Here is a 71,546-nt window from a genome sequence, read left to right as displayed (position 1 = left end):
TCAATCAGAGATTCCGTGACCTCCCTTCTTGAGTTTGATTAATTTGCTCAACAGCTCAAAGAACTCAGGGAAACACATTTCCCAGTTTGTTAAACAGTATTTTAAATGTACAGAGGAACATCCAGAGGGAAGGCATGTGTAGGGTAAGGTAGTTGGGATGGGGCAGGCACCGCTCTCCCAGGATGTCCGTGGGTTCCACCTGGAAACTGTCCAAACTCTGCACTCTTGGGTTCCTATGGAAGATTTCTCAGGTAAACATCATTGACCATTAACTCCATTTTTAATTCCTCTCCCTTCTCAAGAGAATCAGACAGAGAGGCTGAAAATCCCAAGCATCCTACCAGGGTTTCTTTCTGGTGAACAGCTCCCATCCAGAAGCCCACCCAGAGTAGCCTCGCTAGAACAAAAGTTGTCCCTAGTGCTCTTACCATTTAGGAATATACCAGCGGTTAGGAGCCCTGTGTCAGGGATGAGGTCAAAGAGTCAGTATCAGTATAGAGATGCCCCTAGTGTTTTGTTTTTTTTTTAAGATTTTACTTATTTATTTGACAGAGACAGCGAGAGAGGGAACAGAAGCAGGGGGAGTGGGAGAGAGAAGCAGGCTCCCCATTAAGCAGGGAGCCAGATGTGGGGCTCAGTCCCAGGACCCTGGGATCATGACCTGAGCTGAAGTCAGATGCTTAACCCACTGAGCCACCCAGGTGCCCCACCCTTAGTGTTCTTATCACTTAGGAAATGACAAGGGTTTTAGGAGCCTTGCTTCAGGAGCTGCGGACATAGAGCAATCAATACGTTCTCCTATTTCACACAGGAACCATTGTTCTCCCCATGTTAAAGATGAGAAAACTGATGCTACAGCCTCAATTTACCCTGTGGCATGTGGTATGTGTGTATATATATATATATATAGAAATGACCTGAAAAGTTATCTGCTATAACATCCTAGTGGTCACTTCTGGATTTTCAGACTATAAAGACCATATACATGTGTGTATATACATATATATGTATAAGTGTGTGTCTATGTTTTCTCATGTGTGTATATATGTGTATACGTTTTCTCAACAAACATAGTACTTGTATAATTTTTTAAGATTTTATTTATTTGACAGAGAGCGAGATCACAAGTAGGAAGAGAGTCAGGCAGAGAGGGGAAAGCAGGCTCCCCGCTGAGAAGAGAGCCCAATGTGGGGCTTGATCTCAGGACCCTGAGATCTCAGGACCTGAGCCGAAGGCAGCAGCTTAATCCACTGAGCCACCCAGGCACCCCTTGTATAATTTTTAAATGTAAAAAACTCTTACACATGGCATAATCCATTAGAATTTTACAGGTAATAGATTGTACAGTTTAAGACATTAGTCAAACAACATTCAGAAGAGTACAGATTATCCTTCTTTTCTGGGGTACACACAAACGATTTTCACTACCAAAATGGTAAGCCAAATTTGAAAGCTTCAAAAGGAGGTCAGAAGAACTAACAATTGCTGGGACTTCAGAATTCACCATGACCTTCCTATGAGACCCTTGGATTCTCTATCATCTGTTAATGAGCATGCTATTCTGACCTGGGTCCTCCCATTCATGACAAATACGCCAGCATTAACTCGTGATGAACCAGAGGTTAGCACACTTTTTCGATAAAGGGCCAGATAATAAATATTTCAGGTTTTCTTTTGGGTACAGTCTGTTGTAACTACCTAGCTGGGCAAGACTGTCCCCCAATAAGATTCTGTTTACAAAAGTAGGCATCTGGCCTGGGAGCCATGGTTTACCAATCCCCGTTACAGACCCTTGCTACTCAAAGCTTGGTCCCTGGACCAGCAGCATCCAGACTATCTGAGAGTAAGTCAGAAATGCAGAATCCCAGGCCCCTGCCCAGACCTACTAATTCAGAATCTACATTTTAGTTAGATGCCCTGATGATTTGCCTACACATTCAAGTTTGAGAAATGTTGTCATAAAAATAGATTCTCAAGCATCTGGGGAGTTTGGTTTTTTTTTTTAAGTACTGATGCTCAGAGATTGTGATTTATTTTGTATGGGGTAGAGTCCAGGCACAGGGATTTTTAGAAATTGCCAGGTGATTCTATTGTGAGGTCAGGATTACAAATCTATAGACGTGGTCATCTGAGCCTCTAATCGCGACTCGGGAAGAGAGAACACTGCCCATCGGAAAGGTGAATAAAACATATGCAACCCTGGCTCAGCTACTGGGAGGGAGGCTGTGCTCATTTGTTTCCACCTTGCCGGGAAGCAAGCCTGCACCCCTAACCTTGTGGGTGACACCCATCAGGACTCCTACCCAAAAGGGAAGCTGCCACCTGCTGATCCATGTTATCTCAAACCAGTCCCTGTGTGGCTTGCACAGACCCGGTCATAGGGCAGAGCGAGTGCTGGGAGCTGGGCGCAGCCACACACAGAGCAAGAATCCAGGCGCCACCATGGTGTTGCTGGAAAACATGGCAATACTTAACAGGCATGAATCCAGAAAGGATGGATGACTGTGGAAGTAGGAAGGATCACATGACCAGCAAGCCTAACCCTTAATTTCATCACAGAACATATTTATAAAAAGAACAAACATAAAGATGCTGAATACCAGATGGAATCCTTTTGAAATTTCCTGGGAGGGCCGGGGGAGGGGAAGGCATTGAAGCATATGCTGCGGCAGTCACATCTGTGGCTGGGGGACCACCAAAGGCGAGGCATCTAATTTACTAGAAAATAGGATGCTAATTGTGCGGAAGGTCTGACTGGAGCTGAAGACCTGCTACCGTGCTATGTGGTCGTGGCAGCCAAACTGGCTCCCGTGGAACCTGCGAATGGATTTTTGGGAGGCTTAGGTGGGGTCGGAATCAGGACTCTCTGTTCCTTCCCTCAAACCTTGCATCTGCATCCCGATCCCCAAAAAGTACCATGCAGGAGTGCAAACGGAATGCGTGGTTGACCTCCGGGGGGTGGGGAGAGGGCAGGGTCTTCTGAGAGGAGATGGGATATGAGGTGGCCGGCAGGCACACACCTGTCGTTTTTGGTGGGGCAGCTATCGTTCCTGTCTTCTCTTCCAAAGATCATCAGAGCTGTTTGTCGTGATTCCAGCAGCCGGCACAGCCCAGGAGAATACTTCCCACAGAGTGTCATGGCAAGGAAACGGGGACTTGAATCCGCCACCCACTGGCCTGGCAATAGCACGCAGCCCCCTTCATGGACCAGCTCCTCCCTCATTTGAAGATGGTCTCATCTCTGAGGTCTTCTCCAGCACAGACATCCCAGCAATCAGATTATTACGTCTCTATAAAGCTTTCTTGGCCACAAAGTCACGTCCACAGACTTGACCTTATTTATTTTTGGGGAGTTGACTTTGTTCTCTTACATGTGCATAGACTGACTACCTACAATTGTGGTCACAGTCTCATTGTTAGCCCAAAGTGAAGGCCATGGGTGTTCTCATCTTGGGAGACTGACCTGGCGCACTCCTTTCCAAGTCTGGGAAGAGGGTGGCTTGGAGGCTTTGGACAGGAAGTCTGTCCCTCCTCAGAAATCAGTTAGCATGGGAAACCTAATACAGAGCAAAAAGGGAGGAAAAAAACATGTTGTATTTTCCAAGTTGGGACAACTGGCGTACACTGGGGCTGATCTGGACACACCAGACGTATGGTCACTTCCTGCTGCCACATCACCTATGTCCTTTAGCCGGATAACAAAATTAGAACATGCCTTTGTTTGGTCAGGACAACATGCACACGGCACCCCTGAGACCTTCATGACGTGTGCATTTCTCCTACTGGCCACTACACTCTTCTTTCGACACACCTGCTGTGCGATTGAGCTTTGCCTTGAGCTCACAGCAATAACAAGCAGCCGCCTCCGGGGGATGAGCCAGCACTTCTCCTGTACAGCTCAGGAAACGATTTACAACATAAGACCCCGGGGCAGGCTTTGTCCTCTGACATGGTTGTACCTCTTACCCACTCAGATGTGTGAAAATGCCCCTTCTCAGAGTTTACAAGACACGGTGGCCCAGATCACCTCACATTGTCTGAAGGGCTGAGAAAATGCCCTCAGAGATGACTTTTTAAAGAAAATATGTATTTATTTATTTGAGAGAGAGCAAGCGGCCAAGGGAAAGAGCAGGGGGAGAGAGAGAGGGCAAATCTTTAGCAGTCTCCAGGCTGAGTGTGGAGCCTGCCTCGGAGCTCAATCCCAGGACCCTGAGATCGTGACCTGAGCTGAAATCAAGAACTGGATGCCCAACTGACTGAACCACATATGTGCCCCATGAATGACTTTTTAAAGACTCTGCTTCACGCAGGGAGGCTAGCTCAGCTCTCTGGACAACAGGAGATAGGAGACATTTGTGAGCAGGAGAAGGGTGACCAGCATTAAAAAGCCAGTGGTACAACGAAACAGCTAGAGAATGCTTCTTCAAAGAAACGTTTTTAAAACCAGGAGTCAAAGCTGAAGTTGTATCCATCACTGGCTTTATGACCTTGATGGCAATGCCGATCTAACTAAGCCTCAGTTTTCTCTTCTGTAAAGTTAAAATAAAAATAGTGCATGCATCTCTTGGAGACAAGATAAGATAACATGCGCTCAACTCGCTAGCACTGTGCAAAGTGCCCTGTAAGGGCTTGGTAAGTGCCAGCTGTTACTGCTGTATCATTTAATTCTTTCTTCTGAAGAAAGCCCCCTAAGGCTCGTGACCTGCCCCTGTCTCCCTGCTGTCTGTTCTCCAACCACCTAACCTCTGCCTGCCCAGAGGAGCAAGAATTCACCGGTGTCCTCTCCAATGGGTCCCGTGTGGGACTCAGGGCTCTATGTCCCTCCTCAGTTACAGACTGGCCTCCAGTTCCCTGCCTCCAAACTTCCCCCAAATGTCCTCCAATACGTCAAAATCAACATACGCCAGACTGCAATCATCATCTTTCCTCCCTAGCCTGCTTCTTCTCCCTTTGGTCTCCATCAGAGAATGGCGCCCCTCAATTCTCATCACCTGGCAGGAAACCTGAACGTCGCTCCACCTCTTCCCGTTCTTTGCCCTCAGCAGGAGGCATCACGTCTCCCGGGATCTCCCGGCACAGGGAGATTACAACAATCTGGATGATTACAACATCCAGAAGGAGTCGACTCCCCACCTGGTTCTCCATCTGAGCGGTGGCTGCTAATTCTTCAGTTTTGAATTCATAGTGCCCAATGATGGCACTGCTCTGCACTCTAGCCATTTTGCCCCAATTGAAGTTTAGAAATTATCAGTTTCAGTCGTAACTGAGTCACTGATTTTCTCAATAGCGGTTCAAAATGTTAATAAAAGTTTTGTTGTATGGTTAAAAAAAAAAAGTGGAGCAGAGACTCCACTTCCCCCACAGTCCCTGCCTAACTGAGGTCTTAGTACTGAACCACATGAGGACCCCGTCCGCCCCCGAGCTTCAGGACCTTCAAGCTGGACTGCCATGCCAGAGTTGGAATGCCTCGCTCCATCGTCTGAGGCTGAGATTGTGAATGTCTTAAACCCAAACCTATCTACCCTACAGTCGTGGGGGGAGGGGGTGTGAGGCTTCCTTCTACAGTGGGAGGCCTGCCTCTGTCCCTGTCCTGCTTCTCCCACCCCTCAGAGATCTCCCCAAGATTGCCCCTTCAGTAGGTCTCTTGCTCATGAATCCTATCTCAGGACAAATCTGCACCTGACCTTCAGCAGCCCCCAGCATTTCCGGCCCAGCCTATCTCCGTGGCCTCTTCCCTGCTTTCCCCATGGCAAATACCTCCGCACTGCATTATTTTTTACCCTCTGTCTGCAATAGTGAAGAACATTTGACAATTACTCCATCACAAAGGAACCAAGGTTCAAATTCTCTAGAACGACACGTGCTGAAGTATTCAGGGGGGAGGTATCAGAGAGGTTATAGCTTACCCTCAGTATACCAGTAATCACTGGATCCCATATCCCTGCTACTCTTTCAACTCTCCTGTGTTTTTGTCATTAATAGAATAGGGAGGAGTTCAAAAGCCTCTACACTAATCATGAAGGAAATGCAGATCAACACTGAAATGAGACACCACCTCCCACCGGTTAGAATGGCCACGACCCCAAACCAGGAAACACATGTTGGTGAGGACATGGGGAGAATGGAACCCTTGAGCTGTTGGTGGGAACGTGAGATGCTGCAGCCACTGGGGGACATAGTTACATGGTTCAAAAAGTTAAGCGTAGAATTATCGTCCGATCCAGTAACTCCACTTCTGAGCATACATCCGAAAGAACGGGGAGCAGGGTCTGGAGCAGACATGTGTATCCCCACGTTCACAGCAGCACTGTGCACAAAGCCCAATGGGAGGGGGAACAGAATGTGGTCCAGATACCATGGACTATTACTCCGCCTTAGAAAGGAAGGTCTAAGCCATCAGATTCATAAAGACAGAAAGTAGAAGGGAGGCTGCCAGGGGCTGGGGGAGGGGGACAGGGAGTCCGAGTCCACCGGGGTCAGAGTCTCAGTCTGACAAGATGCAAAGCGTTCTGGGTGTGGGTATGGTGAGGGCTGCTAGTGACATGAATATATGTAACGCTATCAAACTATACACTTAAAAATGGTTAAGGTAGTATGGGGGGGCAGCGCTGGGAGCCACCCAACCCTTGGTTTCAGCTCAGGTCACCATCTCAGGGTCATGAGATCAAGCCCCGTGTCCGGCTCCACGCTCAGCAGGAAGTCTGCTTGAGAGTCTCCCTCTCCCTTTCCCTCTTCCCCTTCTCCCCACTCTGCCCTCTTAAAAAAAAAAAAAAAATGGCTAAGGTGGAGGATTTTGTGTTGTATGTATTTTACCAGAATAAAAAAATGGAAAACAAAGTTTCTTATATGCTCACAACCCATTCCTGGATTGTCTCCAGCCCAAGTCCTCGGCGTTGTTCCCACCCTACCCACCGACCTCACACTCCAAGTTTACGGCTTTCTAAGCTGTTCTGCGACAAGCCCCTTTGGCCACTCGGGGAAAATTCAGCCTCCTGGAAACGCTCCACCTCCATTTCTCACCAGTTGGTCCTACCCACGCTCCAGGGCTTCTACCAAGGCTCTCCCTCGAGGAAGCTTCTACTGCCATCACCCAGCCCTGGGCTCCCACTGCTCAGAGCGGTGCAGTCTCTCTTCCGATTGCCTGCAGTCATTCCAGGGTCAGCCACGACCCTAGTGAGCATGGCCTCTGCTCGGCACTCAGCGCCTGTGGTGGGAGCGAGGAGTGCCCCACCCAGTGCCTGCGCGGGGAGGAAAAGGCAAATTCCTTCATCTCCCATTGCTGTGCACAGCCCCTGGATCAGGAAACACCTTGCTAATGGAAGTGGGTCAGAAGTGAAGGCTTGGTGAGCCGTCAGGCCTCAAATGTCCCACCACGTTCCAGTAAGGCCACAGGGCTTTTGTTAAAACACTGCAGTGTTTTTGGACTGGTTGGTAATCAGCTCTAGAACCCCACCCCCAGAGACCCCTTCTGAGCTCTGGCCTCCCTGGCCCCTCCCCCAGCACCCCTCGATCTCCCCAAGAGCCAACATCTAATGGATAACTCCTGACACAGCAGAAATCCTCTGGAAACTGTCCTCAAGAAGGGCCCAGCTGATCCTTGGGTGCCCATACCTTGAGTGTGATTATCTACTTCATGGTAAAAATTCCCTTGGTGTTGACAGCTTCAGGTAAGAACAAACAAGAGAAGAGAAGATAATGACTGCCAGGACACCGCAGGTCCAGAGCACTCTGGCCTGAGCCTCTCGGGGCCCTTTCACGGCATTTTGGCCCTGGGGGGTTAGCAGATGAGTCTTAGGAGCTCACGCACTCCTACGAGAAGGGTAAGACAGCCCTGGCAAGAAGCAAAGGTGGGCGGCAGCCTCCTGGGCACAGAAGTGCTCTTGGATCTAAGATCACGGGGAATGAATCACACACGGCTCTGGGAAGATCTCTGCCAAGCGCCCACCTGGGACAGCTCTGACACGTACCGTCTGGAATCAGAGTGTTGGGAGAAGCTCCCCAGCCCGGCCAGAAGGCAGACTGGTGTCCCGTCTGAGCTGACCCTGTGCAGAATCCACCTAGAACACATGCAACATTTTTTCAGGTAAGATCCAAGTGGAAGTTTTCTTTCTTTCTTCCTTTCTTCCTTTCTTCCTTTCTTTCTTTCTTTCTTTCTTTCTTTCTTTCTTTCTTTCTTTCTTTCTTCTTTCTTTCTTTCTTCCTTCCTTCCTTCCTCCCTCCCTCCCTCCCTCCCTCCCTCTTTCCTCCCTCCCTTTCTTTCTTTCTTTCTTTATTTCTTAGCAACCCAGAAACGATGCATACTTAGCATTTTAAGAAGGAGATCATCGCTGTTTACCTTCAAATGCAGACACCCTGAGTAACTTCAGGCTGGTTTGGACACGCAGGATTTGAAGCAGAGAACAGTAAAGATTTCAGGATTAATTAGGGAGGGAATCATTGCCATTTTTCAGGTGCTGCGATATGGCCCTTCATGCTAACTGCTACACAGCCAAGGGGGTTGAGGGAGGCTGGGAGCCATTGCTGGCTGGAGCAGAACGACAAGCGTACCCAGCAATCCACCCCGCAGCCCATGGGAGGACGTACTCCCAGGTCTTCTAAGGATTATCCAGCCCTCGGGTCGTTCACAAGAGCAGCACTGAGGTGTCCATAGCTGTGGAAAGTTTGAGAGAACGTATCCTTGGATGAATGAAGAACAAGCCACACACACACACACACACACACACACACACACAGACTTTGAGAGGTTCATACCTTGATGTCATATAAAAATAACAAATTAATGTGAGTTTGTGAGTAATGTGAGACCGGTTGAGACGTAGACATGGATCTCAGTTATGAGCGAGGGAATGAAAGTGGAAATTGCTTACTGTAGGCTGGACTGGGTTCCCTTAAACACATACTGCTTTTCTGGGTGAAGAAGGGGCTGTATTTTCATCTCGAGCAGGCGGCGTCAGATGAGCTGAGCTTAAGGCTTTGGCACGCGGACAGTCTATCAGCATGTAGCCGTGCGTGTAGCCACACATCCTTGCTGATTTCATCCCATTTTGTTTTCTTAGAAGGAACTTCAAGCTGCTGCATGAAAATGACATGTTAGTGGTGGGAAAGAGAAATGAACCAAAAAAAAAAAAAAAAAACCGTTTTCTTGCCTAGCTTTCAGTAGTGGAGGGGGTTCCGATGCATGTCTGAAAACTCTCTCTTCCTCCCTCGCTGGCAATCGTCACTTACTGATCTATGTATTTGGAGGAGAGAAGCACTGACTTAAAAAGGCTCCCTCCTGAATCCTGCTGTTGAACAGCAGAGCACATGGTGAGAAGAGGAATGCGGTCAAGAGGAGGGGCCCCGGGCATTCCCTCCCCCTCCCACTGACCACCCCGCATACCCTTGACCAGAAGCTTCACCACCGGCCGCTTCACACCCAGAAGGCAGAGGCACACCGAGAAGGAAAGAGCCCTGTGCAGTGTTGTTCCATGGGCTCGATGCTCTCTCCCTGATGGTGTGTATGGACTGCACAGAAGGCCCCTGTGATAGGGACCCCAGGCTGGGCGAGGCTGGGAGAGGCTGTTCAACACGCAACTTGGGATTGTTCTTGCTGGTTCTCAAAGACCCCTGGGCAACTTTTGGTTTTCCCCTTAGAGTTTCCCGGCCATTTCAAAGTCCTGACTACTATCTCCGTCCACAGTGTGCTTGCCTGGGACACAGAGCTGGCCAGACGTTGAGCCTGAGAGCTTGGGGACACGCTGCTCGAACAGCTAGCCATTCTTCCCAGGTCTGTCACCTCATCTAATACCCCTCTGGCCCGTGGTCAAACATTTCCTCCTGCCGTTGCTCTCTCTTTGACAATATTTTAACTAACATCTTGAGTTTTGTGGTCCCTTGAGCAATAAGACACACATGAGCTCAAGGCTCCTCTCCAGTTCCTTCCTGTGCTCCCCACCTCCCTTAGAGGTCCCCTCAGGGTGGGGAGCACAGCTCACAGCCATGTTATCCATTCCCGGGGCCCCACATCTAGTTAGTCTCAAGTTCTGTCACCAATCCCTTTTCCATATTTCCTATCCTAGTCCCTTTCTCCTGTTTCCTTGGGGACTTTCTGAGTCAACAACAGCTTTCCTTGCACCCAGCCAGAGACTGTCCTTGACAATGCCACTTACAAGCCACTAACAACTGTCTGCTAACAATGCCTCATACACTCTAAGACCAGGAATCCACCAGGATAAATCTACTCCAATCACATATGCTTGCGCGCACACACACACACACACACACACACCCCTACACCACACACACCAGCATATCCACACACCCAACAAACACATCCAACATATTCACCCAATACATATATATCTAACATATTCATACCCAACACACTCAACTAATATACACACCCTGAACACACATACTCAACACTTACTCAACACACATACATCCAACACACTCATACCGAGCACATACACAACACGTTCACCTAACACACACACTCGGAACACGCATACCCAACACTCACCCAACACACTCACCCAGCACCCCACCTAACACACACACTTCCAACACATTCATCCAAAATACCTACCCAATACATGCACACACCAAGAACCCCACTAAACTCAAAACACAGAAATAACACGCACACCCAACACACATACACTTAACACAAACACACAGATGCACACACTTAAACAAACTCCTGTCAGCTCTTCAAAATATCCAGAGTGAAATATCCAGCCTGGCTTGCAGAGCCTCCTACAGTTAACCCCCACCTACTTATCTAGCTTTTCTCCCATTGGCCCCCTGCTCCAGAGAGGACACATTTAGGGACAATTTGGAATAAGCTCATCACTTGCAGTGGAAATAATTTTTTATGGGCTATTTTGTGGTGTTTATCTGTTCTGTAGACAGCAACAAAGGTTAAATACGCAGATACACTTCTGCCTATATACACATATATAGACATGCAAAATATAATATATGCTATATAATATGTAATACATATGTGTCTTTGAAGACAGAGAAATTGTCCAAATGCTGGTCTTTGTTGTTGTGAGTTTTGGATTCGAGGCAATGGTGTGGTTTTATAGGATTCAGTTGCTGACCCACCAGTTCACTGCTGGTGCCCATCAACATCTCTTACCACAGCCAGCTGTAATCCCATATTTGCGTATCTGTCCCCAGGTGGATGGGGATTCCTCGGACTAGGAGGGGAGGGAGAGGGGGAGGGTGTATCTTCTTCATCAGTGTGTTCTCAGTGCTCAACACAGCCCAAGCCAACGGGGACCCCCTGTGATCTCCTATAATGAAAGAGGATCTGGAGGGCATTTCCATACTGGGCTTGCAGGGAGCATGGCAAGGGTAGTGCTCAGGGACGTGGGTGTGAGCCTCCATGAGCCTGCATTTGCAAATTTGTGACCTTTAAATGGTAGGTTTCCAAAATCCTTTTGGCAAAATGTTTTTTTTTGGGGGGGGGGGGCTGTGTGGTTTCCTTAAGCCAACCCACGCCACCAAGGACCCTTTGACTACACTGAGGAAGGGGCAGGACTGGGGGAGATGGCTAGGATCCTATAATGGCATTTCACATCCAAGAGAGACCTACTTGCCCCCAAATATTTTTCCCTACTAAGCTTGCTGTAGTGTCTGACTCATCCCTTAGCGTTGCAACTACGGTTCTCAACCCCGGCTACACAGTTGAGTCTCCTGAGGCGCTCAGTCCTGACACTGGACACTTTCACCAAAGGGTCTGGTTCATGGTCTGGGGTGGGCGAGTGGGATGGAGAACTTGCTAACCTACCAGGATCCACAGAGCTTTGTTTCTCAGCTCCCGACCAGTGTTAGTGCAGTGTTCCAAGAGGGTTCCTACTGTAGAAGGTGCTAACGGCACCTGCTTCTATTTTCATTTTAAACCAATCCATGAGGGGCACCTTTGTGGTTCACATGGTTGAGCAACTGGCTCTCGATTTTGGTTCAGGGTCCTGAGATGGAGCCCCACATAAGGCTCCACACCGAGCATGGTGTCTGCTTGAGATTCTCCCTCCCTCTGCTCCTCCCCCTGTTCATGCTCTCTCTACCTAAAGAAATAACTCAAGTCTTTTAAAAAAAATAGTAAGTAAAGCAATTATTTGAGATTTTTCCTTCCTACCTAATAACTTGCTCTTCGAAGTCTTCAGGGAGTGAGCCCACATGGTGAGGGATGGAAGCTGTACCCAGCTTTTGTCAGTCTGTTTGCTGAGGACGGCTAGCGATGCTGGTACTTGTGACCATCACCAGATTTTACATTATTCTTCATCTTTGTTTGACATTGTTAAATTCATGCCCATATTGGGCCACCGGTTACATAAAGCATTTGAAATACTGACTTTTAAATACAAGCATATGAAGAAAAGAACATAATCATTCCTTGAATAAGCCTCTAAAATTCTACCAGTCACAGTTATTGAATCAAAATTCTCAAGCGTCATCAGTCTCCAGTATCTCAAAACCATTGTCCCACAGAGAAAATAGAGGAACTATTTTACTCAGTTGCTTTTCCATATACTGAAAAGAAAATTTAACAAAAGAAGTATCTTTTCCCTTACCTTCTCATTTTGAAACAAAATATGAAGATGATAAAAGAAAAAGTTTACGGTCTATTTTTGATGCCCCTACCATGACTAACTTCCAAGCTGCATTTTAATATTTGTTGTTTGTCTGAACCTTTAAAATAACAGGTTATTTTAAAAACCAGTTTCTCAGGGTGGCTCAGTTGGTTGGGCATCCAACTCAATTTCTGCTCAGGTCGTGATCTCAGGGTTGTGAGATGGAGCCCCACATTGGGCTTCATGCTGAGCATGGAGTCTGCTTCAGATTCTCTCTCTCCCCCCTCTGCTCCTCTACCCTGCTTATACACACACACACTCTCTCTCTCTCTCTGTAAAAACAAAACAAAACAAGAAAATATGTTTGTCAACAAATTGTGCTTTCTCATATAAAATTAAAGCATGTTAAATAGCACAAGCTACTCATTAAGCAAGAAAAAATAAAATGCACTTTACAAATTGTGAGCATTACTATTACATTAGAAACACTTTATGATATCATTTGATATCCGATGGATCTAAAATAAGATACTAAAATGAGAATAGCTTTTGGTCAAAGTCATGCAAAAATAATAAAATGATTTTTCTTATTTTTGGAAGAGATCTTCAGATTACAGAAGAAAGAGAAAGAGGTGTGGGATGCCTGGGTGGCTGAGTCAGTTAAGTGTCTGACTCTTGATCTCTCCTCAGGTCATGAGGAGATATACACACCCTGATATACACACCCTGCGGGATCGTGGGATCAAGACCCCCACCTCTGGCTCCTGCTTAAGATTCTTTCTCTTCTTCTGACCCTCCTGACCTCTTTCTCTCCTCCCCTCCCCCCAAAAAAAGAAAAGAAAGGAAATGCGTGAGTCAAAAACTTGGGGGAAATAGCATCTTCCCCCCAACTCGATGATCAACATCATCCGAGGAGTTCATTGAATAAAGAGACTTCTGGTCCCCACCCCCCAGGCCCACAAATCAACTTCCAAGAGATCCTGGGGCCCCTCTATTTTATACACATCCCAGATGATTCTGATGAAGAGCCTGGTATGGGAAACACCCATTTTGTCAGAAAGCAGTTTCTCGAGGCCAAAAGAAGCCAGAGAAGCAATGCATCAGCCGGCAGAAGAGCACAGTTGGCAGAAGGCGGCCAGATCTGCACGTGGTCCTGCCCTGGGAGATCTGAGAAAGCTGGAGGGAAGGCAGGAAGACACCGAAGGGGTAGAGCCAGGATTCGCGGAGGATTAAAGCTGCAGGTTATTGCAAACGGGCGATCCAATTACTTGTCTCCGAACTTCTCTTACTGTGGGACCTCAGGAAAGTCACTCGCCTCAGGTTCCTCATCTGGATGATGAAGATTAAAAAAAACAGAAACAAAAAACGCCTCCTAGGATTGTGATCCTGACAGGGAATTGGGCCCCAAAGCAGCCCCAACCTAAGAAGAGAGCCCAAAGAGAGACTGGGAAATGACTTTGAGGAATGATTTTGACTCTGTCTTTGACCTGTCTCAGCAAAATTATTACCATATTTTTTTGAAACTGTAACTTGTTCCGTTGTCCTATTCCTTTAGGGGTGGACAATCTATTCCCTAATCAATCTGGGACCCCACGCCATTTCATCCGGAAGGCACCTCAGTAGTTAAACACCGTCTCCAAGCCTGAAAATTCTTCAGGGCAATCGAGTTAGAGCATCTTGCTGAAGGAGGTTGAACAGCGCTGTGTTTTGGAAAGTAGTTTCTGTAAGCTTCTCCGGGTGAAGATGAAGGTTCTGGAAAGGGAATTTAACAACGCCCACCTCCACCAAACAAGCAAAGTAGCCAGGCTGGGAGGTGGTGGCCGCGGATGCTGAGATGTTTGATATAACTCTCAACACAAAGCATTCTTTTATTTAACATCTTTCAGAGACGAAAATGTAGTTGTTAGCTAGGCTTACAAATTGGCCGTCCTATTCTAAAGCCTGTGGACTAACTCACTGGAAGCATCCAGGCTGGTAATGAGATTAGAGACTCAGCTCTCAGACGTTACACAGACTAAAATACATATTCAGGAAGCTGGAGATGGGGTCCCGGAGCGGACCAAAAATATGTTATGCAAACTACAGTGTGTCTGTATTAGTCTGGGAAGTAATGAAAAATAGAAAGTCGTCTTGAGAACTTTCTTTTCCTTAAAGCAAATCTGTGGTGGGTTCAGAACTGGCCCCCTGAGAGGATGCCGATCTCTGGGCCCTGGCTGGCTCTGCAGAGCATGGATGTAGCTCTGGGAAGTCACAGGCAGGTGAAGCCCCACCTGGCTGCTGACAGGCACAGGACCTGCAGCAGTACAGTGAAAAACCAATGGAAGGTGGGTGGGGGATGGGGTAATGGATGATGGGCATTAAAGAGGGCACGTGATGTGATGAGCACTGAGTGGTAAACACAGCTGATGAATCATTGAACACTACATCAGAAACTAGTGATGTACTATATGCTGGCTGACTGAGTTTAAATAAAATAAATAAATAAAAATTTAAGAAAAAAAGAATGTGGATGTGTAGGTATAGCATATTCTGGAAGGCAGCTCAATTCAAATGATAATGGCTCCTTAAGGTGGGAGAAAGTTAGGGACCTGGAGATCAGGGAAGAGAGAGGGATTACTTTCCACGTGTTGCCTTTTTCACTGCTTAATTTTTCTTACCCTTGCGTTTATTAACTTTGTTTTGCACTTTTTGTGTAAACTTTTGTCAACTTTTTAAAAAATAGTTTTTGTAACTATTTAAGATGGATGAGGGATTGGATACTGACAGGGAAAGAAGCAAAGGATATCATATGGTTCCTGACAGTAAAACCTAGACAATGACTGACTTTGGTAGGTTCTTAAAGGGAATATTAGTAGAGGACAACCTGGGTGGCTCAATAGGTTCAGCGGCTGCCTTTGGCTCAGGTTATGAACTTAGGGTGCTGGGATCGAGTCCCCCCCACTGCTCAGCAGGAATTCTGTTTCTTCTACTCCCTCTGTCCTCCCCCGACCGCTTGTGCTCCCTATCTCTCTCAAATAAATAAATAAATAAAATCTTTAAAAAAATAAAGGCAGGAGAAAGAATGAAGTGATTATTTTCATCTTTATCCCTTGAAGTTGGGCATGGCTACTCTTAATCCATTGTTAGAATTCATTGTACGTTCATATCTCTCCCTTCCTTTCAGACGAAACATTCTTAACGGTTAAAAATTATTAGCATATTTCATCAAAAATTCTTACAGCAGAAGTATGCCACATGGTGATAATTCTTTTCATCAAAAGAATGAAATGGGAAACTTGGGACATTGCTATTCATTAAGTTACATATCCATAGCTTCTCTCGTTGATGTGCTTTTCCCCTAATCCATAGGCTAAGGAAATTCAGGACAAGAAATATGTATGTGAATGTGATAAAGAGAACATGAGAAAATTTGCTATGACAAATCTAACATGCTGTTTTAAATTTACTAGAGAGGTCCAACACAGGGGCCTCTCAAAATATAAACTCAGTCTGCACGTGAGCTTGTTACCATAGTGAATGTGTCCCTTAAAATGAGTGAGAAAACTGGTGCAGAAGTAAATGGTCTGATGGCTGGGGAGTGTAGAAAAAAATTTAAAAATCCTAACCCTTGTTTTCCAGGTAAAAGTCTATAGAAGGCAGAGAGAGCAGAACTATCTACGAAATTTGAAATAGCGTTCTAAAGAGCTCACAGGGATCACAGTGAGGGAGGAGGCAGGCAAAACTCACATTAGGGCAGAGATATTTTCTTGAAAATGAAACAATGATGGAATTAAAAATTGATATGTGAACTTATTAGAGGTACCAGATGATCAGCTTCTAAAAAATCAACTTTCCTTTTTCTCAGTCCCCAGGAGCCGGTAATTCATGATCTCTTAGGCTAACAAATGTCAACTGAAGAAAATTTAACTGAAAACCCTGACCACCTGGTAACTGACTCCTAAGGGCACAAAGGGATGGTTGATCTTTCATAAAGAAACAGCCAAAGATACAGAATTCCACATGCCTGGATTGGTGCTCTTCTCACTTGCTTACCACCTGGCAATCAAAAAAATCTGTGGAATGAAGGGATGAATGAATGGTAAAAGGATAGGAATGTGGGCCAAGAGGGACTGTCATAGGGAGAGGAAAGGGTTGAGTGAATATATTTTAAGAAATGAAATTGGAGGAGTGAAAAAAAAATTATACACGTAAAAAGAAAAAAAACTGGTTAATTGGGAAAATTATCATAGGGTTTTGAACCTGGATTTGTAACCAACAAATTGAAAAACAAACAAGCAAACAAAAAAACCTCCTCTTAAGATCACCAGTAGAGTGACAGAGGCACTTAGAAGTTTCATTTCCTGAGGAAGTGTGCTCCTTCATACCACAACCACATAGAAACTTATCCTTAAGGATTTTCCGCCATTTTGTTGTTCTACGGAAGAACCTGGGAGACCACCACGTACTGGATCAAGAGGACGCTCTCATTTTTGCCTCTCCCCTGCTCACGTCCCCCTGCTAAAAGAATTCTGTATTAGTCCTTACTTTGATACAGCGTTCCTGGAAGTTCAGAAGAGAAGTCCAGCTATTAATGAATAAACCTTCCAGGCAGGAGGTGTCCAAGCTTGTAAGAAGATGGGGCAAGCTTCCTATACATTGGAGCATCGATTGTGGGATAATTTGGAATATGCATAAATATTTTTACTCACCTTACTAAAATGCTTTTAGTTCTGTATTTTTATGTGACAGTTAAATGGTGTAAAAAAAAAATGGCCTGAATAATAATACTTAATCTTATTTGCCTTCCTGAAGCCTCTCATTGGAACAGGGTGTTCCCAGATTCGAGTCATTTTTTCCCTGAACAATCACTCAAGAACCGAAATGAACGGCCAGAGAAATAGGGAAGTGAAATAATTCGGATATGCTCCGTTTGGATCTCATATTCTTAGCTATTAATATCATTATTTTATGCATGGTGTTGGAAGCCACTTTGAACCCTTTTTGGAATGAAATAGTCATAATAAATAATTGAACAGTAAGTGTATGGCTGCATTCAAGGAATAATTACATTGCTTCAACATAGGACTTAAAATCATTGGAATTAATCTGAAAACACTCTCTTCGGCTCCATTTTCTCTCAAATCGAAAAACACTGACTACATGTAGTTTCCTGGAAGTGACCAAAAGCAGCCAAATTAATCACCAAGAGCCATTATCATTGAATATAAAATTATAGAAAGGCCTCTGAAGACTAGACTGTGCGTACTTTTCAGGAGGGTGTGGTTATGGGTTATGGGTGTGAAATCTGTGGCTAACATGTAACCCTTGGCTGTTTGCCCCAAGCATGCCCACACAGCCGCCCGGGAGGCCAGCTGGTGCACCAACAAACCAAAAAACAATCTCACTTACTATCACACTGTTATCTGCTGACACTGAACTTGGAGATTTAGGAGTATAATCAGAATCAAAGGAGATGCCAGTCTGCTGAACTTTAAAATAGGTTATTAACAGGAAGCAAAACCTACCAGCGTAGTCTGCAATTGCTTCATTTCTAAACTATAGTTGTAGCCCAAAATTGGTCATCAGGGCTCACCTTGGTTCTTTGGAATGTGTGTAATTTGGAGGTCTGGTGGTGGGTAGACCCTCCAGCATAAACTTCCCATACATATATGCTCTTCTCACTTAAAAGTTTAATGTAAGTGTTATAACAACTTCACAAAAATTTAAGTAAGGAGGAAGCAAACATTCCAGGAGCTATTCTTAGCTCCTTTTCAATCATTGACCTGAATTGGAGGCTTTTTGGAAAGCAGTGTTCTGTCCATCTCTTTAAAAATTTACTTGTTTTTTCAGGGTTATGACTTTTGCTCTGGGCAAACATTCATTTTGAATATTTGGGTTAAAGAGCCCTTGAGAAAAGAAACTTCCATTATTTTCCTGTCTGGGTGAGTGTCAGAACAATCCATCATAACAACTAATACAAATGTACTTACTTCTATAAAAGTCAACTCCTTGAACCAAGATACCGACATTTGTTCAGTTGCCCTGAGCATTTTTCTGATTTCAGTTCACTGAGCCTTTTATGCCTGGGCAGAATTTAAGCCCTGGTGGTGAGGTCTTCACAGTCATGAGTTAACGTCTGAGAGAAATTTGACAATTAGCGGAAATACTTGGAGTGGGCAGACAATTAAGTAATTTGGGCTGCTACTTGAAAGCGCATATTCAGGCCAGCTGGAGAGAAGGAGAGAATGGTAAAGGCAGGGGCTTTCATCAGTATGGCCATACCTGCATTGAACAAATCTGGGGGTGAAAACATGAATACTCACAAAAACCAAAAGGAAAAATCAGCATGTGATTATTTGCTTTAGAAAGGAAGGTCACCTGAGACTCTCTGAAGTTCTTTTGATTTGCAGTAAGATGTCTTCAAACGTTATCTTGACGTAAATTTTCCTTCATTTCTTAGACTAACCCTCAAGAAGCTAGAACTGTTGTGTTGAGAAGGTAAAGAGAAATAAACAAGGGTTTCCCAACCCAGAAGGATACTCTTGCAATTCCAAAAGGAAGGCCACAGAAGGGCAGGAAACAAGAGATTATGCCCTAGAAGGGGAGGAAAAGAAGAATGTAAGTTGCTTAGGGCATATGGCCGGGACCATGGCGGCAGGAGTGCTATTGGCCATGGTGGGAGAAAAAATTGGGAGTGGAGAGGACCACCTGGCTGGCAGCACAGGCTACTGCCTGAAAACCAAGTCAAACCTGCAGATTGGGAGTGGCAAGTTGTGTTCTACCTGTCCTCATTGGGCCAGACCCTCATGGACACCTACAGACCCACTGCCAATGGACAGCATGCCCATCTCACTAAACATCTGCAGGCACCTACAGAGCCCCAGAATTGCCTCATCTTTCCTCCCTTGAATGGCCTGAACCCATATAATTACCCCCAAAATAGAATAGGTCTTTGCTACTCAGCCATGCTCTTGGGGACAAATCCAAGGCCCTGGATGTGGGTGAGGTTGAGTGGAAAATAGCACCCCTATCACAAATACCTGCTCATTCTAATCAAATTTATGGATATTGAGTCAATCCAATCTTTTCAGAAGCATCTCTACTCCATAAGAGTCTTCTCGACTAGGGGCCCTTGCTCATCTCACCTACATGGCTGATGGCTGATGTGTTAGATTGAAAAGGCACTAGATGGGCAAGATGTTAGATAGATATGAGCAGATATCAAATGGAATAACCTTGACCCAAATCTTTCCCCATAATTTCCTGAATGAGCTGGAAGTGCTCCAATCTCCTTTTCATTCCCTCATAGAAGAAAATGTTTACCCAGTACCAATCTAGAGTCTCTCTATTATGTCATTCAACGAATGCAGGTGCAATCAGGGTAAATCAGGGTAATATCACTAGCCTCAGGAACATTAATAATTGTACAACCAACATTCACTACAGTGAAATGATCATTGAAGTCCCCATTAGCTAGCAGGTGAAATGATTCTATTAAAGTTTCATTGAATATCTAACTTGGGTATAAAATGCAATATCCTGGACTTAATTTGGGGAGGATTCTTGTGTCCTATGGTGATGATGGTGTGCCAAAAGCCTGGGTGTTTCAGGATGAAGAACCCTTGAAATATGGCTGTCCCCACTCTCTTCATCACCTCATGCATAACTATAAGTTACACGCAAGATGCCAGATTGTTTGCTTTTGCTTTTTTTTTTTTAAGTTATGTTCAGATAGGCAACGTACAGTATATCATTAGTTTTTGATGTAGTATTCAGTGATTTAGTAGTTGGGTTTAACAGTCAGTGCTCATAACAACACGTGCCCTCCTTAATACCCCTCACCCAGTTACCCCATCCTCCCACCCCCTCCCTTCTGTAACCTTCCATTTGTTTCCCAGAGTCCATAGTCTTTCATGGTTTGTCTCCCTCCCTGAGTTCTTCCCATTCAGATTTCCCTCCCTTCCTCTGTGGTCCTCCACACTATTCCTTATGTTCCACATATGAGTGAAACCTTATGATAATTGTCTTTCTCTGCTTGACATATTTCACTTAGCATAATGTCCTCCAGTTCCATCCGCGTTGATGCAAATGGTAGGTATTCATCTTCTGATGGCTGAGTAATATTCCATTGTATATATGAACTACAACTTCTTTATTCATTGATCTTTTTCCTTGTCTTTTAACTCAGTGACTAGGAGGTACTCTGGGGCTAATTCTAATATGCTTGATAAAAATCCTTGCCCACTGCTGCTTATTCACAATCTGAGCCTGAATATCACTTTGAGACTATCAATAGAAATAAATGGTTTCTCAAGGCAAGAAAACAGGACTTTTCCCCTCTCTTCTTGTTAATTTAGGACTGACTGATTTGAAATCATATTCAGATTATCTGGATACTATAAAGGAGTAGAAATAAAAATATATTCTCCCTCCATTTTTTTCTTGTGAAAATTTTCAAAGATTCAAAAAAGTTGGAAGAATAAAATAGTGTAATAAAAGACTGCAATCCTTTACTTGGATTCAATAATTATTAATATTTTTCTACATTCACTTCATCTATCCATCTATTTAGTATTTATTGTGGAGCTAATTGAAAGCTAATTTTTAACATTATGGCACATCATTGCTAAGGACCATGGCATGCAGAGCCTAAAAACAAGGACATTTTCATTATAAAATACCATTATTGTACTTATGAAAATAAACAAAAGTTCTGGAATACCATTTAATATTTCCACACATAGTGTTTTTCCCCAATGGTCTAAAATTTATTATTTATGCTCATTAGCTAGATTTATTTTGATGTACCAGAGCTGACCTTACCCACACTCTGTTCACGCTGTTGGCAGAAAGCATGGCTTATGAGACTGTTCTAATACCCAAATTCTTAATTGTGGTGAATGTGCTCTAAACTCATTTACTTGAAGGCATATGTTATCTGACAATGAAGTCAGCCTGGTGGGATCACCAATAATCCATTTTGGTTATCTGTCTCTATGTACAGACAAGCAGCAACTACTACACATTGCTTTGAAATTTTCCCAGACCCAAATCACCACAGCCCATCCAGAGGGTGGACAAACCCGGGGTCTTAACTATTCTTTTGCTCACGCAGTATAGCAGCTTCTGGGTAATGGGCAATTTTAGCAGCAGATCCTCCTTGTCCTACAACCATGTAGAGCTTGTGGCTCCTCAGACATCGTAATTATGAGGATTAATCGATCCACACAAGAAATCTGTCTTGTTGATTGAGAGTATATCCCCAATAAAAAACAAAAACAAAAACATAAAACCAACTGAGCATTCAGATAGCAGGAAGGACCTTATTTCATGTCAAAAAAAAAAAATGCCTGTGCTCTGTCCCTGCCAGAGTCAGAACCTCAGCCCTTCAAGGTTCTCACAAATTTTACCTGCCAGGGAGGGGGCAGATCATGCCCTGTGCTCTGAAGAAAAAGAAAATACCGGAAGGGGCTAGTGATGGGCAGAAGTACTCTGCTCTTCCAGTAGGGTGGATGGGGGGAGGGGCACTCGGATAAGGGGTGGATTTGGGTAGAGACCAGGGAGGGAGGGAGCCATCTGGGCGGACACAGGCAGCTTCATGCCCAGGTAGCAGTCACTGAAGGGCTGCAGTGGTCTGCTGGCTTATCTATGGGGGAGCAGACTGAGGGAGGGCAGAATGGTAGGGGATAAGCTGCAGGGCTGGGGGCTGAGGGGCTGAGGGGACAGGCTGATGAAGCAGGTCCTATAGAAGAGTTGGGAGGACAGGCTGCATTTCGGAGTTTAAATCTGAGATAGGAAGCCATTGACGATCCACATTTGGTAACCAAATAAGGTTCTATGGTCTGCGTTATCTGTGTAGCAAATGCCTTTATTCCTTTTTCTCTTCTACCAATTTTTTTTAGGCTTTCAGTTGTAATTTATGCATTTTTTACTGTATATATAATTTGGCAAGTCATCTTCAATTGTTCGTGAACTTAAACAATACATATTTATATCTCTATATCTATCTACCTAAACAGCAAAGATTTTAAAATTATATTACCTGTTTGGGGCTAACACTTTTCTGGTTAATATGAGCAGCGATGTTGGCTCCAAACGGTAAGAACAAAGTTCAGGCATGGAAATTTTATTTCTCTTCAGAATAAGGAGATTCAGAATCCTAGTAGTAACCATGGTCCTCAAATTAACTTAGCCATTCAAAGAGGCCTGATATCTGTCCTAATATAATAGATATGCCTCATATAAATATTATGGGAAATCACTGTGTCTCAGACTACACTGTCAATCCCTTAGTATTTCAACTTTGATCTTGAAACTTTCCTTATTTTTCCTGTATTGTTTCCACAAACTGGCTTACTAACTCTGCTCATGGCAGCCTACAGAAAACAGCTCGAGTGCATGTTTCAACGAGCTAATAAATGTGAAAACAGCACTTATCTTCAAATCAGAAAATCATGTTCATTCATCTCATATATTCATGCATGTGTACCATTGGAGGAAATGGAGCAGGTCGGGGGAAGAGGCACAAATATTTGGCCTATCCACAGGCTGTTTGCTGAATCACCTTGCACAGGTTCTACATCTAAGAACATTTACTGAATTCCCGTAACTAAAACGTGCGGACGCCATCAGCCTTTCCTAATGGGATTATTCAGTGCTGTGACTAATGTTGAGAGCTCTTTTTTTTTTTTCCAAGATTTTATTTATTTGAGAATGAGAGAGAGAGAGATTGAGCGTGCAGGAGCTGGAGGTGGTGGGGAGAGGGCAGAGAGGGAGAAGGAGAGGGACAAGCAGACAAGCAGGCTCCCCGCTGAGCAGGGAGCCTGATGGAGTCTGATGCAGGGCCGGATCCCAGGACCCCGAGGCCGTGACCTAAGCTGAAGGCAGACTCTTCACCGGCTGAGCCACCCAGGCACCCTAAACACTGATAATCTTAAACAGTTTTGCATTTTCACTGATTTTTCAGGGTGCCCCGCTCAAAAATGGTGACTTTGGGCATGCACCTTGACAGCAGCAATGAGTGAGGTCTGTTATCTAGATCTTAAATAAAGAAATTCCATCCTCAGAAAAGGGGGAGTGTGACACAATATTCAGTTTGGCAGAACAGGCAAAGCCAAGGTCGGCAGCCTCGGGGCGGAGGGCAGTCCACCCCAAAATGTGCCACTTCGGCCTACTGGTGATTTTAAGTAAAGGTTACTTAGCAGACATCCTGCGCAAGGACTTTCAGACCCTCCTCTCTCTCCCCGTAAGCAGGAAATAGATCTCCCAAGGGAGAAGTACCCTCCTTATACCAAAAGGTGAAGAGAAATCCTTACCTCCAGAGAGGGAATTCCGGGGCGAGAAGGCTGTATAAACAATACTTGTTACTTTTTACTGATTCACTGCCCAGCCCAACTTCTGTTTAGAATGTCTTGTTGATTGACTGTGGGGTGCCTGGGTGGCTCAGTCGGTTAAGCATCCGACTTCGGTTCAGGTCATGATCCTGGAGTCCTGGTTTGGAGCTCAGGCTTTGCGTTCAGCAGGGAGTCTGCCTCTCCCTCTCTTTCTCCCTCTGCCCCTCCCCGCCTCCGTGCTCTCACGCTCTCTCTCTCTCTCACTCAAATAAATAAAATCTTAAAAAAAATTTCTTACTAATCAAAGCGCCCAAAGTTAAGTTTTCTTTGTCCTGTCAATTCCTCACAGATTTATTATCTTTTTTGTTGAAAAAATACAAAAACTGCCTGATTGGTCATTTCTCTAGGTCTCCATTTTTTTACTGGGCCTCCATGGCCATTTAATTAAACTTCAGGGGTTTTTCTGCTGCTTGTTTGTCTCATGTAAATTTAATTCTTAGTCCAGCTGGAAGACCTCAAAAGACAGAGGGAGAGTTTTTTTTCCTTCACCACTCTACAAATAAGATTAGACTCCCTTGGGAAGTCTTGGGGGAAACAAGGGTAAGAGGGAATACATGGATAAAAAGACAGATTCAGAGAGAGTTGATGTCTGGACAAGTCTCAGTACTTACCTGCAGTCTGCCCTTCCTCTGTCATCAGGAAAGGGAGACAGCATGGACACAGTTAGCTGAGAGTCTGCAGTGACAAAGGAGAAGTGACCACGTACACAGAACAAGACAGAGTCTGCTTACATGAACTTGAACTTCTAAATGAATGAACTTCAATTTACTGAAATTATGCCTGATTGTTGCATGAGGTTTGGAAAACATAAAAATGCACAGAAGGAAATAAAATCCCATTCCTGAGAGATTGGCATCATGAACAATTCGGTCTGTCCCTTTTTTTTTTTTTAAGATGTATTTATTTATTTGACAGACAGAGATCACAATTAGGCAGAGAGACAGGCAGAGAGTGGGGGGGGGGGAGCAGGCTCCCTGCTGAGCAGAGAGCCTGATGCGGGTCTCGATCCCAGGACCCCGGAATCATGACCTGAGCCAAAGGCAGAGGCTTTAACCCACTGAGCCACCCAGGCACCCCTGGTCTGTTCCTTTTTAAAATGGTTCGATGCCTGGGGTTTGATGACACATTATGACACTTGCCAAATGTCTAATCATCAGAAACCAAGGGATAACATTTTGGTGTTGGCTCTCTGTCTCATTCAGTCATTCGATAGATACTGAGTGAGGATTCATCAGGTGTCAGGCCCAGGGCTGGGCACTGGGTATGCACATATGAATGAGACAGTTAGAGGTTGTCCCTCTCCCCACGGAGACAGTTAGAGGTCATCCCCTGTCCTCTTTTACTATATTCTCTCCATACCATATATTCTCATTTACCATATATTCTCTCCAGGAAAACATGATTAACATTTAGTTATGATTAGGAATGAATGCGGGCATTATGAGATTGTACAACGGTGTCTCCTGACATTTCCCAGACTCACTATGTCTGGTTTACGCTAGGATTAGCCTTGCTACCCAGAGGGACCGGCAGACGGTGAGCGCTGGCTTCTTCTGGGCAGTTGTCTGAGTTGCAGACTCTCAGGCCCATCCAGATCTAATGAATCAGGATCTGCTTTTCAACAAGCTTCCCGGGGATCTATAGGGACATTAGGATTTGAGAAGCACTGGTCTAAAGGGTGAGTGGGAAACAGTAGGCCAAGGCAGGTGGTGGAGGGGCATGGGGAAGGCCTGGCAGGCCCGGGAGTGGGTGCTGGGTGGAGGCACCTAGCACTTGGAGATGGTGGAGACAGGCCAATGCAGATGGACCAAAGCCAGACGAGGCTGGCAGGATGAGCAAGGGAGGCCCTCAGTTTGGGGCTAGTTATGGGTTGGGACCACTTTAGATCCTCTTAGAACCTTAAGTTTCTTCATGGGCCAAGGGACCATTATCCTCCTACCAACCCCACCCCACCCCCATCTCCGGGGGCTGTTGGGAGGATCAGATCAGTTAATGTACTGCAAATGTTCACAGCAGCAGGCCCTCCCACAGCTTTTCTTTTGAAGAGAAACAGAGAAGAGCTATGGTCGGCTGGATGCTCACTGAACTTCCTTACTGTGTCTGGAACTGGGGAGGTGAAACTCAAAAGTAAATCCTGGTGCTGATATGAGCAATTTATCAAACATATCCCAAGCAGCAGTAATGAAAAAAGACTCTTTAGTTGTGGTTTTGGATATTGGTGAAGGTAGAGTGTTAGGAAGGGGGAGAGGGTGAATGAAATGGTGGAACCTGTGGGATTAGGGCTGCTCTGGGGCCGGGACTGCCTTTCCCATCCCCATCTCACCTCCTGGCATTAGCCCCCAGCTTCCTATGGTGTTGTGGGATGCAGGAGTGGGACACAGAGGGCCACCCGGAGAAGTGACTACTTACTCTGCACAGTTTTTGTGTTATCGGTGAGAGCTAGAAAGGATAGAACCTAAAACAAAACAACAACAACAACAAGAACCCGAAACAAACAATGGCAGGAGAGAAACAGAGAGGTCCCTAGGTGGCTCAGTAGGTTAAACATCTACCTTCAGTTCAGGTCCTGATCCCAGCGTCCTGGGATCGAGTCCCAGGTCAGGCTCTTTGCTAAGCAGGGATTCTGCTTCTCCCTCTCCCTCTGCCCCTCCCCCTGCTTGTGTGTGCTCGCACCCTCTCTCTCTCTCAAATAAATAAAATCTTGAGAAAAAAAAAAAACAAAACAGAAAAACAAACATCCCTTCAAAAGTAAAGGCCTTGGATTTCAGTGACTCTTACTAATCAGATGGAAGTGTCTGGTTTCCAAAGCTCTCACCTACACCATGGCTCTCCCTCCGTTGCACCTGTGTAACCCGGCACCAGGCTGGAAAGATGCACAGGTGACCCAGAGAGCTCCTCTTTGTTCTCCCTTTCACGTTCTATTAGGTCTGCACAGGCCCTGAGCGGGCAACCCGGCTTGATTTACAACCCGAAACCACTCCTCTGCCTTTGTATCTTGTCCTCACAATTATATCCCATAGGCCCTCAGAGGTGTCCACAGAACCTTTCCTGCCATTTGCCACGATATTTGTCCCTGTGGCAGCCATGGGCTTTTCGAAATTCTTGTTTACAATTAGTAATTCACAGGAAGGAAAACCCAGGCCAAGAAAGTTCAAGTGAGCAGTTTGAGATTGAACAGCTGGGGTCCGGCAGGGGCAGGGCAGGACCAGGAGTCAGAAGTTCTGGTACTTATTTCAGAGATTTTTTTCATCAGCATCATCAGATAATATTTAAAGGACAGAAAGATACTAAGAAGGAAATCTCGGGGCGCCTGAGTGGCTCAGTTGGTTAAGCATCTATCTTTGGCTCAGGTCATGATCTCAGGGTCCTGGAATCGGGCCCCGAATCAGGCTCCCTGCTCAGCAGGGAGTCTGTTCCTTCCCTCTCTCTGTCCCTCCCCCTGCTCATGCTCTCTCTATCTCAAATAAATGAATAAAATCTTTGGGGAAAAAAAAAAAAGAGGAAGGAAGTCTCATTAGCGATTATTCCCGCCTCCCCAAAGCGAACACTGAGGAGCAGTAGGGGCACTCTGGCTATGGACTTTTAGCCTCCCACAGCGCCCTTGTCCTTTTAAAAAATTGCATGGTGTGTGCATTCATGTAATTCAGAAATGTATATAAGAACATTATAGGTAAATGTTCTTGACACCCTCCTATCCAGACTCATTCACCACCCCAAACTTACCTTTATGAATTTGGCAGGTATCTTTCCAAATGTAGTACTGTTTTGTTCTATATATCTTCATTCCTATGCTATACCCATCAGTCATTCTGAGATCTCTCCATACTTCTCTAACTGATCCATTTTTCATAGCTATACAGTATTCCATCATGTGTCACTAATTCATTCATCCCACTTCTGATTAACATTGAAGTTCTGCCCAGTGTCTTACTGTGACCAACACTGCAACAATGAGTGTCTCGGTACCTTTCTCTCAGTGCTTATGTGGAAATGCTTCTCTAAAATTGAATCCTAGGGGCTGCTGGGTGACAAGTCATCCACATTTTGAATTTTAATAATTAACCTGCTAACCTGTCTTTCAAAGAGCCTGCTCCAACTCCTGCACCCAAAATCAGTGTATGAGGGTACGTGTCTGTCCATAGTTCTGTGAAAATTCTTGTTGTTGTCAGACTTGCCCAAGTATAATTTTCCAAAAGTTAAATAGGACTGTCAAATGTTTCTACAAATATGGCATGCACATGTGTCAGAAGTTTTATTCCCCTCATTAATTAATGAGAAAATTTGTAAGATGAAAAAGCTGACTCAAAGACCATTTGGAGAAACAGGTTTATACTGTCCTTAAAATATATTAAAATAAGATTGTTAGACTAAATATAAAAATGGTTAATGTCCTACAGGGCAATAAAAGATAACCTGTGAAGTTATCTTTTCTCTGGGGCAAAAATTGTTTGCATCTCTATCAAGCACAAATCTGCAAGTTAATATATAACCCTGCAGAGTCTTAGCCTTTCATTAATAGTAAACAGCAACATCAAACAATGGTACATTCTCCTAGAAAATTAGGCAATCCTTGGGCTTTAAAACAATGCCCAGTAACTTTGAAAGGACATACATTGGGAGGTGACCGTCCTCTTTGCCTTCTTTCCAGATTTGGGATAATTCTTCTTAATGGATTTTTAGAAATCTGGATCAATGCAATGGGTGAAAAATAGTTCATTGTGTTTTAATCTGAATTTCTGTAATTATTCGCGGCTTTGGGGCAGTTGCTATTTCTACTTGGGCATATAGTTTTCTCTCCCTCTGGGTCTCTTCAAACAAACATCCCTGATAGGAAAATACTTTCTTCTCTTTGGTGACCAGGAATGCCTGGCACAGACGGAGGGACAGCTTCACGAAGTTAGGCCTCCTTGGCAACGGGGGACCGCAGATCTGATTGTTCCTAGGCAAGATTTTACAGAATGCATAAAAGCACCTTAATTCTGGCCTTGAACATCCTAGCGAGGGCTGTTCAGCCCAGGGGCAGCTAGAGAAAAAGGGTGTGTGTCCTGGGTGGCTTGGTTGTGAGGGAGGCCTCACTGAGGCTTTGTTGAGGAAGATGGGATGCAGCCCTGCTCAGCTCCTTGAGCCTCTGTCCTCAGGCCCATTGGTCCACAGGGCAGACTCCCAGTGGTCAGCCTATCAGTCACACACCCCACTTACTGACTGCAGCCACAGTGGGAGCAGGGCACACCAGACTGCTGAAAACTCCTTCTCCCAGTTCACACAGCAAACAGAGACCAAGGCCAGCACAGAGAGGAAAAGATAAACCTAGATGGTGAGCCCCAAAGATAGAACACCTCAAGTCACTGGAGCAGTCTGAATAAACCCCGGTGGCGGTGAAGGAAGGCGGGAGTCAGGGGGATGGGGTGCGGGGGGACACATCTCAGGCTAGACTGAGTCAAGTGACCAGCAACCTGCCCTCAGCCTCTAATGTTTCTGTGCCCTAGATTGGCTCTCTGCGCTTTCTGGAATTCTGCAAAGCGCTGAAGGGGGCCTAGCCCTGTCTCTCCCACCACTGCCTCGGGCGATGTGAGGTCACAGGAGACACTTCTGGAACCAACTTCCAATTCTTAAACTATCGCTTGAAATTATTTTCCGATTAGGAACAGGCTAAAAAATGGGCTGTGAATCACGGCTGCTGTAAATCCCAGTTTTCAATATGGGCAGTTTCCCTAGATCGACTTCCGAAATCCCAGACTCACAAAGGGCGACCAGCTCACTTCGAGGGGCTCTTTCTGAGACTCCTTTCCACCACCAGTCTGTCCCACTTCTTAGCAGTGGGGGAGACGGTGGGGGGGATCCCCTCTCCTGTTGGAGGGCGACCGCTTGGCTAGGGGGCCAAGGTCCTAAGGGACTCCCGTTCCCTGTCTGTCCCTCTGCTTCCCGGTCTGTCTGCGGTGCGTGTCCGGGCTCTGGCACGACTGGAATGCGCGGGGGGACGCGGGGAGGGGAGCGGACACCGGGCGGAGCCGGGACGCTGAGCGCAGGGCTAAAGGTGGGGAGATCGGGCCTCGGTCCCCAGCCCCGACCCCCGGCCCAGCCCGGCGTGGGTGGGCGACGGCGCGGAGACTAGGGCGAGGTCAACAGTCCCGACTGCGTCCGGACCCCCGGCACCGCAGCCTCCCTCGCGCTCCGCCAAGCCCTGGTCCCCCGCCCCGACCCACGTGCACGTCCCTTCCCCGTCGCCGGCCGGGCAGGGCGCGCAGCCCCCAGCCTAGAGTTGCAGAGAAGCGAGAAACGGAAGAGAAGAAAGTGTGCACCGAGAGCCCCGGGAGCGCAGGCCCGCCCCACCCTCCACTCCCCGCTCCTCGTCCAGTCACCGGCCGGCGGCTCTGGGGCCGGGAGGGGAAGGAAGCGGCGGGGGCGGGGGCGGTCTGGGTCCGGGCGGGGGGCGCGGAGGCGGGGCCCAGCGCTCGGGTTTCGGCCCGGCTCCCGGCTGCCGGGGGGTGCCGGCGGCCCCAGCAGCTCCGGCTTCGCGTGGGCGGCGCGGGGAGCGGCGGGCCAGGCCACCCCCTCGGCTCGCAGCCCGCCCGGCGTCGGCTCACCCGGAGGAGGGAGGAAGGCGGCGGCGGCGACCTCGACGTCGACGACCGCGCCGCCCGCGATGGGAAGTGCCTTATAAAGACGCAGCTCGGCCGGCCCCGACCGACTAGTCGCCGCGCTTCCCCGTGAGTGTACGCGGAGGTGGGGGGCGGACCCCGGACAGACCCAGGTTACGAAGGACAGCGGCCCACGGACCCCGGCCCCGGACAGACCTGGAACGGACGCCGGCTCCCAGCGGACTCCGGCTGGATCTCGGCTCCGGGCAGACGCCGCAGACCCCCAGCCGGCTCCCGGGTCCCGAAAGACCTCGGACGGACCCTGACCCCGGAGAGACCCCGGTCCCGGGCAGACCGCAGGCACACGGCGGCGGACCGATTCCGGCCCCGGAGACCTTGGACACACCCCGGCCCGGGAGAGTTCCCGGGCGGATCCCGGCTCCGGGCAGATCTCAGGCAGACCCCGGCCCCGCTGGCGGGCGGGCGGGCGGGGGCCGAGGGCGCCCCCGGAGGCGGGGGCATGCGCGACCCGCGGCATGGCCTCGGCGGTGTTTGAGGGCACCTCGCTCGTGAACATGTTCGTGCGCGGCTGCTGGGTGAACGGCATCCGCAGGCTCATCGTCAGCCGGCGCGGCGACGAGGAGGAGTTCTTCGAGATCCGCACGGAGTGGTCGGACCGCAGCGTGCTCTACCTGCACCGCAGCTTCGCGGACCTCGGCCGCCTGTGGCAGCGCCTCCGCGACGCCTTCCCCGAGGACCGGCCCGAGCTAGCGCGCGCGCCCCTGCGGCAAGGTTCGGGGGCTGCGGGCACCGGGGTGGGGTGTGGAGGGCGCATCGGATGGAGTCTTAGGGGGAGATGTGGTTGCGAGGTCGTTTCACAGTGCAGTGAAGGTAGGCGGGGAAGTTACTGAAGCCGAGATTGCGGCTCTCTCCTCTGTCCCTGGCACGGGACGGGGGACGCTTAGATCCTGCGCCCCCAAATGAAGGGCGCGCAGGGCAGCAGTGGTAGGAGGACGAAAGCCAGCTTATAGAGCCCTGAGGCCCTCCGGGCGGAAATCAGCAAGACGGGCGTCCCGACTTTCCCCAAGGACGAGTCAGTGACCAGTGCCAGTACAGCGGCCAGTGTGGGCCAGGGTCGGGGTGAGCTCCAGCCCGACTCCGGAGTGGCGGCCTCCCTCCCTCCTCACCCTCGGGTGGGCCGGCTGTGACCCCCACCCCGCCCAGAAAGCCCCCCCCCCCCGGGGGCTGGGGAAATGTTTGGGAAGAGTTAACAACAGTGTCCGATTGGGGTCGCGTCGTGTCTGGCAGCCATCCCCCCCTCGGAGTGTTCCCCTGGAAAGGGCTGTGCCTCTGATCTTCTCCCGTGACAGAGGAGCCCGAGTACGAGGTGCCACGCAGCCTTCTGTCACTCGTCCGGAGGGGCCTCCCTGCGGCCGACTTTAGGGGAGAGCCCAGGTCCCCACCCCAGGGGTGGGACCGCATTCGGGTTTATTAACTGCGGCCTGCCTCCTCCCCGGCCTTGTGACTGCCCTGGCTCCTGGGGATTCGAGTTCTCAGAAAACTCGTGTGGCTTCCCCTTTCCTACGCCCTGGCTGACGCCCATCCCACCGGCTGCAGTTTGGAGGCCAGGAGGAGAGGCGGCTGGAAGAGGGAAGGAAGCGCATGAGAGAGGCTGCAGTTGAGCCGAGAAGGAGGGGCGGGGGTGGGCGGGTTCAGAAGGCCCGGGGAGAAGCGGCCTGGGAAGACTGTGGAGCACTGAATAGTCCTTACCCCCGCCCCCACCCCCTCACCGCTTGTGACCACCTGCAGCTCTGAGACTAGTCACACTTCACGGAGAGGCCTTCCTTTCCACAATCTTCCAAGCAGACCTGGTGGCACCTGTAGGGGGCACTTCCTGAAGCTGAGGGACCCCAACAAGCCTCCTTAGCTGTTGGACTGCCTGAGGTCTTAAGATAACCTCTATTTTCCCCTGCGGAGCCCCCGCCCCAATGTGTGAATTATATGGATAATTAACTCAGTTCTCATGACACATCGTTTGGAAGGGCTCCCAAAGCCAGCAAGTTCGAAGGCCCTGAGTGAGATGGCCTGCCTTTCACGCTTCTCTTTGCTCCCCAGAGTCTGACATTTATTGCCATTCTGGAGATGGCTGAGCGTTATTTCAAGCATGGCAACAGTTTTCCTTGGATTTGCTATTTGGGTGTGTATATTGTTTTTTTTTTTAAACAAAAGCATGTTCAAATCAGGAAAGCTTGCATGAAGGAACGATGGTTTCTTCAGTGACTTACATCTTTGGTGGAACAAGGCGAGCCGTTAACAAATTAGAGCCCCTGAGAGCCGGCCAGTGCACATGCCCTCCCCTGTCCTTGCCAGGTCTCGCTCTGGGCCGGTGGGACAGCTCAGCTGGGACCCCAGGCAGGCAGTCAGGCTGGAACTGGGCTCCTCCCCTGTAACACAGAACCAGTCCTACTTTTTGTGGGGGGGGGGGGTTCAGGATTAAAATGCATAGTGTAGTGTCTCATAATAGTAAGCCCTCCATACATGCTGGTTATTATTGTTACCCACAGCATCAGCTGCTCCTGGCAAGAGTTGTAGCCAGTGGGGAAGCCCTGGGATCTGGTAGTGAAAAGGACTTGCCAGGAGCAGAAGGGAGGTGGGTGTGAGCCACTGGACCTGCTTTGCACGCACCCTGGCTCTGACCCATCTGTCCTTGTGCTAACAGTGCTGGGTCAGTTCTGGGTTCCTGAGATGTAGACACAGAGTGTGTGTCTGAAGTGAGAGTGAGACAGGTTTAGGAAGAGGGGGATTACCAGGGGGAAAGGAAGATCTAGAAGGATAGGAGAGCTGCTTAAGTGTCTGAAGGAGGGAGAAATTAGTTTTGGGTGTTAGCCCTGCTGCTGGGGGGGGGGGGGGTGGGGCAGGTGCTTAGGATGGGGACCAGTGATTGGGTGGAAAGGCTTTCTACTGGAACTGCTGGCCCCTTTGTTCAGGGGAGACCCCTCTGAGGGCTGGGCCAGCACCCCCTGGAGGGGAAGAGATGGGGTGACCTTAATTCTTTGTCCTGGTGGTCCTTGATTCTCTGCATGAGGCACGCTGCTACTGCTCTGGGGCACCCCTTTGAGTTTCCGTTGTGCAATCCCAGGGGAAGCCCCTTTCTTTTCTTAGAGTCTTTTAAGTCCAGGGAAATTGTTCACTGAATCAAGTACATAATAGTAATGTATTAAGAGAAGATTCTACCTGATTTCCATGCAGATTTGTTATTTGCATAAAAACATTGTCTGGATATACAAACTGTAAGTACAGAAGGCAACCGGATGTGTGTGTTCTATGGGAAATGTCAGGTTTCCTCAGTATCATTCCCCACCAGATTCCCTCACTGAAATTTATTGAAATGCTTCTGGGCCAGATTAGATTTGTGCTCTCGACTTCTATTAGCGAGCCTTGCGAGCAGATCTGGGTTTCAGAGCTCATGCTGGGAGCAGGCAGGTAGCTCTTCTTGGGAATGTCTGACTGAACCCCATCATGGGGCGTGAAAGCCTTGCCCCCCACTTGCATTTTTGAGTCTGCATGCAGCTAAAGGGATGCTGAGCCCTTTTCCTTCGCCCCTCAAGTCGTGCTATGGGGGAGAGTGTTTGTGTGGAGAGAATGGGCTTTTCTTTCCCTTTGGCACACACATTGTGGTGTTAGGCTCGGGGACTGTCCATGGCCTTGAATGTTTCACTCTGGCACATGTTGTGTAAAGATACTGCAGGCCCTGCACACGTGGAGGGACCTCGCTCACTCACTTACCTTCCTGGCCTTCTCTTGGGCAGGGCTGACCTCAGGAACTGTCCTGCATCTGTCCTCTGTCCTTTTGTTCTTAGAATCTTGGCTTCCCACCTCACCCTCTTCTTCCTCTGGGTCTGAGGTACCCACCCATCCTTTCTGGTGCCCCGGCCCAAGGAGATGGAGACAGCTGTTTCCTCTGGATATTATCTCTGGGTGACAAGGGGTTCCTTTTGGTTTTTCTAAACCCCTCACCAGTGGGGCTGAGTCTTGAACCTGAATTCCCTCTGTGTGATACTTATGTGGTTCCGGGTTTCCTGACGTCGTCAGGGTCTCCTACCTGTTCCATCTCTTACAACTGAGAAGGTTTACACGTTAAAACATAAACATGCAGAATCTCTGGTTGGCTGTTTGGTGCTCTTTGCCCATTTTGATTTTTTTTTTTTTTAATAACACCGATTTCAGGCCTGGTGAAGTCTGAGCCATCCTGGTCACCACTCCAGCAAGAGATTCTATTTCCCAAGTAGTTAGGTGACCTTTGATTCTTGATGACCATGAAATCCAACATTTTGGTTTCATATTCATTCATGCAGTGAGTATTTGCTGAATGCCTGCTGTGTGCCAGGCATCATTCTAGGGGGTGGAGACACAGCAGTGATCAAAAGAAGACCCAGAAAAAGAATCCTTGCCCTCTTGATTGTCATATTGTAGTTGGGAGAAATCCAACAATAAACAAAGATAAATAAATAATCTGGTAGATAGTGATAAATATTCAGAAGGAAGCAAGTAGGTAAGGAAAGCGGCTGTGACTTCTAGAGGGAGGAGTTAACTCTCAGATAAAGTTCTCCAGATAGTCTCAAAGGAAGTGACCTTTGAGTCTAGGCCTGAAGGAAGGGAGGGGTCAAGCCTCTTGGTCAATACTTGGGGAAGCAAGCATTCCAGGCAGAGGCAGGAGCAAGTGCAAAGGCCCTGAGGCCAGCATAGGACTGGTTTACCTGCATAAGCATAGATAGTCTGGTCTTAGATTTGAGATTCTGAGGACTGGAGTTAGGGCACCCAGGAGAGAACCAGAAAAGGCTGGGTGCAGATATATTTGCCGAGCTCCCACAGTCCAGACCATGCTCCCAGGCCCTGAGCCTGCCCACTCATTCTCACATGGACTACAGGGGAGAAGCTCTGTTCCAATACCGGCTGATGCAGAGGAGAAACTGTAGAGCCACCAAGCTTACTTGCCTAGTGGAGGTGGCAGGAAAGAGATCAGATGCCACATGGGGCCCGGGCAGCAGACCAGAGGCAGCAAACCCAGCTCTGCCTGGCCTCACAGGGCCCTTGTAGCCTGGTGCTGGCTGAGTGTGGCTCTGCCCTTTGCCTCAACACTGCTCCCCACCCCACAGCCCTTGTGTCACTTCACTTTAGGGCATCCTGCCCCTTCGGACAGGGGCAGCTTTCACTTCTCACGGGGGTTTGGGGGTATTCTTTTTGATTCACAGATGTATTTTTTGAAGCTCTTCTAGATCGGTGGTATGTGAGCTTTTCCCAGGCCCCAGGGCAGCACGCCGTCCCAGTCCAGCACCAGTGTGTCCGCCCCCATGTAGCCTGCTCTCCTCTCTCTGCCTTCTGTTTTCTCTCTCTTCTTCAAATGTGCACCCGAGCTTCGTTGCAATTTCCTTTCCCGCACTCTAGGGCCCTCTCGTTTCTCTGCAAGTGGCTGAATTGGTTCTTGGTCCTATGATCTCATCCCATCAGATCTCGGACGGTGTCGGGGGCCCCAGGTGACCTGACCTCACCTCTCAGCTAGAGAAGGAGCCAGCCAGAAACTTACACATGGGGTTAGGTGGCTGGCTTCTAGGTCACAGTTACTTTCCGCCGAATTCCCGAGGAGAAACTTGGCCTGCTTCCTGAGGGGACACCGGTCCCCTTCCCTTCTAAAGTCTGGGCCTCATGTGTCTCTGTGGTCTGTCTCTACAAACACTTTTCCAGAAGCTGAAAGATGTTCCTGCGTGGTGAAGAGTCAAGGAAAGGGGAGACTGGAATGCCCGTGGAAGTGAAATAATGGGGATTGGATGAGTTTGTCCCTTTGCAGTGAAGCTCAGCCTGGAGTAAGGTGGGATTCAGGCAGGCCGGTAGTGAGAATGAGCCCCACATGCATTTGCCCTCTCTAGCAGACCCACCGTGGCCCCCCTCTGCCTTCCTGGGGAGGGAATGCGTCCAGAATGGTGGCTGGTGTTGCTGATACTCTCAAATCGCTTTTTCTTGGTATTTGTTTTCATTTTTACTTTCTTGGATGACCCTAGGCATCTGCTGGATGCTTTCGGTTGTGATCACTAAACAATGGTCCCCATATCCGGGAACAGGCCTGAGAAGCTCCCTGGGGCTGCTTGGTGTGCACCCTCTCCTTGAGGGGTGGGGCGAGGGCCTGTGCACCATTCTCTGCTGGCCAGACTGGGCTTCTGTCAGTGATGGGGGCACGGGTGTGTCATGCCCCAGCACAGACCCACATGCAGGATGATGTAATTCTCCAAACAGACACCTCCAGTCTGCCCTCCTCACCCCACCCCCTAAATTGAGTCATGACCGTGAACGGAGCCACTTTGGTCCGTGGCTAATTTATACTGGCAAGCTTTCTTATTTGTTTTGAGACCAAAACATCTTAATCACCCTTCGCTGATATGTAACTTGGAATCAGCAGGAAAACTCTGATGAGCAGTAATTGGACAGAGAGTAGAGGGAGGTGGGAAGGAATCCCATGTGGTGAAAACTTCTACCTAGAGCATCTGAATCCCAGCAGGAGCCCATCATGCTTCCTGAGGGAGAAAATTCCCCACCCTGGCCCCAAAAGAGTGGGGACCCCCTGGGGACACAGGATCCAGGTGGGAGGGGTCGGGGTCATAATGACTCCCTTGGGGGTATCGCAGGGTCTCTGTGGGAGAGACTCAGGCTGTGCAGTGGAAGGTGGGGGCTTTGGAAGCCCACAGGTGAGGAATCAGAGGCCGGCTCTGTCCCCTGCTCCTCCGCCATGACTTTAGGCAGTCGCTTAGTTACCCAAGCCCTGGATGCCTGATTGATGAAATGGCATGATGGTATCCCAGGCAGGGCTGCCGGAGGGCCCGACAGCCACGGAGTACCCAGAACCGGCAGGACGCCTGAGACCCGAGACCTGCCGGGTGTGGACTCAGGAGCACAGGTCCCTGGAGCTTCCGCCGTCTGCTTCTGGACACGCAGCATCTTCCCCGGGGTGGTCCAGATGAGCAGGGGTGGGTCAGGGCCCCCCCTGCCGCTCCTGACGGCATCCGCTTCCCCGGGCCGCGGCTCCTAGGAGGCACGGATGGTGCAAGCCCCAGCCCAGGCTAAAGAGAGAGCCCACAAAGGGGGTCACCGCCCTTACGTACCTCAGTGAGAGCCCTGCAGACCAGGTCTGTCGCTTTGCCGATCCAGAAACTAGAATTTGGCGCTTGGAGGGGGTCAGGCTTGGGGACTGTGCTCCAAGGGGCGATTTCACCAGGCAGAGATGACTGTGGGAACCTAGGGCGGGTGTGTGTATCACTCTAAGAAATGCAGCCGCCAAGTGGGTAGGGTTCTTGTGAGCAGAGCCTACATGGGAAGCCATGGCTCCCCAGTGCCCACTGTGGGGTTTACCCTTAATGCCCTTTGTCGGGCCCTGCTTGTTTTAGTCCTCACCCCCTCTGGCCTCCTTAGGGCCTCTGCACTTCTTGACCCCACTCAGCGTTCCTCTCCTCCCTCCCCGGGCCCCCTGTGTCGGCTCACCCTGCAGGCCTCCGACCCTGGTGAGGGTGTCCCAGCTTGGGAGTACTCCTGTCCCCCCCAGGGGACACCCTGCTTTTTGTGGCTGATGTTTGCCACATGCCCATTGTCCTGACTAGCAGGAAAGCTCTGGGGAGCCCGGAGCCCGTCTGTCTTTCCAGCTACGGTACCCCCCCCCCCCCAACCAATGTGATAGGGTGCCTGGCACGGATAGTTTAGGAGGAGTGGCTGAATGAGTGCTTCCTGTTTGGGGAACCCAGCAAAGGATGGGGTGTCCTAAATACCTTTGATCCAAAGACAGACTCCCTGAGGGAGTGGCTTCTAAAATGCAGTAAGTGGGAAGTTCAGTAAAAGAATTGTGCTTTTATTGGGAGAGGATAATGAAGAGGGCCAGGGAGCGAGGGACTGGGGAAGGGCATAGTCAAGGTCAGTACCGTGGAGTCCAGCAGTCGTTCTCTCCTACTTATAAAAACACATCATTCAAGAGGGCACCTCCCAGGAGCAGGAAGAAGCAGAGAAGGGAGAATCTCCTCTCAGCCTCTTCTTGGATCCTCAGGGAGGTGCTGTTTCTTCTCGGCCTCTTTGGTGTCCTCTGATGCTTTCTCTGCCCTGCTTTTCGTTCTTGCAAAGATGCAGAAGAGAAATGCGTGCCCAGCGGCTCTCACCTCTTAAAGCTCGGTGTGAGCATCACCAAAGTGGGTAGCCTCATGGAAGGAGGGTGGGAGGGTGAACCGCACCAGGAGGGAGGGGGAAACAGGGTTTCTGTCCTTCCAGAAATGCTGCACGACACCCCATGCACAGAACTCTACATAGAGTAGAGTAAGCACGGGCTCCTCGGGAGTGAGGGCCCCTTCTCGGGTGCTTAAGTGTGCACAGAACCAGCTCCCTTATGCTGTCAAACAGGTCATTTCTAACTCTCCGCTTCTCAAATGTCGGCTGCCTATTTAGAAAACAGGTACCTAGGAAATCAGCATTGAAAACTTCCCTGGAAGATTTCAACTATTTTGCTTCTAAAATGGTTATTACACACCACCTTTGAGGAATACCTCTCTCTCTCGCATGCGAGATGACCCGAGCCGTCTGCCTTGCTGTACGGTGTGTTGATGGACACATTTTATTAAATGGAGAAGGAAATCTTTAAACCTAATTTATTATCTGACTCAATTTGAAAGTGTGCTTTACAGAAAATTTCCCTAGGGCTCTGCCGTGTTCTTGGGGTAATGGGCACTTCTTAATGTGCTTTGAAAAGGACGTTCTTCCTTAGCAGTTGATCTAAGAGGCACCTTGTCTTTATTTCTGGAATGATGGGAGAAAGCCCCAGAGTCTAGCCACGGAGGAAGCCCCGCAGTTACCAGGGGTGTTCATCCCAAAGCCTCCACTAACTGAAAATGTGGGACTTTGGACTCAGGGTTTCTGAGGTTAGGAAACTGCTTTGTTTATGTTTGCTCTCCCTGATAAGTCTTTTTTGCTGACTCCAGAATGTTCATTTTGGATTCCAAGAATAAGTCAGGTGTTTATGTTTGCATAAAGAAGCTAATCCTAGGGGCTCCTGGGTGGCTCAGTCGGTTAAGCGTCTGCCTTTGGCTCAGGTCATGATCCCGGGGTCCTGGGAGGGAGCCCTACATTGGGGTCCTTTTTCAGCAGGGAGCCTGTTTCTCCCTCTCCTTCTGCCTGCTGCCCCCGCTTCTTGTGCTCTCCCTCTCTCTCTCTCTCTCTGACAAATAAATAAATAAATAATCTTATAATTTTTTAAGATTTCATCTATTTATCAGAGAGTAAGGGAGAGATCACAAGTAGGGGGAGAGGCAGAGACAGAGGGAGAAGCAGGTTCCCTGCTGAGAAAAGAGCCCAGAGGATAGATAAATAATCTTAAAAAAAAAAAAAAAAAAGCTAATTCTGAAAAATGACAGAATCACATTTTGGGTTCTCAGTTTTCAGTGCTAAACTAGTTTAGAAAGAAAGGACAAACTGGCTGCTCTAGGCTGGTTTTTGGCCTCCAAATACATTTAAGTTAACAGACTGTAATTTATATATAATCACATTATCAGTCTTTCAGATTCAAATCTTTACTTGTTTTGAGGCTCATCAAATTTACACATTACAAACTGGGTACAGTGAAATTTTACAAATGGAGATTATATGAGTGACTGTGCTTTATCGGAAATTAAAAAGATTTCCAGGGTCTGTGAAGTCTGCGAGTCTACTTCTAACAATTAAAGTGCTGGTGGATCCTCCTGCCTTCGGTTCTTACCAGGCGAAACCTGGTTGGTTCCACAGAGTGCTAGCACCCCCTGCTGGCTACTTCTAGGGTGACAGTCTTGTAACCGGTAGATGCTTACCAAGTTTTTCTGTCCAACTGTGCAAAATCTCAACCATTTGCCCGCCTACAGTTTTTGTTATTACCATCACAGATAGGAAAACGGAGTCAGACAAGATCCCCACAAAATTCTTGTTCCATCCACAATATTTGGAACATAAAATCCAGAAGTATTTAGATTACTGTGTTTAAGCCTATTTTTAAAAATAAGTTTTAAAATTGCTATTTGCTGTAAACAGTTTCTATTCGGAGAAGCTTTATCAGCCATTAAAAACCAAAGCTGTTGGGTCAAAAGGAAAAATACAGCATATAGGCTAGAAGGAAACTCCAGTGCATATAATCTGTTTGGGGTAGCAGTCCTTTGTGGGCTCTATTCTTGCCACCTGCCCGTGAAAGTAATGCAGTGTTCCACAACTTCACCTTTTAGCCCTGTCACATTTTGAGAATTTATAATAATTTCGAGTCTCACAGTAGGTGTCTAAATTTCCCACCCATCATGAAACCGGAAAGTCTGAAGAAAGGAACCCCTGTGTGTATGAAATTCTAAAATGATGATTTAGTTCATATTTGCACTGTGGCCGTTTTGGGCTTGTCTTTCTTAGAAATATTTTCCTAACATATTTAAGGTAGCCATCATTTGATGGGAAGCACTTTTAAAACAACTGAGAAGGGTGATGTCCAGGGCCCCGGAGGGAAGGGAAAGTCTGGGCTGCAGGGAGGGGCTTGGAGAGTGGTGACTCCTTCATGCCATGCCTGTATTTGGGGTGTTGGGGGACTTGCTATGCTCTGAGCTTTGGTTGGTGGTGGTAGCTGCTGTTAAGCAGGTTTCATGGTGTTCAGCTGGATCCATCGTTTCCTGAATCCCTCTGCCTTTGATAAGCTGAGACCTCTGCTGGGGTCACCCGGAAAGCCAGGATGGAGAAGCAAATGACAAAGTGTGCCCCCAGCTAAGGGGCAGCCACCCGTCATTAATGTTCTTGGAGCGAGGGATTCCAGCATCTTCCTTTGCCCGGTTAAGTTTCCAGAGCCTCCTTTTGTTTGGAGGCATGTTTACATTTCCAAGGAGAACTATCTGGCTGCTGTTGAGGATCATAAAGACAGGTCAGAGGAAGCAGTCTGGCTCTGCACACGTCCACAGATAAAATCAGGCCGGCAGGCTCATGACTCATATGTGATGCCACTCGACTGTCAGGCCTGCGACCTCAAGCTAGCTGGCAGCAGGTTCTGGTGTGGTGCTGACTGAGTGTGGTGCTAAGAAGCATGAATTAGGGTGATGATCCTATGGGGCAAGATGGAGCACACCCACAGAAGATCATTGACGCTTGACTTCTGTGCTCTCTTCTGTAACTTCAGTCGACCAACAGCCAGTAAGCATCGAGTCCCCTTCGTGTGTCAGGCCCTGTGATGATAACAGTGAGAGGAAGAGGCACCTGCTCCCCTCAGCTTTGCGCACCGGGATCTTGGGGAGACCCATAGGTCCAGGAGCAGTCACAGTGCTGAGTGGTGAATACTGCAGAGGTCAGGAAAGTTCTCTGGGAGCCCAGAGGCAGCTCGGGTTCCGTCTTCAGATGTGGGGAAGGCTTCTCAGAATAGATGGTGTGCGCCCACACCTTAAAGGATGGGTGGGACATTCCTACCTGTGAGCCTGGGGGTGGGGGGAGTTCAGGGGGATTGTGTTTGGGTAGTGTGGACCTTTGAGATTGGCAGGAGAGTATGGGGAGTTGCAAGGCACAGAGCTGGTAAGGTAGGCTGGGGTCGATTGGGGAAGGTACTTCTTGCTTTTTTCTACTTCATTCTGGAAAACAATACCCTACCAGGAAGATAGGGCTGCTGGATAAAATACAGAACACCAAGTTGAGTTTGAATTTCAGATAAACAGCAAATAATTTTTTTTAGTGTAATCTGTCCATACTACTGCATTATTCACTGTTTATCTGAAATTCATATTTAACTAGGTGTTCTTTGTTTTATTTGCTAAATCAGGCCATTCTAAAAAAAGAAGATCACTATAGAGCAGAATGTATTTATCCTACTATATATATAACTTTGCAGCTATGAACTCAACCGTGGGCTGAACATTAATTAAATCAAAGATGTAACCCAAAATGTGTCATTGAGGCAAAAATGCACGAATTATAAACCTTTATACTACCTTAAGATTGTTAAGTCGTGATGTGTATCCTGTGATTTGGGTATACGTACATTGCGTGCATTGACCATCTGAGAGGCTAACCTTCGTACAAATGCACGTACAGAATATAAAATAATAAAACTACTGTGTCATAAACGTGAGTGATTTAAAACTCGTATTCTAGAGGTAACGAAAGTTGAACTTTAATAATAATAGTTTTGTTCATCCTAGAATGAAGAAGCATTTGGTGGGGATGATTAATTTAATTGTCCTCTCTTAAAAACAATTTTCCAGAGGATTTTGCATTGGGCCTTTTTCCCTGGGCAGACTCCCGGTAGCAAGCAGAAGATGAAAGCATTTTGGTGCAAAGAGCAAAACAACGTGTGTGTGTGTGTGTGTGTGTGTGTGTTGCCAAGCAAGGAATTCAGGGCTGAGGAAGAAGCATCCTGAGATTCTGGTACTATTTTCTTTTTTCTTTCTGCTTCCCAGAACGTGCAGGGGGCGTGGTGGGGCCTGGTAACCTGAGGAAAAGGGGAGAAGGTAGAGAAGGCCCAGTCCCGTTCTCTGGTGACTGCTGGGGTGTGTGCCTGGGCCCTGTGGACAGAGGCCGCAGGTGGCTCAGCCAGCGAGCCACAGCCCAGCCAGCCCCCTTGGGCTCCAGCCACCTGAGCAGCTGCTGACTGGCCCCTGGGCCTGCAGGGCTGAGGGGGTGGGCAGGCCCAGACAGCCCCTCTGACACCCGCGGTGGCCTGTGCTTTAGGACGTTGAGGGAACCTTGCTTAGAAGTTGGCCGTGACTCAGGCTGCTTGAAGGACTCCCCCTGCGACAGCGTAGGCGTTCAGACATGTCCTTGCCCTATGTTCGGGGCCGTCCCTGGTTCCGTGGACTGTATGTTTAATCATTTAGTTTAGGAAATTAACTTGATGACTTGTAGTTCCCGTTGACGAATTGCCTGAAGACCAAGCCTTTCTCCTGCAAAACCAAACCAAACCAGAACTGAAAACCGTAGACGCAGCAACTGGTAACAGTTCTGGGATGATCCCAGCACCTGGTCTGGCCTTGGCTCCCAGGGACCGTCCTGCCGGGCCACACGAAGTATGGCAAAGAGGCCTGTGTCCTTGGGGATGTCATTCCTGTGTCCCCAGGAGTCCGGTGTGTAGAAACTGAAACGAGGAGACTCAGGCTACTTCCTGCTCGTGGGGAGCCGGAAGCACACCCAGGTCTCCAGGCTGCCTGCCGTCACAGTTGACAGACTAAAGTCTTTACTTCCCAAAAGTCACTCAGGATCCTGTTACGTGTAACGAGGGTAGATGTTCAGATTCTGAAAAAGTGCTGTGAACCATACCCACTTTTTTTTTTCTGGGAAAAGATCTGACTTTTCCCCTTCCAGCATGTAAATGACTTGTCTGAATATGGACTCCATTTCCACAGGCTCTGTGGTGAGGTCAGCGGAGGCCAGGGGAGCCAGCCCTTCCACTGCGTGGGTGAGGCAGGTTCTGGGCCACACCCCCTGTGGCTGAGTGGGTGTGGCCCCAGGCCACACCTGCCTGGGGCTGAGTGGTCCCCAGCCAAGCTTTGGTCTTGTCATGAGGCTGGCCCTGACTGTCCCATTTGATCCCTGGCTTATACCTACGTTTCCCACTCATTCCACTATCCCCCACCTGCCAGACTTCACCTTTCGGGGAAGGGCATCATCTCCCCCAGCACACGTGGAAATCATTCATTGGGTCATTGAAACTTAAAATGAGGTTGAGAGCACTGCTTTCAGAGTAAGGCTGTGTAAGTATTCCCAGACGTCTTTGGTGGAGAGGGACACTGGGCAGTGGCTTCCTTGTCATGGGGTTGTCTGTTGTTCTGTATTTAATCTAGGAGCACATTTCCAGTCTGTTTTGTTTTTGGTTTTGGTTTTTTTGGGTTTTGGGTTTTTTTGTTTGGTTTGGTTTAGGTTTTGGTTTTTTGACTTTAGGCATTTCTGTCTTAATTCTGTCTGAATGTCTGTCTCAATTCTAGGCCTGGTTGCCATCAAGGACGCCCGCGATATAGAGACCAGGCTTAACGAGGTGGAGAAGTTGCTGAAGGCCATCCTTAGCATGCCGTGCAAAGTGAGTACGATCGGCAGGGCTGGTGGGGGCGGGTGGGGGTCGGGACACATCCTGCCCGCTTCCAGACAACGATGCCCTCACCCATGTAGCTGGTTGCTCCCTCCCTGGACGGTTCAGGCCATGGGGAGGGGCGGACAAAACCAGGGGAAAGGAAGACTTTTGTGGGCTCGTGCAGCTCCGTTGTTTTCTCCTTGGTAAGAAGTGAGAGTCAAGGGCCAAGGAGGCACTGAGTAGGAAGAGACATGGTCCCTCCACTCCCATGGTCTTTGCTTTCTTGCCTCCACTCAGAAGCCCACCGGTCTTGCAGAGGGTGTTTTGGAAGAGGGTGTATGGGAGCCAAGGAGAGTGTTAGCATCCACATTGGCAGATGGCCTTTAAATGAAATGGGCAAGCTTCGTGCACTTGGGACCCACTTGACTCCCACGGGGTCCATTTCCTTCTCTGCGAATGGGGAAAGTCAACACACTTACTGTTTATCATAAGGGGGAGGGATACATGTGCGAAATCCGGTACGTACCAAGCGCTCAGAAAATCTCCCCATCGCTTCCATCCACCCCATTCCCTCTGTCCCTGGAGCCTTGCATTTTTGCCACATGGGGCCATTTTTAAGTGAAAGGTGGGCCTTGACTACAGCCTCATCAGTGTGGCCCGCCCCGCCAAGCATCTGGAAGGTGCAGGGGCATCAGCCTCACACGAGGCCACCTCTAGGGAGGACTCTAGTTTAGTCATTAACGCACTTATCCCCAGTATTCCAGGTCAGAAGTTGTGCTCACCTTCTTTGAAAGATCTCCTCTGGACCAGGTGTTAAAAAACGACAACGTACATAAAATTCAACCCAGCTTTCAGAGTCCAGTGAAAATATCAGGTAAGAGCTGCAGGGAAGGCATGGGGAGGCCGGGTCCTGCCGTGGATGGCCATGGTTCTCTGGAAGACTTTCCAGTTCACCGGGTACACCTTCTACCCTTGGGATCCAGAAAGATGATCCAAAAGAGGAATAAAGTGGGTGGAGGCTGTTACCTGATTTTCATGGAACGGTGTTTTCCACCCATCGACCTGCAGTTTACACTTCTCCAGTTTCCAAAAGGAGTAACTCAGTATATCAGTGGGAACTTTCTTACGAAACAGGGTCATGATGAACACATTAATGGGGCACTGGGAAGTGAATGATGTCAATCAGGAGTCTAGCCAGCTGATGTAAGATTGTTCACACAATATAGCAGTGACAGAAAGGGGAGCGCACAATTTAGATGTCACTAACGTTGACACTGGACCATACCTTCTAGCCCCGAAGAGGCCAATGTCTGCGGCAGTAAAAGCGAACGTTGGCTGGGAGGAGCTGCTGGCCGGCTCACCTGGGGGGGCGTGGATGGAAAGGTGGGGGAGGAGCTGGAACTTAGCCCTGTTTGGTAGCTTTCTGCATCTGGGTTGCAAATGTTGTTAGAACACTAGACTTTCATTTTTGCAGTACTGTTTTGGTGAAGGCTGCTGAGGGGCATTTTGTGGGGAAAAGAGCTCTGTCCCAGAGTCCTGGACATGGAGCTCCCCCAGGCAATGGACATGTGACTGGGGTCGTGTGGGAGTGTGGCGGTTGGAAAGGGCGGAAAGGGCGGAAAGGCAGCTACAAGAGGAGATAGAGTTTGGCTCAAGGGGAGATCCTGCAGAAGGTGCTGGTCTGTAGGAAGAAGGGAAGGAGGGATTCTGCATTTAGCATTCTATTTCCAAATGGAGGAGGGAGGAGAGCAGAAGAAGCATGGGCGGGAGGGATACCCCGGAAGTTGGTGAAGAACAGTCAGGAGATGAAAGTGCATCTGAGCCCAGAGCTGTCTCCTAAGAAGGCACTGGGGGTTCACGGTGATAGGGAGACAGAGGACCAATCGGGATGGTGGTGGTGGGTGTCTTTAGTAGGAAAAGTGTCCTTACTGAGCTATGCGCTATAGCAGGGATGAGATCCTTAACCATGTGTGGGGGAATGGGTGGAGAGGGTGGGCAAGTTCAGGGGACCCAAAGGGAAAGCACATTAGGATGTGATTGTGTATGCGGGATGGCTGGCAGGCCTGGGCTTGCTGGGGTCTGCTTGCTTTTGATGTCCATCCAACATGGCTTCCTGTGTGTTGTTAGGAAGAAGAGCAGGGTGTTTGGGTATCCCTCCTTAGCTGGCACTTAGTATCCAGAACCTTCTTCATAGGAGAAATGGCAGTCATTTATCCCGGTTGGGTGTCTATGGACCTCAGTCTTGGAGGGCACAGTGAGGGATTCGGGACGCTTGTCACTCATGGTGGGTTTTATGTGCTGCCACTAGAGCACAGACAAGTCTCTGTTCTTTCATCCTGAGCAGAAGAGTCCCAGCACGGGTGTCACCATTTTGCTTTATTTCTGTTTTGAGCCAATAGGAGAGCAAAGAGCAGCAGAAGTCTTCAGGCCCTGTGCTGGTAGCAGGAGCGGGACACTTGATTGCTTCTGATTAATTCTGGAGTGCAGCCACCTGGAAACACTCCCAGCGCCCTGTCTACCATCCTATTTTTACTTGTGACAGGGCTAAACACATGACATGCCCCATGTTTATCCTAAAGGGCTGGAAATAATGAGGTGAAATTTATCAGGGATAATTGTAGCTTCCCATGTGAGGCTTTAGCTACACTCTCTGGGTCTTCTGTGAGGACTGGGGACAGGTTTTCGGTCCCAGGGACATTGCTGCGGGTACAAATAACCACAGGGATTTGAGTTCAGCACAGAACACTTTGTAGCAACGGGAACTCCGTCCAGCAATGGAGTCTGTAAATATCTATTTCAAGTCTGTTCTGAGAGCCTCGTGGCTCCCTGCAGAGGCCAGGGCAGCCTGTCAGAGGCATCCCTCCCAGGGTCGGCGGCTGGGAGAGGCCTCTCCCACCCTTTCAGAGCTAAGATTCCGTCTCCTGGGGCCTTCATGAATCTCCTTATCCACTTTGATCAATTGGGCACCAAGTCCGAGGCTTCTCCCCTGGAAGCATTCCAACCTCCCCATCTCTGCTCCAGGACTAGGCGGCCCTCACTCTGTCTGAGGGAGGGCTTCTCACCATCAGTGTATAGATATGCAGACAATAACGGGGTGTGCCCCCAGAGTGTGAGATATACTTTCATTACTCACTGAGTGAGGAAAGAAATATACTAAGGCAATGAACTATGGTAAATTAAAAAATACTTTTCAATGAAACCTTTGTTTACAGTAGCACTGGTATCCCTTCGAAGAGCTAGTCTACACATGGGCAAGCCATGTTCTTCAAGCTTGTTCTCCTATGTGGGTGTTTGTGGACTCGAGTTCCCCCCGACTTGAAGCTTCACACTCTGGGCAACATGACCTCCCCCCCAGCCCGGGAATATCCACAGGTCTCTTTCTCTCTCTCTCTGTCTCTCTCAGCCTCCCCCGTGCCCCAGGACAGACCCTGAATACTGAGATTGGTCATTCTGGACCTCTGACTTCCTGGGCTCATTCATTTTCTCACAACCTCACACTCATGATAAAGGCCAAGTGCCCTAGTCATTCCAGCAGGCCAGAGTCTGGTTCACACTAGCTTTTTGATGCTGTCACCATAGAACCCTTTGCTCCAGACCCTCGGCCTCCCCTTGGTGGGGCTTTGCTGTCCTGTGGGCTCCCATCTTCCCTCTGTTCCCACAAACCCCGCCCGTCCATCCTGTCCTGCTAAATTCCACTCACTCCTGAAAATGCCCCTGCCTGCTGCAGCTCACCCCACCCTTCCTCCTCCTTTCCTCTCCGATTTCTTAACGCCTGCTGCTACTGTTGATGTGGCACGTAGGGAGATGGCAGCATGGGCGACAGGCGCTGACCTAGGCTTCCCGGGGGCTTTTCGTTATCTCCAGGCGTGCGCAGGGGCTCTGAGTGCGCAGCCGCAGAGACTGCTGAGCGCCAGGGCTCCGCTAGATGGCGCCAGGCGCTAGCCACATCCTGGGGCCGCTGCAAGGCGGTGGGGGACCCTGTGACCTCCTGTGGGATGCTTTGGGCGAGTACATCCTTAAACATTCTTCCTCCCATGTGAATCTAAATGTTTATGGAATCAGAAAAACTCAAATAGAGTTTTCTACATGGTGGCTGGGTCCGTGCTTAGCAGGAAGCCTAAAGCGCCACTGTGATTTGCCTACTTGGACCAATCTATGTAAGCCACAAAAATATAATTATTCAGGTTTGGGGGCGGGGGGTGGGTTGGAAATGAATTCTAATTTCGTATTTCATTAACCAGGCAGCTGTACCATCTCAACCTTAATTTTCACCGTACGAGGTTCATCCAGTTGGCGAATTAATAAAAAGGCCATGCTTTGGATTTTGTTTGATTGCTGGACTACACTGAAAATATAATGGGAGAGAGGATTTGGATGGAGGGAAGCTACACTGTGAATGCTTTCGGAACTGAGCTAATGGCTTCATTAAAAGAAGAACGTAGGAATTACTGAACTGAAGGAAGGATGGGGCAGAGGAGAGCATGGCGACAGCTAAAAAAATAGAAAAATCATGACCCAACACACACCACAGTCATACAGTTGACCCCTGAACAGCAGAGGGGTTAGGGGCTCTGACCCCTTGCACGTTGAAAATCCATGTATAACTTTGATTCCCCCAAAACTGTTGACCGCAAGCCTTGCTGATAATATTAACAGTTGATTAATATATACTTTGTATAAGTATTAAATATTCTTACACAAGTAAGCTAGAGAAAAGATGTTATTAAGAAAACCTAAAGAGAAAATACATTTATGGTACTGTAGTGTACTGTAGTGTAGTGTACGGTACTGTAGTGTAGTGTACATAAAACACACACACACACACACACACACACAGAGTGGACCTAGGCAGTTCAAACCTGTGCTGTTCAAGGCCAACTGTAATTGTCGCAGGAAAGGTCCACTGGTAAGATGAATGGGAAAAAGTTGGAGAGAAACAGATTCTGCAAAGTATCAGTGCATTGCCCCAAGATATATATTGACTGCAAAGAGAAAGAGTGAACCTGGCAGAAACTTCTTATGCAAGTGATGCTGATGTTGACATCACACCCCCTAACAGGATGCGGGGGGGAGAGGGCAGCATGGGGTCACTCTACAGGATTCCTGCTGGGAACACTCCACGTCAGTCAGAGCTCAAAAGCACCAGACAAATTGAGGGACCATTGATAAAATAACTCACCAGCCCCTCCCAAAGTGTTACTTTCATAGGAGATGAGGAGAGACAGAAGAACCTTCAGAGGCTGCACAAAACAAGGAAACAGCAATGCAAGGATCCCCAACAAAGGATCCAGGGCTGGGTCTATAACAGAAGAAAGGGACATTGGTGGAAAAGCCTGTCCACTCCAGTAAGGGAGGTGTCTGGTTAAGTCCACCAGCTCTGATCATTGCACCATAGCTATGGGAAACGTTAACATCAGGAGAAACTGGTGAGGGCTACGTGAGAACGCCATGCTGTCTCTGTAACTTTTCTATAATTTAAAATTAGCTCAAAAGATAGAAGTTAAGAAATGGCAAAGCAGAACTCTTCATGTGAAAAAAAAAATGAATGCAGAGAAGTAGCTTGAAAAGGAACTGTTTCATGGAATCAGTCATGTATGGGATTAAAGTAATGACACTGGCCAGTGATTTTTTGCTATAGGGACTAAGCTGACTTCTAAGACATTCACATTCTATGTGCATTTGGAGACAGGATTCAGATGTGAGCGCTGTTCTGTAATCATAACCTTTTCTCTGGTTCGGTTTAATTGCATGACACAACAGCTATGAAGACATTAGCAGTAATGACAGTCATCACTACCATTTGCCCGGCGTGCAATATTTGTTAGATTCTTTACAAATACCATCTCATTTTATGTACTCCTGTGCTTTGGGGATGGGTATGCCCATTTTATAGATGAAGGAAGTGAGCAAGCAGTAACCTGCTCCCCACGCATGAGTAGCAGAACTGGAGTTCATAGCTTGCCTTGCACACACCATTAAACCACATGATTGTGTACAGAGGTTTCTTTGCAGGGGGAGTTAGGGAGTGATTTGTTAGAAATCTATTTTGGGGGGCTGGTAAGGACTCCATTTCTTAGAGATCCAAATTTCACGTTTAAGAGAGATGAGGAAGTTTGAAAGTTCCTCTGTGAGGTAACTCTTCATTACCATCAGATATGTTTTGTTGCACAGACATTTGTTTTCCCTTGTAGTATTTTCCCCTCCAAACTCCCTTAGCAAAGGGGTGGTGGAATGGGCTGGAGGCTGTGAACTGGCTGAGGTTGGGTGTGCTTCTGAGACAGACATATTTGAGTCAGAGTTAGTAAAAAGCAATAAAGAGAGGGGTTCTGTGCTGCTGTATGTTTTGATTGGAGAGGCAAGGGCATCTTAATCTTTCTTGTTACAATGCAGTCATCTTCAGAGTCTGTTCACTCAGACTTGGGTAAACATCTTCCCGCCCGTAGAAATGTCATTGATCCCGGAGGTTCCAAGCACTGACTTTTCATCAGGTCTTGGTGTTCCTTCTCATGACTTCAGGCTCTGCAAGCTTGTCTTTGCGCAGGGAGGGCGGGTGCGATTCAACCTGGAGGGGTGGGGTGGGCAGGGAAGAGCAATGCGCTGATGTCACCCAGAGTGTTACTGATGGGACTGGTGTTTCAAAAGACCAAAGAACCATGAGCCCTCACTTCTGCAGAAAGTCAAGTGGAGATGGTACAATTACTTGGCAAATCTGACTGATGAAGCATCGTTTTATTCCTGTGGGGCTAAGGAGGAAACCTTCTCTTTTTCTTTGTTTTTGTGTAGTTTTCCTAATTCTCTTCACATGGAAAGAAAGTCAAAGAACTGAGAACCAGGTATCTGGAAAGAGTAAAAATATATAGAAAGTTACAATTATACTTATGAGAAAAGAAAATCCATGCATGGGAATAAAAAAAAGTCTAAATTATGATGAGATGAAGGAAAAAATTAAAAGAAAACAATCTCCCAAACAGTAGTGACAGGTGCCTAGGGAGACTGTGGACAGGTGAGGGATGTTTTTGTTACCTGTGCTGGGCCAGTAGGAGAGTAGAGCTATTTCAAGTTGTGTGTTTCTGTGTGTGAGCCTCTGAATGGGAAGATGATAATCCTTTGGATTTGAGAATGCCCCAGAAATTGAGTCAGTTTTTTTTAAGATGAGGTAAGGAGAGGACCTGATTTGAGAGGACAGACAAGGGCGGTGAACATGGCCCTTCCCTGACTAAGAGCTAAGGTTAGGGGCAGCTTCCCAGAGGGCTGGAGAACTCCCAGCACTGAGGAGAACTAGTAATGGCCACCAGATCAATTCTTGGAGCATTTTACAGAAACACATTCCCTGGGGAAATGTAAATAAAAGCTACACCAGATAGGAGAAGTCAGTCAAGACACATTGACTCCTTATACTTAAATGGACAAGATGGCGTGATGGAATCTGGTAACTCACGAGAGTTTAGAATTGAAGGGATCCTTGGAGACCATCCGCTACTATGCTGAAATTCCCCAGTTGAGGATACTGAGTCCCAAGACCGTGGACCTTTGGTGTCCGGACTCCCAGTCCAGGGCTGTGTCCCCTGCCACACATCCAGGCATGCCTGTCCTCTCCTATCCTGGTGTGGGGTAAACACTAGACTTCCATCCTCAGAAGCTCACTGCCTAAGGCCAATGTAGACTACTTAGTTTGACTTTTTAACTACCAAAATTTGTGCATACAGGTTAAAAAAAAAAGATCAATTTGTTTACAGAATTATATAAAGTAAAAAGGTGAAGTTGCCCATTTGGTGTAAAATGCATACTGATCTCAGCTGACCCTCACAGCGACCCAGGGCAGTGGAGAGTGTCATCCACATCTCAGGCACAGGGAAGATCGGGTACCTGTGCAAAGCCTCATGGCGGCAATGTGTAATGGACCCAGACCCAAACCCAAGCCGATAGACATGAGCTCAGTACTCTCTCTATGCCAGCTTTAAACTAATGGGGAGGGCTTTTGGGGACGGTGCTGGTAAAATTCAGAGCATCTTCCTGGAGCCTCTTGGCTTATACAGGGTTCTCAGATGTGGTTTCTGTGGAGGTTGGCATTAGCTCCTGAATCTGTTGGTAGGACTCCAGAATGGGCCTCTGGAGTGTAGAGGATTCTCTTGGAGTGTGGGGGAGAATTTAGGGCAGTAGATGGAGGGGGAAGTAGAGAGATTGGTATAAGCCCAAAATTTCTAAATCTGGCCCATCCTGCATATTTACTTCATTGCTTTCATTTTTCAGAAATCATGAGGTCCAATGGATTTTGCTTAGCAAATACGGAAACCATTGTTATTGACCACAGTATACCCAACGGAAAAGACCAGCACCTGGGTGTGGACCCGACAGAGCACTTGTAAGTAGACTGATTTGAATATAGTTTTATAGAGGGGATCCCTGACCTGTCAGCCTGTCAGCTGGTGCCAGAGGCCGGAGTTCACGGCCCATACAGAGCTCTAGAGGAAGCAGATGTGGCCAGAGATACTGAGCCATCCTGCCTGCATCTGGACACTTTTTTGAAGTGTTTGACTTTTCTAGAGGACAGTAAGAGCTTGCTTCATAAACCTTGCAGGAACAAAGTTCCTTTGACCAAGGGGCTGGCTGAAAGGGGGCATCAAAGAGAAGTGGCCGGACTTCAGAGTCTGGTCTGTGCTGGGCCCTGAGGAACTATGGCGGCCATAAGCCTCCCTGCTCCAAGGGCCTGGTCTCCAGGGATGGGGAGAAGTGTCCCCTGCATGGTGTTACATCACAGGGCTGGAGATTCTCCAGACTCTGAGGTGGCTTCCGTAGAGCTCACAGGCTGAAACCTGACGCCACTGGGCCTGCTCTGAGGGGAAGGAGGATGTGTCCGACTAGTGAAGGCAGGACAGCCAAAGACACCACAGCCTTCCCTGTCCCTCCTTCTCTAATAACAGAACGTTTCACCGTGATAAACACACTGGGAAAGCGCGACACCTGGCGTCCCTGCGAGGCACAGCCTCCTTCATCCCTGGTGCACTTCCGGGTCATGTCCTTGGGAGTCTTCAGGAGGCAGCTTTAGGGGACATCACAGCTTGGCTTCTGTTGACTGTCCAGGCCAACCCCACGGCTCCTGCTGGTTATGTGAGCCTCAGGAAGTTATTTAACCTCTCCTGGCTTCTCTTCTCCTCCGAGTGGGGCCCCTGAGGCTCTCCCGGGGTCATTGTAAAGATCTTAGATGGTAAATGGGAACCCCCTGGCCCCGGAGCCCCCGCAGGCCACACTGGGTGCTCAGAGTCTCCCTGGGGGCCCATGAGCAGCACCTCCTGGGATCGGGGGCCTTGGAGTCTCATATCCGGCCTCACCCACTGAGCTGCCAGTAAACACGCACTAGGACAGACTCTGTGCCAGCCGACAGCAGAGCAGAGCACGAGCCCTGGGTGTCCCTGAGCTCCTGCTGCAGGCGGCCGGCCGGAGCCTTCTGCTGGAGCCTTGCTCTGTGACCGAGCACAGGGGGAGCCATGTCAGGCCCATGGAACCGGCAGCTCCCACTTCCTCAGTTTCAAACATGTCTTCTGGGTCAATGGCACAAGGTTACCTCACCATGGAGATGTCATGAAATGCTTGTGTAAGAGGTTATGCTGGTAAGTCTGCTGGGGGTGGCCTTTCCCTGACAGGTCCTTGTCCCTTTGCATGCCTTGCTGTGACACCACGTGGCTTCATACCCACTGTGCGTGTCTATAGCTCATTCGTTCATGAGCGGGGGTCCTCCATGATCACACAGTGCTGGCACCGAGGGGGCACGAGATTGCTCTCTATGAAGTGAGTGACCGGAAGGAGAGGCCCTGGAGCATCATGGGAGGAGCTTCTGCAGAGGGGCTGTCTTGGTGGACGAGGGGCAGGTGGAGACCCTCCTTCATCAGTAGTAGGGTCCCAGCTCTGGCAGCACAGTTTCTCCCGGGAGACCTTTTCTTTCGTCGGGAGTCCTAAGAGGCCAGCCCGCACTCGGCAAGATTGGACAAGTAAGTTGAACCATGAATAGTTTTGCCAAGGAGGGAAGCTCACAGAGAGAAAGCAAGGGTGGTAACGTGACCCCACAGCTCTGAATGGACAGGGATGACACGCCCTTAGCATGGGGCCCCTGGGCTCCAGGATGCCTGGCTGGCAGGAAACCGAGCAAGAAAAGCCTCGGTGATCCCAGAAAGGCTTAACAAAGAAATGTCTACTTCCGAGTGGCTCAGGGGAGCATTTAGAGGGAATTCCTGAGACGGGCTTGCCAGGATTTTCTCTGGGTGTCTGATGTAGGGCAGTGCGCTGAGCTGACAGTCGGCCGCTGGCTGTCTCTCAGGAGCAATCTGTTTTAACACTCCACAGGGCTGTCAGGCAGGTGATAGGGGTTGACGATGGGGACAGGAGGTCACAGATTGATGTCGTTGGAGAACAAGGCTTTGCCTCCCTGCCACAGCCATCCTCCGTGGTACCTGAGGGTGACCGTTTGGCCCCCACACTGAATTCAGTGCTGTCAAGCCTGCCATTAGAACTTGTGCCATGATGCCAAGAGGGCAGTCTTCATGCTTCTGGGGAAGGAATGTTCCAGAACCCAGGCACGGACCGCCCTGTGCTCAGGGAACGGGGGTGTGAGTCAGCAGGCCAGCGGGACCTCTGGTGGTCATCCTGGTTGGCTGGAGTGGTTACGGGGCTCCTAGAAATCCAGCCAGGGCTGAGGCAAGGCCCCCATTCTGTCCTCACAGGTTAGGAGCAGAGATATTTGCCAGGCCTGCTGAGGGTCGCTGGGGTTGACGAAGCCGCTGGACTTGGGCTGGTGACTCATTTTCCCCAGCGTCCCGGCTTCCCCTCCCTCCCTGGGTTTTTAGGGTCAGGTGATGAGGGCCGGAGGTGTAGGAAACCGGCCCTGTTCCTCCCCAAGCTGAGCCTTTCCCTGCATCCAAGTGTCGTCTTTTAATTCATTCCGCTGTTGGTTTCCGGGAAGACACCACATCCTGGAAAAAAGTCGGAGAGCTGGTCTTACCTCCATGAGACTTGCCGGCCCGGAGGCTGCGCACACTTGTGTCGGAGCCTCGATCTCTTTCTCAGCAGCCACAAGCTACCCAGGCAGGCAGTGCGGGGAGGAGGAGCTGGCCCTGAGCCCTGCCCTGTCCCTGCAGCGGATGCGGGGAGGCCCCGCACATCTCCACACAACACCCCTCACTGGGGTGGCGGATGCCTTTCCTCACGGATTCAAAGCCTCCTCCTCCACTTTTTTTTTTTTTAAAGATTTTATTTAGTTATTTATTTGACAGAGATCACAAGTAGGCAGAGAGGCAGAGAGAGAGAGAGGAGGAAGCAGGCTCCCCGCTGAGCAGAGAGCCCGATGTGGGGCTGGATCCCAGAACCCTGAGATCGTGACCTGAGCCGAAGGCAGAGGCTTTAACCCACTGAGCCACCCAGGCGCCCATCCTCCTCCACTTTTAACTTAAAGCTTGGACTGAGAGGAAATAAGCCCCATTCTGAATTAGGAGGATGCTGGGAGGGGCGCTCTGCGGGCAGGGGCTGGGCCTTTCCACTGCCCCCTGTGCGGCTCCCGTGTCCTGGGCTCAGTTCGTGTTCTTCCCGGTCCCGCCCAACCCTTCCAGGCAGAGTAGAGCTCCTCCAACGGTACTCGCTAGTGACGCCTTCCAGTGCCAGGAATCAGCGCGGGGACACACTGTACCCTGTGGGTTCCTTCGCAGGCCGCTTGCTCCTGGGAGAGCCCTGGGAGAGCAGGGAGGGAGCGCGCCTCCGCCCACCTCTGCCCTGCCCCCTCTTTGTTGAGGAAAATGGAAAAAGCACAAGCAGCAGCTCTGTGGTCCTTCCTGCGGAGAATGTCCTTCAGGGAGCTGTTTCTCTGTTTGAAAAATCTGGAGGTTGTTCCCCCCTCCCTCCCCGCCCCCCAGCTTAGGAGGCGGTGTCTGGGTTAGACAGGGAGTGGAAATGGTTTCAACTCATGGGGGAATCCTTAACCGGAAGGCATTAGTCACCTTATGTGCGGAGTACATATTCTTCCCCGGCTCTTCCTGCCTGCCCTCCCCGCATGTAAACCCCACACTGCATACACCGCCCCTCTAGAAGGAGCCCTCCCTCCTCGACCTCCCCCAGGCCCCCACCCAGATCCTCTCTGGGCCGCTGATCTCGCACCTCTGAGACAGCAGCACCATGTCACTCGGATGTGGTTAGGTTGTGAGCTTCTGACCGCAGTGGCTTTTCCCACTCATCTGTGCTGTTTGTCTGTGGGGCCCCGCACGGGGTGGGCTCCCGTTCTCACAGACTGGCTCCCTGCCTTGCTTCCTGCCATGTCCCCAGAGCCTGACACAGAGCAAACCCTGGACAGAGAAAAAGAATCACTCTGTGAATGAGTGAGTGAATGAATGTCTTAGTAAACACTGGTTCATGAATGCAGATAGCAGTGTCTAAGCCAGTAACCACCAGAGCTGTCAGGGACTTTAGAGAAGGGTCCATTTCGCCTCATTAATTTGTCACCATGGTCCTTGTCGCTATTCCTAACCTGCATTGAGAAGGCCGTGCCCCATGGTCCGATGAGCCCATGCCTCATGAGGAGCCTTAGGGAAAGCCCTTCCCTGGTGTTTGGTACTGACCCCTAAGCCTCCTCCTGCCAATGACCTTCCGCCCTTTCTTTCTCCACTTCAGTGGGCGTGGGGGTGGGGGCCAATGAACCAGCCCCAGCCCTCACCTCTGAACTTTCCTTTTTAGGTTTGAGAATGGTGGTGAATTTACCTCAGAGCTGGAAGATGGCGATGACCCAGCAGCTTATGTCACCAACCTGTCCTATTACCACCTGGTCCCCTTCGAGACGGACATTCTGGACTGAGTCTCTGGTGAGGCCCACCTCCCCCCACCCTTGACTGGTGGTTCTGTCCCGGCTGCAGGGGCCCCATTGCTGCCCCAGGCCTGGGTCAGGGGGTGTCTCTACGGTGACAGTGCCTGGGAGGCCTGGGCCCATGGAGCAGCAGGGTTTTCCAGAGGGCCATCCCCAAGGTCTCCCACAAGCAGGAGCCAGGTCTCCGGAGCCCCGCGTAGCCTGCTGCTTCTCCGCTCAGCACCACCAGCCTGTCTCCACCTGCCTGGGACTCGCTCCCCATCCGTGTGTGGGAGAGCCACAAGTGCCTGCAGGACATGTGGACACCAGGGCGGACACACAGGGCCTGGCAGTTCCCTCATTTCGCTGTGACTGCTTCCTGGGGAGGAGCCTGTGCCCTGGTGCGGTGCTCCCCATGGCTGCCTGGCCACCGCTCTCTCCCCACCATTCCCTCACGTGACAGGGGCACAACATGGCCTGTGAGGTGGTGAGGAGTCACCACAGTCTGGACGACATGGGCAGGGAGTGTTAAATAATCCAGGATTTCCCTGGGAACCAGGAGGTGTGGCTTTCATTTTCCTTTTTCATCTTCTTTGTGGAAACTGTGGGTCTGGTGTCAGCCAACGGGGCTCCTTATAGAAGGTTCTTTTGGGAATGGTGAGTGTTGGCTACAGAGATGGGGAAATCACTGCCCATCAGGTCCCCGTGAGCGAGGACTGAGAAGTACTGATTCCCCTCCAGAGAACAGAGTTCCTGCCTGGCCTGCCAGCATCTCTAACGCCCCTCAGCGTGGGGTAGCCGTGCCTGTAAGCACCCCAGGTTCACCTCTCCTGCTGTTTACCAAGCTCTCAGTGATGTCATTGCCATATTCACCTGCAAGGGGGGGGATCAACAGGAAAGCGCCGAGTCCCCCTTTGCCCCTTGGGGCGGGGGGGAAGGCGGGTCTGCGTTCTGTGTGCTGATCTCCTCATGGTGTCTACTAATGACCAACATTTGCTAATGTAAATAATAGTAAATTATTGAGAATCCTAATTCTTTTACACAGTCTGTTTTTTAATCTATTTTAATTAAATAAAGTGTATTACTCTACTCCAGGATTTAAGATGTCTGGTGTCTAAAGGTACAGCTCTTTCTATTCCAGGCCGCCTCAGGGCTGGCCCCAAGCATTCTGGCCTCATTGTTATTTAGAAAATGTGTTCTGTTCTCACCCTGGGGAATAATCTGTCTAAACCGAAAAGTGAACAAACAGCTTGTGTTTTTTTTTTGATTTTTGTTTTTCTGACTTGGGGTTGCCCCCCGCTTCTCCATGTTCCTCTTGGCAGCCCCAGGAACCCTCCTCTGTGACCTGACAGCCTAGCATGGGATTTCCATGGGATCTGTGTTTCCCTTCTGCCTCCCAGCTGTGTTCGGCTGAACGCATCCTGCTTTCAAATAGGCTCTTGGATGACTGTTGGGGGTTGGCGAGTTGCCTTTCTTTTCTTGCGGGGTGAATTCAGTTCCTTACAAGGATAGGGCTGCTCACCTAGCACTTAAGATTAGAATCAATCACCACGTTTAGTTAATCACCATCTACGTTTCAACAGTTGATCCTCAGGATCCCTATTCCCCAGACCTGCTTCTCTCTCTCTGCGCAGCCGCTGGCCAAGCTCCTCTCTCTGCTTACGTTGGACTGTGTTTCCCCACTGGGGCCCAAGGTTGGCTCTGCAAGCTTCTTCACTATTTCCAATCAGTACACCGTGAGACTTCTCAACTAGGGGTCGGGTGTTTGGATATTTGTTTTCCTAGGAAGCACATCAGAGCATTCTCTGGCTTCCTTCCCCACACCCCCTGGAAAAACACAAGGTAGGCTCATTCTCATTCTGACATTTGAAAGAATCTGAAGTACAGGTAACTGTTTCTTTACGTGCAGTGGTGATTGGTCACTAGTGCTCAGCATCCCTGTGGGAAGGCCAGTGTGGGGTGGTGGGGACTGGAGCAAACACAGAGCTCTTGCACTGTGTAAAGGGAGCAGTTAGCACCACTCTGTTCAGCGGACCATTCCAGCTGGTTGGGTGGGCTCAAGGTGGCCAGCCCTCCCAGGTTTTCAAAAGCAGCTGGAAATCTGACTTTTTATCTGAAATATCCCAATTTTGAAGAGTTACCAAAAAACACCCATGACAAGAAACTTTTCCAAGTAGAAGAATGAGGAAGTTTCGGTTTCTAAACCGTCAGTTCAGAGAATCAACACCAGACAAGTTCAAGTTCATGTGGGAAGGTTGCACTCTTGCCCACACATTTCTCCAGAGACTTCTTTACAACAACCTGCCTCTCTGTTTCCTCTGTGACATGTCCCTCATGCTGCCCTGGCAACCAGGAGGCCCTTGGCAACAGTGGCCTGGACACTCCCCTTTGTTACCGAATCGTGTCGGAAAACTTGTTTACTCCACTGCAAAGGGGTATGCAGCTAAGACAATTTTTTGGCAAATTAAATGAAAGAAACCTGCGTTTCCTATTTGAAAGGAACCTTCAGCAAATGTTATTTATAGGCAGAGGGATCATCTGCTCTTTGTGTTGTAAATAGACACTGTATTTCACGGATGAGATTTGCTTGAAGGTACACCACGAGGACACAATCTAGGTCTGCCCTCTGATGAGCCTGCAGAATTGACATGCTGGGCAGTCCGCGTCCTTGCTGTGGGACAGCAGACGGGCATGAGCTACCTGGTAATTGAGCAGACTGGGGGCTCATTAATAAGCACACCGTCCTCAAAGATAGAACATTCATTAATAGAAATATATGCAGGGTGCTGGCAGCCAAACTGCCCTGAGCAATGTGTCCTAACCTTGGCCTCTTTCTCCTCCTGGGGATCGAATGCATTCTTGGTCTTCATTTAAGAGGGCATTCTGTCAAATTACAAGCATTTTTATTGCAGGTGAGATTTCTGACCCATGTCCAGAGGGGTTAAAGTACTTTCTGCATATCAATTTCCCGCTCTAGGTGCATTACTATTTTCACATGTAGATTTTATGATTATAGGGGCATGGCAAGGCCAAGAGATCAGAGGACTGCCATTGAGAACATGGTTTGTTACTCACAGACCCCAAGAGGAGGGAGACACAACACCAGCAGGGCCACGTGGGGAAACACCAGGGCTGGTCAGGAGGCAGGGGGGCGATGCTGTGGGCAAGAGCCTACAGAGAAGAACAGGCAAGGCAGAGATAAGCAGGTTTTGGATTGGCCAGACTGAATAATTTCAGTGAGGTCTGGGGCACCGAGGCTCCCCCACTGGGTGTCTGACACCTGTCCTTAGGGTGATTAGGGCAGATGGACAGTGGCCCAAAATATGAGAGCCCATAAAGGAGGTAGTGGGGGTGTGGGCTCTGCACTGGTTGGTTTGCATATACAAGGTGGGCTCAAGGCAGATTGTTCACTATTTCTAGGAATTGGCTAATCCCGGAAAGGACAGTCCCTCCATCACGAGCAAGGTCCCAAGATGTGTAAGCATCAAATATAGTAACTTAGAAGATGTCCTTATTGCACAAATTAATCCCTAGGAGTCCTCTGAATCTTTGGTCTCCAAAGGGATCTGATATTATCCCCTGCGGAGGACACAGAGGAAACCAAAATTGTGACATAACTTGATGCCTCATGCACGAAACTTCCAGGAGGTACAAGGCTACACAAAGATACAGATGTCACTTTTTCTTGATTTGAATGGGTAATATAGTCCTGTGCTGCAGAACTCAAAATGATTTAAAGGGTTTTGCACAGAAAGTATTATTCCTATCCCTTTTCCCATCCTCTCCTCCCTAACAATGATTAGTCTCTAGCACAAACTTGTAATATTTCTTTATGAAAATACCAAGCACACATGAATATACACATTTTTTAGACAACAGAAGAATTCCTCTGAAGTCCATATAGCTTAGCCTTCATGGCCATTAACAATGTGTCCTGAAGCACTTCAGAACTCAGTGGTCTGCTCAAACGTGATACGTTTTGCTCCTAATCAGAGTCTGAACAACTGAAGGATTTGGCAGGTGTGCAGTGTATCATATCTTAAACACGTTTAACTTTATTATATTGCTGGGCAAAGTGTTAGAATTTCTATTATTTGTTCCTGTCTGTTTTGGGATTGGGGTGAAGATCAGGGTGGTAGGAGTTGACAGAGGGTTGTGAATTTTCCATAAACTAAGGGCTGCTCTTGGTCTTAAGATAGTAAATCCTGAGAGCAAATTTTTCTTTTGTGAGCAAATTCACATTAAACAATCTTTTTTTTAAGTTTTATTTTTTATCATTTTTTAAAGATTTTATTTATTATTTATTTGAGAGAAAGAGAGAGAGAGCGTGAGAGGAGAGAAAAGTCAGTGGGAGAAGCAGACTCCCTGCCGAGCAGGGAGCCCAATGTGGGACTCGATCCCCAGACTCTAGGATCATGTCCTGAGCCGAAGACAGTCGCTTAACCAACTGAACCACCCAGGTGCCCCACATTAAACAATCTTGAGACAGATGTCTAAATCCCAAAATGCCCATTTATTTATTTACAGTCGTTACAACTGATCCAGAAATCAGAATCCTAAGAAGTTATGGCTGGCCAGTGCATTCACTCCTGGCAAGTGGGAAAAGTTGAATCAACGATCTAAAGCCTGTTCATGAATATGGGAATTAGAAGGGGGGAGATTGATTAGATTAAACACTCCTGGAAATATCATTGGTACCAGGGCTTTAAAATTCTGTGGAAGGCATTTTGACACCACACAAAGTCAACAGATTTTTTTTTATATAAGTGACTGTTCTGTGTTTTTTCTCACTTCTCTGTGGACAAGTGAAAATTTGTCAGAGGCAAGCTATGAGATTTTTGGAAACACCAGTATTGAATGAAGAGACAATAGAGCTGACCTCAACAATGGAAAAACCAAGCAGTAACATCTCCAAAGTCAGGATGGCCTTGCCTGTAGGCAAATGCAACTCAAATATCGAGGTGAGGGTTATGGGAGGGCAGACCCTCTACTTGGTCCTGCAACATCCTTGCTCAGTAGGGAAACTTCTCAGGAAGACTTCGCTGGTGGGAGGATGGGGCACACAAGGTTTCATCCTTTATGTTCCTTTGGATGGAACAATTATGGTTTCCTACTGCACCAAACACTCAAAGTTGGTTGGGTTGGTCAAGATTTCTCCACCGCATGGTGACTGGTGGGCACTGAACAAGTTTATTTCTGTAATAATTAAGACATGTCTTACACTCAAGTCTTGGGATCCATTCTTCTAAGGAGAATTTGCACATCTTAATTCTAATCAATTGGTAGTTTTGGAGTATAACTCACAATGACAACCTTTTATTATTATTTGATTTTAGTTTTGGGGCAGGCATTGTTTACACACAGTACAAAATTCAATATAATACAAAGTGGTGCTCCTTGAAAAACAAGTTCCAGCTCATTCTCATGCCCTAGCTACCCTAGGGACAAACATTAGAACCAGTTTCTTGGGTCTACTCCAGAAGTATATATGAATGTGTATATTTTTTTAATGTATGCACCTGGCTTTTTTCCTTAAAATTAGTTTGGAGATTCCTAGAGTTACCTCATTCTTTTTACCTAGATGCATTTATTTAGCTAAGCAACATTTTCCTTTTTTTTTTCTTTCCTCATGATACTTTCTCTGTTTCTGTTTCTTTTTAATTTTGTAAATATGTAAACCATTCACATATTTCAGAATATTTTCAGTCCATTCACCCACTCATATTTGTTCAAGAAATACTTACTGAGTGTCCACTGGGTACCACTGTTCTAGATTCTAGGGATATATCAGTGAACAAAGAAGCTTATTTCTCATGAAGGGAGCCAGCAATAGACAAAACAAGTGAATGTGAGATGGTAAACTGGAGGACATGGAGAAAAAGCAGAGATGAAGATCTTAAGGCTGGTTGAGGGTGGTCAGGCAGGTGAAACTTCAGGGGTGAAATCTGAACAAAGATGAGGGAATAAGCCATATGGACATCTTGGGAGTGACGTGAGGATCTGGTAAGCCAATGTAAGGTACTGGCTTTCCTGTGAGATGGAACCCCTGGGGGAATTCAAATAGAAGAGTAATAGGAAATGATGTAGACAAGGGTCATTCTGGCTGTTGGGTGGAGAATAGGCCTGAGGGGCCAAAATAGAAGTGAGGATACCAGTCAAGAGGTGTTGCAGTAATCAGGGGGGAGATGATGGTAGACCATGGTGGTAACATTGGAAGTAGGAAGCACTGGTTGGGTTGGCCACTGGGTAAGAGAAGAAAGGACTCAAGGGTGACTGTAAGATTTTGAGCCCAAACAACCAGATCATTTGATTTCCCTCAACTGAAATGCCAAAGGTAGAGCAGGTTTTGGAAAGGAAGACCAGAAAATGATTTGGATGTGTTAAATTTGAGATGACTAAGACTTGGGTTTGAAGTTCAGGAAAGAGCAGATCTGATGGTGGAGATTTGGGAACTACCAAATTAAAAGATGGACTATTTAAAGCCATGGGGCTGGATTTGATCATCACATGAGTGGGTGTAGACAGAAAAGAGTCTCAGAGATTGTGCCTGAGAGCTAGAGAGAAGATCTAGAGATCTAGAGAGAAGCCAGGAGAATGAGAAGGGCCAGTGAGGTAAGAGAGAAACCAAGAGTATGTGGAGTCCTGGAAGCTAAGCAGAGACAGTATTTCAGGAACAGAAAAGGATCAAGTGTGTTTGATGTTCCTGATAATGAAGTATGGTGAAGACGGAGAAAAGAACATTGGATTTTAGCATAGGGGAAGTCACTGTTGACCTTGACAAATGCAGTTTTGGTGGAATAATGAGAGCAAAAACCTGATTGGAGTAAAAATATATACAGTAAAAATGTTCCTTCCCATCTCCCCCATATGCCATTTCTCCCAAGCCGCTTGCCCCAGCCAGGTAACCAGTTTCATTTTTCCTTATCTGTAGGTCAGGAGTTTTTATACAAATATAAGCATATGTGTATCTATATATTTTATTTTCCTATTGTTTCACTTTGGAGGATTGCTCTACAGATCTACCTACATGTGTACTGTAAAAAGGTTATTCTCTGCAATATTGACTGTCATAACCAAAGAAGATCTGAAACAGTGCACCTGTCTACAGAAGATTGGTTAGAGCACTCCCACAATGAACTGTTGTGCAGATGTCAGCCAAGAATGAGGAAGTTCTGCAGAATAGATAGAGATGCTCATTGTAGCCTGTTAAGTAAAAAAAAAAGAATGATGTAGAGAAATATACATAGTATGCAAAGTGGAGAATAGGAAAACGATGATAGATAGATAGATAGACAGATAGATAGATGATAGATAGATATCTGTGTTATAGGGTACACTAATCTATAATTTGGTAGACATTGTCAAATTGTCTTCCATAGGAGCCAGACCACTTCGCATACCCACCAACAATGCATATGAATATAGCTAGGCCTCTATTGATGGAAAATGAGATTGCTTCATATATTTTACCATTGCAACATAAAAAGCAAAGGTATATCTGAACACAAAATTTCTCATGAATAAGAATGTATTTGTAGAAAAAGGCCTCATTGACTATAGAAGTATTATTTTATGTGAGAGATGTAGGAGCTTTTTGTTTCTTTTGTTTTTAAATGAAATCACATGTTTTTAAAGGAAATTAGCCTTTGTATCACTCAGCTTTTGCTGCATAAGACAAGCTCCAAACTTAGTGGCTGAGCAGCTGTTTGTTTAGCTCCCAGTTCTGTGGGTCAGCAACACGTCCTGGGGTTCACTGGGTAGTTCTGTTGATTGTGACCAGTCTTGGTTGATCTTGGCTGAGCCCTCTGCTGGAGAGTGGTATAGGAGAGCTCCTGGGGTGGCTCAGCATCTGTGTTCAGCATGCTCTCTCGTCCTCCACCTGGTCAGCCTAGGTTTTCTCACATGGGAACTCGGATCCTGGGGGCAGAAAGACAGCAAGCCCCAATGTGCAAGTACTTTCCAAGTCCGTTCCCACCACATCCATTACTGTTCACTGGCTTGGGCCCAGAGTCAGTGTAGGAAGATGCGACCAATGACACGGGTGCAGGGAGGTTTGAACAAGTTGGAGCCATTACTGCAATGAATCCACGACATCCCTTAAAGGCCCAATTTTAATTCTCTGTTTTAAGAATTTGGGGTTACTCTTGTCCCGGTTACTGATCAAGCCAGGTACTGTGCTAGGGTAGGAGACACATGAGTTATGGTCTCCAAGTCCTTGATTGAGTCTGAACCACAGTTTCAGTCTAGAATATGAGCTTTTCCCTTGGAAGTTTATTTCTTCTGAAGAGAGATTTAGTGGGAGTGAGACCCTGATTTTTGTAGTTTCAAAAATACATTTTTATTTTCTGAACACTTTGCTTTTCTTCACTCAAAAGGAACTTGATGACCAGGTACCCATCTGGCACCCCATGCAACCCAGCAGGCAGGGTCTGACTTTTGCTGATTTCAGCTGATAATGTGTTTAAATGGAAATACGCAACATCCAAACTAGGGCTCTCAGAAATGCACTAGAATGGCTGGATGATTGAGTTAAAAGTCCCCCAGTGACTTGGAATTTTGACTCATTGAGAATAGTTTGATTGATGCTTACTTTCCACCCAATTTATTTATTTTTTTCATTTCCTGTGTGGTATTGACTTGATTAAGTCAGCCTAGGAGCCTCCTTGCTTTGGAGAGAGAAGTCTGCAATAAAATCCATGAATTTAGTCCTCTGAGAACTTAGGCAAACAGGTGACAATGACTTCCCATCCCCTGAGGCATGAGAGTTGATGAGACATAATTGTTGTTACCCACAACCAGGCCTGAGAAACCACAGGAAGCCCTTGACAGGGAGCAGGAAGAGGAGAACAAGAAGTAATGTTTGTTGAGCATGGCTCAATGTCCAGGCATGTCCCAGGCATGGCTCAATGCAGAGAGTGTCCAGAGATGTGCAAGATGCTCAGTACTGGGTAGATAGCAGCTAGCCTGTGAAAACACAGAACAAAGCATAGTATGAAGGAGGAAATGGTGAAGGAGGAGATAAGTAAGATGGAAAAGAAGGACAAGGAATAAAAAATAATTCCAGTAAAGCAAGGATAGTGAAAAGGTATGGACAGACCAACTCCCTGGTAGGTCATTTGAAGGTTCTCCTTCACTGTTCTAGACAGCACCCCTGACTCCTTCAGCCTCTGATTTGCTTCAAGACAGCAGTCACCTCACAGAATAGTCTGAGCTTTCAATCTGCCTCAGCGGATACTCAGTGTCCACACTGGATGTGGTCTTTATCTTTGCATTTAGTCCGCACTCCTACCTGGGATTTGTGGGTTAGCATCACGGGGCCAGAACCTGCTTTCTTTAGAACTAGACTCCACTGCTATATGATTGGCATCCACCCAAGAGCTGAGCACCTTGAAAGTCTACAGAACTCCTTCAGGGCCCCTTGGATCTGATTACATGAGACCAAAGGCCCAGTGTGTCTTGCTCACCTCATCATTCTAGCCCTAGAAAGATGTCTTACGTGCAGGAAGGTGCTAAATTGTGATGTGTCAAGAGAGCACGTCATTGTGGCCTGAATAGGTTCATGCTTTCTCCCCAAAGACCCACAGTGCCCTGGAGAGTATTTATTCTTTCTGGGAATCTGGTTCAACTTGATCTTCAGTAGTCTGGGTGGGGTCAGGGCAAGGGGGCATGGTTTGTACCTGCCCCTAACCAGAAAGAATTTCTCCTCTCACTTATCAGGAAAAAAAAAAAAAAAGAAAAAAGAACAAGGAACTGTAAGTCATACATTCTCTGTGTCTGGCTTATCTGCTATGGGAAAATATTGACGGGAACCCAAGGACAAGGTCTGCTCTCCTGGGGAAGTGGGTGATGGGTTAGTTGGCTGTTTGGATCACTAGAAGCAACATGGAAGTTTTGATTCAGAAGATTACAGCTCATCCTGCAGGTAGCAGCTGGATACTCGGAGCTCCTCCATACCAGCAGCTGGGCTGTGATCTGGCTTTGCCCCAGCCCCTGCCACATCTGCTTACTGGGAAGGCTGGACTTTAGTCTGGGCTTGCTGGAGCATCTAGGTACCTGACAGGGTGGGATGTTCCCTGAATCCAGCTTGTTCTGTGTGGAGCTGTGGAGGCCTATCTCCTACCAGGCACCCTGTTCCCACAGTTCTCGCTGTGGCTCGTGGCCTTCTCCACCCCCATGGCACACGTTGTACCACCCCGTCATCTGCCAACAGCAAAACATCACCTCACCATGAGTGGGGCTTCTGATTTCCAGTAGATTTATTGCTTCATATGTTTTGTTTAAAGCCTTCCTCCGCCCCAGCCCCCAAACATACGGCCTAGAACCCACATAATCCCTCCTGTGTTGCTGGCTCTGTCATAGTGAGGTAAAAACAAATTTTGGTGGTGAATTGAGTAGAGCTGCCTGAGAAGTTTTATTTTCTCAAATCATGTTTTGTTTGAAGGTTTATTTATTTTTTGAAGAAGAGAGAGAGAGATGAATGGGAGGGGCAGAGGGAGAGGGAGAGAGAATCCCAAGCAGGCTCTGCACTTAGTGTGGAACCTGATGCAGGGCTTGATGACCCTGAGATCATGACCTAAGCCAAAACCAAGAATTGGATGCAACCAACCGCACCACCCAGGCACCCCTCAAATCTTTCCAAAATAATCTAAGAGACTTGATTAGATTTCATCATTTATTATCTTCTTGAAAATCAATTTTGAAAATTGACACTGAGTAAGGCCACGTTGGTCTCAGTGGGTTTGGAGTAGCCTGATGTTGGGGGACAGGTACCACCCTCTCTTTCCTCCAGCCTGGTTTTTGCCCTTCTCATACAGGAAGTTGCCAAAGCTGCTCTGTAAAGCATAATTTCTCACTTCCCTTCTCCTGATTATCCTAACTAGAATAGATAAAAGCACTAGTCTCTTGTTACTTTGTCATGGTTCATAATTGTTACACTTTAATAGGGAAGTAGTTACCACTATGATTTTTCTTTTACAGTCATATATTAATGATAAGGGTCAAAGTTGCTGTGATAACCCACAAAGACAGTGGTAGAGCATCATACTTGTAGTACAGTGTTTGGAGCCAGATAGACTAGATGCAAATCTCGCCACACACGGAACAGCCATAAATTCAGCAAGTTACATGGCCTCTCTGTGTCTGAATTTATTCACCTGGAAACCCAGACAATAATTACTCCTTTACAGATTTGTTATGAGGATTGAATGAAATAAGGAAGGCGAAATTCTTAGTAATGTCTAGAAAATAATATGTGGGCAAAAGTGGTAGATTCTGCTCTAGGCGTCTATTTTGGAAGCAATTGATTTATTTTTTTCATTATTTTTTAAATTATGTTCAGTTAGCCACTGTATAATACACCATTAGTTTTTGATGTAGTGTTCAACAATTCATTAGTTACGTATAACACCCAGTGCACATCACAACACATGTCCTCCTCAATACTCATCATCTTGTTAGTACCCCCACTCACCCCCTCCCCTCTGATACCCTCTGTTTCCTTCCCATGGTCCAGAGTCTCTTATGATTCATCTCCCTCTCTGATTTCTTCCCCTTCAGATTTCCCTCCCTTCTTCTATGGTCTCCCATGCTATTGCTTATGTTCCACATATGAGTGAAGCCATATGATAATTGTCTTTCTCCACTTGACTTACTTCACCTAGCATAATCCTCTCCAGTACCATCCACATTGATACAAATGGTGGGAAACCATATAAAGTATCATGTCATCTCCAAAGAGAGAGAGTTTGACTTCTTTGCCAATTTCGGTGCTTTTATTTTTTTTTTTATTGTCTGATTGCTTAGGCTAGGACTTTTAGCTCTATGTTGAATATTATTAGTGGTGAGAGTCCCTGTCATGTTCCTGACCTTAAGGGAAATTTCCCTTAAGGGGAAAACTCTCAGCTTTTTCCCATTGATAATTATATTTGCTCTGGACTTTTCATAGGTGGTTTTTATTATATTGAGGAATGTTCCCTCTATCCTTATGCTCTGAAGAGTTTTAATCAGGAAGTGCTGTTGTATTTTGTCAAATGCATTTTCTGCATCAATTGAAAAGATTATATGGTTCTTGTCTTTTCTTTTATTAATGTGCTATATCACACTGATTTGCAATTCAATCAACCCTTGCATCCCAGGAATAAATACCACTTGTTAGTGGGTGAATAATCCTTTTAATGTACTGTTAGATCCTATTGGCTAGGATTTTGTTGAGTATTTTGGCACCCACCTTCATCAGGAATATTGGTCTGAAATCCTCCTTTTTGGTGGGGTCTTTGCCTGGTTTGGGGATGAGGGTATTGGTGACCTCATAGAAGAAGTTTGGAAGTTTTCCTTCTGTTTCTATTTTTTGAAACAGCTTCAGTAGAATAGGTATTATTTCTTCTTTAAATGTTTGGTAGAATCCCCCTGAGAAACCGACTGGGCTTTTGTTTTGGGGAGGGTTTTTCGTACTATTTCAATTTCATTATGATTATTGGTCTATTCAGATTGTCAATTTCTTCCTGTTTCAGTCTTGGTAGTTTATAAATTTCCAGGAAGACATTTATTTCTTCCAGGTTGCTTAATTTGTTGGCATATAGTTGCTGGTAATAATTTCTAATAATTGTTTCTATTTCCTTGGCTTTACTTGTGATCTCTCCCCTTTCATTAATGATTTTATTAATTTGGGTCCTTTCTATTTTCTTTTGGATAAATTTGGCCAGTGGTTTATTGATCTTATTAATTCTTTCAAAGAACCAGCTTCTAGTTTTGTTGATCTGTTCTACTGTTTTTCTGGTTTCTATTTCATTGATCTCTGCTCTAATCTTTATTATTTCTCTTGTTTTATTTGTTGTTCTTCCTCCAGTTCCTTTTGGTGTAAGGTTAGCTTATTCATTTGGGATTTTTCTAATTTTCTGGGAGATGCTGGATGGCTATGTATTTCCCTCTTAGCACCACCTTTGCAGTATTCCATAGATTTTGGACTGAAATGTTTTCATTCTCTTTAGTTTCCATAAATTGTTGAAGTTCTTCTTTAATTTCCTGGTTGTTCCAATGATCCTTTAGCAGGATGCCCTTTAACTTCCAAGTGTTTGAATTCCTTACAATTTTTTTCTTGTGATTGACTTCCAGTTTCAAGACATCATGGTCTGACAACATGCAGGGAATAATCTCAGTCTTTTGGTATTGGCTAAGACATGACTTGTGACCCAGCATGTGATTTATTTTGGAGAAAGTTCTGTATGCATTCAAGAAGAATGAATATTCTGTTGTTTTAGGATGGAATGTTCTGTATATATCTATGAAGTTCATCTGGTCTAATATGTGATTCAAAGTTCTTGTTTCTTTGTTGATCTTCTGCTTAGATGATCTGTCCAATGCTGAAAGTGCAGTGTTAAAATCACCATCTGATTCCTTATTTTGGTTAACAGCTGGCTTATGTAGCTGGCTGCTTCTATGTTGGGAGCATGGATATTTATATTTGTTAGATTTCCTTATTGGATAGACCCTTTAAGAATGATATAGTGTCCCTCTGGATCTCTTATTACAGTCTTTGGTTTAAATTCTGATTTGTCTGTTATATGAATTGCTACCTCAGTTTTCGTTTGAGGTCCATTGGCTTGAAAATTGTTCTCCATCCCCTCACTTTCAGCCTGGAGGTGTCTTTAGGTTCAAAATGAGTCTCTTGTAGACAGCACATGGACGGGTCCTGTCTTTTTATCCAATCTGTGACCCTGTGCCATTTCACGGGAGCAAGTGGGCTGTTCCCCATTGAGAGTAACTACTGAAAGATACGTACTTACTGCCATCCTATTGTCTGTACAGTCGCTGTTTCTATGGATTATCTCTGTAAACTTCTGGTCTATATTACTCTTGGGGTCTTTCTTGTTTTATAGAATCCCCTTAGTATTTCTTGCAGGGTTGGCTTGGCGGTCATATATTCTTTCAATTTCTGCCAGTCCTGGGAGCTCTTTATCTCTCCATCTGTTCTGAATGATAGTCTTATTGGATAAAGTATTCTTGGCTGCATGTTCTTCTCATTTAGTACCCTAAATATATCTTGCCAGCCCTTTCTGGCTTGCCAGGTCTCTGTGAACAGGTCTGATGTTATTCTGATGTTCCTCCCTCTGTACATAAGAAATCTCCTCCTCCTGGCTGCTTACTGCCAGGTCT

At 47.6% G+C, this 71,546-nt stretch overlaps 1 protein-coding gene across 1 annotated transcript; it reads left to right on the top strand.

Annotated features, from left to right (window-relative positions):
- The first annotated feature begins 30,747 nt into the window (after nucleotides 1–30,747).
- PXDC1 (PX domain containing 1) lies at nucleotides 30,748–58,492 on the top strand. Its single transcript, XM_032861481.1, has 5 exons — nucleotides 30,748–31,305; nucleotides 44,496–44,587; nucleotides 45,335–45,452; nucleotides 52,829–52,940; nucleotides 57,290–58,492. The coding sequence occupies exons 1-5, from the start codon at nucleotides 31,050–31,052 to the stop codon at nucleotides 57,405–57,407; spliced, it is 696 nt and encodes a 231-aa protein (XP_032717372.1). The 5' UTR covers nucleotides 30,748–31,049; the 3' UTR covers nucleotides 57,408–58,492.
- The last annotated feature ends 13,054 nt before the right edge of the window (nucleotides 58,493–71,546 follow it).

This window comes from Lontra canadensis, unplaced genomic scaffold (genome assembly GCF_010015895.1).
Source record: "Lontra canadensis isolate GAN:19392208 unplaced genomic scaffold, GSC_riverotter_1.0 scaffold21, whole genome shotgun sequence".
NCBI lineage: Eukaryota > Metazoa > Chordata > Mammalia > Carnivora > Mustelidae > Lontra > Lontra canadensis.
Note: the sequence above shows the minus strand (reverse complement) of the source record. Positions and strands in the feature narration are given on the sequence as shown.

Coding starts and splice junctions, on each gene's coding strand:
- PXDC1 (XM_032861481.1), top strand. CDS start 31,050: ATGGCCTCGGCGGTGTTTGAGGGCACCTCGCTCGTGAACATGTTCGTG. Junction 44,588..45,334: donor TCCTTAGCATGCCGTGCAAA/GTGAGTACGATC, acceptor ACTTATCCCCAG/TATTCCAGGTCAGAAGTTGT. Junction 52,941..57,289: donor GTGGACCCGACAGAGCACTT/GTAAGTAGACTG, acceptor TTTCCTTTTTAG/GTTTGAGAATGGTGGTGAAT.